The sequence below is a fragment of the Anabrus simplex genome, chromosome 1, assembly GCF_040414725.1.
Source record: "Anabrus simplex isolate iqAnaSimp1 chromosome 1, ASM4041472v1, whole genome shotgun sequence".
In the NCBI taxonomy this organism is placed as follows: Eukaryota; Metazoa; Arthropoda; class Insecta; order Orthoptera; family Tettigoniidae; genus Anabrus; species Anabrus simplex.
Genome location: NC_090265.1, coordinates 705,555,981 through 705,628,069, shown reverse-complemented (window position 1 = coordinate 705,628,069; position 72,089 = coordinate 705,555,981). Strand labels below are relative to the sequence as shown.

At 40.7% G+C, this 72,089-nt stretch overlaps 1 protein-coding gene across 2 annotated transcripts; it reads left to right on the top strand.

The window, feature by feature from the left end:
* The first annotated feature begins 42,287 nt into the window (after positions 1–42,287).
* eEFSec (eukaryotic translation elongation factor, selenocysteine-specific) lies at positions 42,288–71,558 on the top strand. 2 transcript variants are annotated; one of them, XM_067135984.2, is made up of 6 exons: positions 42,288–42,407; positions 42,984–43,153; positions 43,327–43,435; positions 51,257–51,417; positions 64,474–65,284; positions 71,279–71,558. In XM_067135984.2, exons 2-6 carry the CDS (start codon positions 43,001–43,003, stop codon positions 71,416–71,418), a joined length of 1,374 nt encoding a protein of 457 aa, XP_066992085.2. In that variant the 5' UTR covers positions 42,288–42,407; positions 42,984–43,000; the 3' UTR covers positions 71,419–71,558. The 2 variants fall into 2 exon arrangements, with proteins under 2 accessions (XP_066992085.2, XP_066992084.2); XM_067135983.2 differs by having other exon boundaries at positions 42,301–42,885.
* The last annotated feature ends 531 nt before the right edge of the window (positions 71,559–72,089 follow it).

Below are 72,089 nucleotides of genomic sequence, written 5' to 3'. Positions count from 1 at the left end.
CTTGGTAGAGCCGAGAATCAAACCCGGGTCTCCGGAGGTGGCAGCTAATCACGCTAACCACTACACCAAAGAGGCGGATGCATTTAAATGCACGGTAAAAAAGTCATTCGATTTCAAATGGTATTAATCGCCTTTATGTCTTATGGGTATATTATACCTTAACACAAACAAAACATGCAAATATGCCAAAATCCGCCCTCTAATAGTAATAATAATAATAATAATAATAAGAAGAAGAAGAAGAAGAAGAAGAAGACTCAACTGCCGATTCCCTGCCTCCCGGGCGAGTTGCCCTACCAGATTACGTCATTGTAGCCATTGCTAATGACTATCAGCGCTCCGTAGTAGCGACATCGGTAAATGTAGAATATAGAGATTTAGCGTTTAGTATGTTTTCCTATCTACAAAGATACTTCAACTTGGATCAGAATCGAACTCGCACGGCTACCTCATTCAGTAGCTGTGCAGTAAGAATGAACAGACAGGAAACACCTACGTGCATACCTGGAGATATAGGCCTATTACGATCAGCGCGCCAAACAATCAACTGCACATGTGTTGTGTAGGCTCCACGTCCTTGAATGAGTCACAGTGCACCGCAAGTGGGATGCCAGACATACAGTACACATGTTTGGAATACCTTCAATCCAAGTACACAATGAGCTGAAGGCCATGCTCTTTGTTCCTTCCCTGCGCTAACAGAGGCTAACAAACTTCGAGAAAAGTAGTCGATCAAGCACACATCTTGGAAAAACAATTCGGACCAATCATAGTGCATATGCTGATTCACTCCACATTAGAATGCGTTGGCCTCTCCCTATCATGATTGCGATGGTGAGAGATAGACAATACAGCAAGTACTGTAGTGTCTTGAGTGTCCAGAGAGGGGTTACCATGAGCCATTTGAAGGAATCTGAGGCAGTTGTCTACATACAGAACTTGGACACTGAACTATAACTTTTGTACAAAAACTATCACTACTGAAACTACATGATGATGATGACGATGATGATGATGATGCTTGTTGTTTAAAGGGGCCTATCATCTAGGTCATCCGCCCCTAATGGTACGAAATGAGGCGAAATGCAATGACAATTTAAAAGTCCAAAATTCATCCACTGACCAGAATTCAAAACGTGATGATGAAGAATGAATATGAATTTAAAACAATCACCGACCCGCAATGCCCCACCTTCCCAGAAACTATATGACTGACCAACGGACTGCTTCCAAAGCACAATCCTGAATCGATGATGCTTTTTGTCTAAAGTAGTTCAAAATCCAGGTCAACGGTCCCTCATAATGGTACTTATCTCTAGTAAAGTAGAACCATGTTATTTTTCCAAGTTGCGGTACTAATAAAAAAAAACGTAGACTCACAATGTTCCGAACATTATGGTACTACTCACAAGTATTGTACGTCACACAGGTAACGCACATACTTCTCACATAATGGCGTCACTCGTAGGCAACGCGAACCCATGGTGCACCTCACATAGGTGTACTAATCACAGGGACTCGTACCACTCCGTAGCGTTCCTCACATAATGGGCACAAATCACAGACAACGCCCAGACCCGTGGTGTTTCTCACATAATGGTACACATCACAGGCAATGTAAGCCCGTGATGTTCGGCATATAGTGGTACTAATCACAGGTACTGGAAACCCACAGTGAACTGCTCTCTGCTGCTACTAATCACAAACCTATTGTGTACCTAACATAGTACCTAACCAGGGTAGAGTGTTATCCAGGAATTAGGTTGAGGCAGATGTTCAGGAAAGTAGAAGAGAAGGAGGAGAGGAAGGAGAAGGTGGTAGTGTTTCACGTTGGTACCAACAATGTAAGGCAAGATGGTATAAATACCAACATAACTGGGAACGTGCAGGATCTGGTAAATGCAGCACGGGTGAAGTTTAAGGAAGCGGAGAGTGTTATCAGTGGAATACTGTGTAGGAGGGATACTGACTGGAGGGTGATTGGGGATTTAAATGAGACTATGGAGTGGGTATGTGGGAAACTGGGAGTGAGATTTCTAGATCCTATGGGTGGGTAGGAGATAGGGATCTGCGCTCAGGTGGCCTTCACTTAAACCGCAGTGGTACGTATAAGTCAGGAAATTTGTTTGGAAGGGTAATAGGGAGGTACATTCATGGAAACGGGATGATCTAGGGAGCGATGATAAGGTTACAGGGATCTGGAAGTCAAATAGGGATGACATAAAAATGTTAGTGTTGAACTGTAGAAGTATTGTAAAGAAAGGAATAGAATTAAGTAATTGAATAGATATACAGAGTGTTTCTAAATTCCCATTACAGACTTTGAGGGCTTGCAGTGGGGACCAAGACGGTTAAATTTAACATAGGAACTTGTGTCCGGAAACGTACCGTCTCCCCGCTACCCGCGAAAAACCAGCACAGCACGCGTTCAAATCTCCCGCATTTTCGGCGCCACTGACTAGAATTCATACGTCAATGAACGATCATGTGATGTCCCATACCCCTACAGGTTTGTTGACATTCCATGCCATTCAGCTGAGTGTGTGATCCGCACGGAGACGTGTTGTACCTGCTGTTGTTCTTGTAATCTTCGTTCATACTACAGTACAGCAGTAATTCCTCACTACGTACACAACAGTAAGCTGTACGAACTGTACTGTGAGTAGTTCATTGGCAGTGTGTTGCTCTTGACGATGCGAACACGTCTGCGAAATACGCCGACATATTGATATTGTACGGTGAAGCTCGGTGCAATGGGAGAGCTGCTCGTCAGTTGTACGGGGAGCATTTTCCACACCGCCGGACACCTTCGCACGCACTCTTTGTTAAGGTGTATCAGAGAGCCTCGGAGACGGATAGATTCACGCCAACAAAGACGACTGTGGTGCTCTACGGCAGCGCCGCACACCCGAGTTTGAAGAGGCTGTACTTCACGCAGTGAATGAGGACGATACTACGAGTACCAGAAACACAGCAAGGTCACTGAACGTGGATCACACAACTGCCTGTCCTGCATGAGCACCAGCTACACCTGTACTACCCACAGAGGGTACAGGCAATGCAGCCACAGGATTTTGCGTCAAGAGCCCACTTCTGCAGGTGTTTCTTGCATCGTTGCGTGGATGATCCCCGATTCCAACGGCGGATAACTTTCACTGAAGAAGAAAAGTTCACCAAGGAAGGTGTTTTCAATTTTCCGCTACAGTCATGTGTGGGCTACTGAAAACCCGCATGCTGCGCGCCCCCATGGGTTTCAGCAACGATATGGTGTGAACATTTGGGCAGGGTTCCTGAATGAATGTGTTATTGGGCCATACCATACGAAATCTTACGGGTGCCGCGTTCTTGGTATTCCTTGAGTTCTTAGACGAAGTGCCACTGCACGTGCTTCAAAACATGTGGTTACAGCACGGTGGCGCACCACGTCATTTTTTACTTGTGGTCCGAGATAATGTGCACCAAAGATTTGTGCAACACTGGATAGGTCGAGGTGGCCCGATTGCTTCTAAATAAGAGATTCCCTGGCCTCCACGCTCTCCGGACCTAAACCCGGTAGATTTGATAACTTAAGTAGCGTCCATCTTTTGTCCACGTCCATGCACAGATTACTTCGCTGCTGGCACATCGCCAAGCCTCGCTGCTCGGTGTTAAGCGATGATGAAACAAACCAATGGAACTTAAACGGTGCTTTTACCCTGGAACTCGGCTTATCGCTGTGCTACTCGTTGCTATCCTCGCCACATCGATGGTCTCAGACATGTTTCTTTTTTGAGCCTGGCACATCACCCACTCTCCTATAACTTGGACTGTGGTTGTTTTTTTTAAGGTCACCCGTCTTCCACTCTTCCTCTCCTCACTCTCTATAGATGTTCTGCGATCACTTGCTATCTGAACCTGCCTTCGAACGAAATACGATTCGGAACCAGCGGCACGTGGATCATCGTACAAGGTTCAAATGGGATAAATGGAGTGACGAGATGACGAGCGACCTGTTTTATAAAAAAGTGAAGTTTCTATTTATTTTTCTTTTATTGTTAACTGCTCTTTTATTCTATGGACTATGTGTTTATCTATCTTTGTGTATTTTTAATTTGAATATATGATTTTACTTCTACGTCAGTACCTTATTCAATTTTATTAGAATTTTACTCTTTGAGTTGAGAGGGAAATACGGCATTGCGAATTAGATCCACTGATTATTAAAAATTCATAATTTTCCTCGCCGTTATTTTTCTAATCCTAGTCAGTGGATTAATTTTAATTTATAATCCATTTCGTCTTATCTGGTTCCATCAGGGGCCGATGACCTAGACGTTAGCCCGCTTTAAACAATAAGCATCATCATCATTATAATCATCAAACTTTGGAATGAAATGGCAAAAGAATGAGGAACGGTTATGTCAACTATGTTTCTTTATTATTGCTATTTAGGGGACTTCTATCATTACAACCACGAGATTTATATGAAGTACATCGTTTTTCACGGAAAGTTCGACAGTTATTTTTTAAAACCGTAAATACATTTTGTTCATGAGACCTAACTAAAGTCAAAATGAGGTACTCCATAACGCCTTATTTTACATTATTCAAAGGTACACTATTAAATTACGAAATGAAGCATTTGCAACTTCATTCTCCAATCTACTGTCGCAGTAGAAAATCACTGAAAAATCCAGGCGAGGCATTTTACACTTATTACTACACATCCAATACACCAAATTATTGAATGATACACTCGCCAACAAAACCGTGACTCACTTATTAAAAAATCTCTGAATTTATTTCGCACATCAAAAGCTTCAGCTGAAGCTGCGTTGTTCCTCCTTGACGGCGCAGCTCCTGGAAGTACGTCTTCGTAGTCTTAAGTGTTCAGCCCCTCTATATACATAATCGCATTATGCAAAATATAAAGAGCCAAAACTATCAGTTACGCTGTTTTGAATTTTTGACTACAACTAAGAGCTGCCAGCAGCGACGTGCTGGAGCGAGCATCCATGTGCCAGCAGCGAAGCTGCAGCATAAACGTACCCTAATGCACGTCACACATCAGTCTGCACACCAACAGGTCTTCCAGACCGTTGCAAATCGCTCTTTGTTTCATGTCCGTTCTGCAATGCTCCAACCTCTCTATGGCATTCTTTGGCATTGCGGCCTCGGCGAACGGCCAGTTAGATGTACGCACGCTGCTCTTGCTTCGTCACATCCATTCTACACGGAGCCTTGACTCATTACTGCAGTCCCATCGCATTGCGCGTGGTACCTGTCCAATGCACCGCCACTGCGTGCTGTGTCCATGTACTATGAGAGTAATGCTTTGCAGGACATATGGACATTGTATGATAGCATTGTGCAAATCGAAAAAGAAAAACCAGCTGCCATGATCTATGCCCCAGTCGTCGTATCTCTTGGCACAGACCAGACCAGATCAAAATGTAGCTTCCACTGACATTCCAGTCTCATATTTATGGCTGTGACAGTATGGAAGCTGCTGAGGTATTCAGAGCACGTCTAGTGCATCTGGATTTTAATACAGGACAGCAGAAACATCCATGGTGGAATGATCAGCGCGAAGAAGCTCTAGGGAAACGTTCCGAAGTTTGGAACAAGTGGGTAATGAGTAGGCGTAAGCTTGACGTTTTGATTTAAAAGTCTGATATAAGTCTCTCGTGTTGTTCTTGCTGAAGTTCTCTTCTATCTCTCACCTGATCTCTTTTAAACTTTCGTTTGACATTCTTCAACACCTTGCTGTCCTCTTCCTTTGGATCTTAAACATTCGAAAAGAAAAAAAAAAATTAGATGTCTCGCGCCAATGTCATTTTATCAGCTGCTGAAGTTAGCCCATCAGGTTGCTTCGCGGGCAAGTGCAGATGGGCTTTGTGAGGCGATGCTGCTAAATCTGCACGTGGCTGACGACCGGCTTGAGAGCGTCAATAGAAGAAAGAACTTATCCAGGGGAGGGACTTGGACACCGTCTCGTAAAGCCCACCTCAATTCGCCCACAAAGATATCTGATTGACCAACTTCAGCAACTGATAAAATGACAGCGACGCGAGATATCGAAGTACTTTTTTCAAATGACTTATCAGTATGAACAATGCACTAAAGCCCATATATTCGGTTCACGTTGTTTCCGACCACCCTGTATACGGTACTTAAAGAACTGCTGAACCGTAAAACAAACCAGTCGTGTTGCAATAACACTTTCTGGCGCAGTGAGAAAAGCAACAACGAACTATCTTACTCCTCATCTTCCTTTGTACGCCTAATTTTGGTGCCTCCACTGTCATTATTTGCGGCTTCCGTATACCAGCATAACGTTCGGTGGCGCTATTTGAAGATCCAACCAGCCTCCGTGTCGAAGACCTAATAAACGGGCAGGTTAGTCCGGCTCCATGGCTAAATGGTTAGCGTGCTGGCCTTTGGTCACTGGGGTCCTGGGCTCGATTTCCGGTCGGATCGGGGATTTTAACTTCGTCTGGTTAATTTCTCCCGCTCTGGGGCTGGGTGTTTGTGTTCGTCTTAAGTGTATAAGTTCAATTCATCAAATTCGATTCAAAATGAATAATGAGAAATATTAAAAAAGTGCCATGGTCATTAAGACGGACAGCCAAAATAAATTTTAAAAAACAGGCAAGTCCACCGTGCAATGTCTTGGGACGGTTGTGCCGAAACACATAACCTGAATACTATCAGTCCAGATTTCTAAAAACATCTTGTGTGAACGTATTTGTTCAAGAGGGAGATTCTGAACATTGTGCAAAGCTAAAAGCGCTTCCTTTTAACAAATAAAACAATCATCGCAGATGTGACGTGCACCCAACAAAACCACTCTTCGGTATTCTTGAGTGCAACATAAACATAAAGAAAGTGCACGATGTTAATATCACGTCCATCAGACATATCACAAGCCTGACAGGTGTTGGCTACAAATTGTTATTCTGAAACGTAAGAGGACCGGTATGACGACTCGCGCAGTACCTTCTATGTTATTACAACTAATTCCATGCAATCACCTGATGTTCGCGGAAAACAATTAGGCTAAGTATATATTAAACCTGTGCATTTACAAAAGGTATTTTACCTGACTTTTCAGTGGTATGCAATGAGTAACGTGCAAAACAGCAATATTAAGAAGACACTCGCTACAGAGTTTCCTCAAACAAACCGCGATAAATCAATTAGTATTCCGAAACACGTTAATGCCTTTCACGCAAGCAAGACTGACTTGAATGACTTGAATCTGACCTACGACCCTTCGATGAGTGCTAAAAAATGTGTGTCCGCTTCAATCACGAGTTCAGGAAAATTGCTTGTAAAGTGGTTCCTAGAATATCTGCGAGGATTACAGTACATGCTCTCTACATTCGTTGTTTCATTATTATACATCAATATAGGGTACACTTACATAACGAAAGCATACAAATGAAGGTTCAGTACGTTCTGACATTGCAAATTTCAAGCAGCATCTGGAAACGTGGCCACAAAGCTGGTTACATTTCCTCCCTGGATAGCAATTCCTATCAGTTGCCGTAAGAATTCCCCTGAAATGAAATGGCATAAGGCTTTTAGTGCCCGGAGTGTCTGAGGACATGTTCGGCTCGCCAGGTGCAGGTCTTTTGATCTGACGCCCGTAGACAACCTGTGGGTGAGGATGAAATAATGATGAAGACGAAAAATACACCCAGCCCTCGTGCCATCGGAATTAACCAATGATGGTTAAAATTCCCGACCCTGCCGGGACTCCTGTGACCAAAGGCCAGCACGCTAACCATTTAGCCATGGAGCCGGAGAGGAATTCCCTTGAACGAGGGTCTCCAGTAAGTGCAGATAATAGTTTGCTAATATATGAAAAAATATTTTTGTCTTTTAGACACCGCATTCTCGTCGATTCGACCGCGAATACAACAAAGATGTACAGTGGAACCTCGATATATCGAATCACCTCGGGAGCTAAATTTTATTTCGAGTTATCGAAATTTCGAGATATAGAGAATATCGTTTTTGAGCATGTATAGCACATAATCGAATTTTATATATCTACGGGCTTATACTGAATACATTATTTTTAACAGTATTTTAAAATATTCAAACAAACTCTATTTTACGGCATCACTTTAATTATAATCCTTATTATAGTAACTTTTTAGAAGACAGGATACAGTATATACAGTAGTGAAACAAGAAACATACCCCTGTTAACATCTTTGGAAAAAAAAAAAATCCGTTAGTAGAGGCGGAAAACTATCGATAGTTATCGATAGTGACCACTATCGTCTGACATCGATAGTCAGTTGCCTATTATCGATAGTCAGCGATATTTTTTTTTTACTCATTGGCTTATTTTTCGCGCTAACAGAAATTGTACAGCTGTTTGCAGTTAACCGCTAAGGAGTTTGTTCCAATGCATTTAAGTATCTCTGTGTACCTGCGACTTCAGTGCCGACATTTTGGAAGGTGGGATCCTCCATTCAATCTAACCTTAGTTGAGTTGATGCCGATACGGGACAAAAAAAATGAGATTCACAAGTTATCAGAGACTGTATGTAGGCGAGAGAAGATAAGGCACATTTTAGGTCAAAGACTTCATGAAAGCATCTGAAAACTCTGCTGCCGTCAGTTGAGAATGCAATAAAACTTTTTCCAAAGATACGGGAGAAAGTACGGGAGAAAATGTCGGGTGATCGCAAAATGCACATTGCAGCTGAAAGAGAATTTCTCGGGCGGTCACGTTATGCCACTGACGAGATTTATGAGTGATTCCGATTTTAATTTCAGAAATTACATAGCATGGAATTATTGTAGGCTATTTTCTACTGATTTTTTTGTGGATTGTGTTCAATAAATGTTCTATTTTCAGGCATAATGATATGATTCGTTTCACTTTTGGTAAACTATCGATTATTACCGATAGTAGAGCTCATAATATCGGAAAATATCGCTGGCGATTACTATCGATAGTTTACCGCCTCTATCCGTTAGTCTCTTGTGTGTGCTACGGTCAACCATTCCTCCCTTCATTTTGAAACTTCTCGTCAATACCACGCAGCCGAGATTCGTAAATGAAGCTTGTCATCCACGACTTCGGGCGTTGCTTACGTACGTGACCCGTAATGAATTCACACCCGAGAAGCAGCGAGGCTTCGCCGATTTTCCGATCACTGGAAGGTTTAGTTTTTCGCTTCCCGTCATATTAGCTCCCAGCATCACTGTAACCCTTTCTTTACTTGTTAACTGTTCCTCACAAACCACAAATGGCGTACTGCACAGTTAATGTTGCACAAAATTCGAGATACAGAGTATTTTTTGCTTCAAGGGAGGAAATGTTTGCTTCGAGAAATCTAGAAATTCGTGTAATCGAATTTCGAGTAATAGAGAAATAAATACACGTTAAGAATACGACAAACGGCCGGGAAATTTAAGCTACTGTACTTCGAGATACTGAAAATTCGAGTAATGGAGGTTCGAGATAACGAGGTTCGTCTGTATTTGCTACTCACTGCCCTGTACTTGGCCCTTGTACTGCGCGCATCCAATTCCGCTACAGAGTCAGCAGTTCTGCAATTGTTAGGCAGATGAAATGGCGCTGAAGTATGTACACACGAGGCATCTCACAGGAGTCCGGCTCCATGGCTAAATGGTTAGCGTGCTGGCCTTTGGCCACAGGGGTTCCGGGTTCGATTCCCGGCAGGGTCGGGAATTTTAACCTTAATTGGTTAATTTCGCTGGCACGGGGGCTGGGTGTATGTGTTGTCTTCATAATCATTTCATCACCACGACGCGCAGGTCGCCTACGGGAGACAAATCGAAAGACCTACATCTGACGAGCCGAACTTGTCCTTGGACACTCCCGGCACTAAAAGCCAAACGCCATTTCATTTCATCTCACAGGAGAGATCTGCCCTTGCTCCGTAGGTCAGGCTATCATAGCGCTTTCCATCTGTAAGACAAATGCCACTCGTTTCCAGGATAAAGGGGACGTAGAAGTAAAAGATCCTCTGATTATGCCATTAACTGAAAATTGTCCACCGCTCTTAGGGCAGCTTAAACCATGACGGACATAAACGGCGACATCAGCTCCGCCAAGACCAATACTCAGACCGTAACACAGACAAAACATGGCGGCTGTAGTAGCCCGACTGCTGGTATTGGCTTACACGAAATTATTATGTACCTATTATACCAACTGCGGCTATTTAACATCATAGGGAAAATCACTGTTGCATTTATGAAAAAGCTTCGCCAACAACTACCCATCGTATATAATCAACTAGTATAAATGGACAGCTCTTTAGTAAAAGGGAAGAACAAGCTGTTTACTAAGAAATCTCACTTAGTCAAAATAATAACGTTCTCTCCACGATTTCATTTCATTGGATAGATTAGAATACATGATGAAACTGTTAAAATCATTTTATAACATCATTTTGAATGTTTAGACATAAATTAAGGTGCGAAATTTCTCAATTTACTCTAACGAGAACCATGGAAACATAACTTGTTGCCTTTTTCCTGAGTCAGTCAAAACATTTCAGCAAAGAAACTACAGAGCAGAGCTAACGGGTGAGGAGATGAGAGCTGGAATTTCCCTGAAATGAGTCAAGTTAAGATTTGAAGGTGGAAGGAGGTAATCAGGCTAGACTAATCTCCAGCCAAGGAAAATTCGTGCAGGACAATAATATAAAATATTATTTACCTTACTTGTTGCTGAGTTTTAACTCGTTGCATTTGTTTACTATAATTCCAAGTTCCTCAATGGGTTTTCCTTGTTCTGTGCCTGATTCTAAATTCTTTTAACAATTCCCTTTGAAATAGTTGTTAACTTTCACATATTTTTAACTGATATTAGAGATCTATTTCATTCTGAAAAAAAATAATAAATTAAAACTGGCTCCAAACTTGTCACCAAAGATACCGTATACCATCGCTATTGCTCCTGCAGTGAACATCTTCTTCTTCAAGTGCCATATCCGGTTGCCCAGATGTCGGCGATTACTCTGGAGAAAGTTTTTCTGTCTTCTGCTAGTCGGAAGAGTCTCTCAGTTGTCTCAATACCGGTCCACTGCTTGATGTTGTGTAACCATGTTATCTCTGGTCTGCCAACTCGCCGTTTGCCCTCTATTTTACCTTGGAGAATGAGTTTTATGAGGCCATATTTGTTTCCTCTTAATATGTGGCCTAGATAAGCTGTTTTGCGAACTTTTATAGTTGTTATTAGTTTTTGCTTTGTCCTAGCTCTCCTTAGGACTTCATCGTTTGTTATCATATCTGTCCAGGGTATTCTAAGCATTCTTCTGTGCAACCACATTTCAAAGGCGGCAATGAACATATTTGATACCAAATCATAGTGGCAATGGATGTGATTAAAAATGAAGGTGCTGAAAATTTCTGATGGGATTGTCCCGTTATTGAATTTCGAAGTGGTGGACAATTTATAATGTTAAGTACCTACTGAAAGGAAAGTACGCCCGAAATGATGATTTTAATCCACTTAACGGTCTGGTGATGCTCAGCTTTTCTTTCTGGAAACTCCTAAAACATATGGCATAGCAGCACCTCACACAATTAAAGAAACGTTCAGATACTAAAGATATAAGATATTTGCCCAGTGAGAAACACGAATAGAAAAACTCCACTGATCCTAATTACTGATGTCTCAACCTGACACGTACGAGCTTCAATTTGATGTAGTCTGCCTGATATAAGATAACCACAGCAAGAATCGGAAGTGTTTGAGTTCTCAGATTGCATTTAAAAAACAGCTTATCCCTCCAAGTACTGTTTTTTTCTGTGTGACAGTGTACATTTATCAATGCAGTTATTCTTTCATAGAGATTCAGTTTCATAACTGTAAGTGGCAAGATAACTCATCGAGTTCTCCAGCTTGCTCCATCTGTCACATTTATACTATCTGCGTCTCACGAGAAGTCGCGGCAGCTTGTAGGTACGGCACGAGTAACAGATATTACACTAAGCTACAAACATTAGTCGTGATAAGCAGTACGAGCTCTCTGAAAGAGATGCATGTTCATTATTAAACTGTTCACTATGCAGTACTTACAGTAAATTTCTAACCAAAGCGCACCGAGCCCTGAAGATGGTTTTCCGTGGTTTCCCATTTTCACGCCAGGCAAATGCTGGGGCTGTACCTTAATTCATGCCACGGCCATGTCCTTCCCATTCGTAGGCCTTCCCTATCCCATAGTCGCCACAAGACCTGTGTCGGTGCGATATGATATGAGTAAAAAACTGGAATGAGAGATAAGGCTTGTTGCGGATGATGTTATACTGTATAGAGTAGTAAATTACAAGATTGTGAGTAACTGCAAAAATACCTTGACAATGTTGTGAGATGATAAACGGGGTTAAAAGTCAGGTTATGAGTTTCACTAATAGGAAAAGTCGTCCCAGTTTTAATTACTGCCTTGATGAGGTGAGTGCGCTTCATGGGGATCACTATAAGTACCTACGTGTTGACATACGGTAAGGAAAGATCTTCACTGGGGTAATCACATAAAAGGGATAGTAAATCGTTATGAGGGTATTTAGGGGTTGTAGTAAAGCTGCTGGCCAAAGAACAGAAACGCTTGGAAGGCATGCACGTTACCCACCAACCTTAGGGTTGAGGAGAAGAATAAGAGTAAGGATGTAAAGAAGAGGATATATAAGTCTATGGTAAGACCTCAAATAGAGTATGGATCCAATGTACGGGACCCTCGCCAGGATTACTTGATTCGAGAAATGGGCAAATCGGATCGATTTTTTCTGGGTGATTTCCAACAAAAGATCAGCGTTACGAAAATGTTGCAAACTTGGGCTGGGAACACTTGGGAGAAAGGAGACAAGCTGCTCGACGAAGTGGTATGTTTCGAGCTGTCAGTGGAAAGATGGCGTGGAATGGCATTAGTAAACGAACAAGTTTGAGTGATGTATTTAAAAGTAGGAAAGATCACAATATGAAGATAAAGTCGGAATTCAGGAGGACAAATTGGGGCAAGAGGAGTTAGGGACTGGAGTAATTTACTAAGAAAGATGTTCTTTGCAATTATTTACGAAAAGAATAGGTAAACAACAGATAGGGAATCTGCCACTTGGGCGACTGTCCTAAATGCAGATAGTGTTGATTGATTGACTTTCGGTATGTAGTATATCAACAAACAATATAGCGGAAGTTCAATTTTGTTACTGCTGTGAACCAAGAACCCATCGCCGTTCATCAGTGCAGTTTGTTTCTCATCATTTCTGTAATGGTGATTCACCGTGGCCAATTTAAGGTCAAGAGGAAAGGTACATATGATAGCAGAACAACGACTTAAAGGTTGAATAACCTTAACTGAGATAGCTGGTGACGTCTCGCTCCTAATCAGCTTAGGCAACATATTAACAATAGCCGCAATATTAGGAGCAACACACAATGGAATGGCACTTCACTGTAGTGATGGTCATTACTGTCGTAAGGATATGTAAAACTAATAAATTACAGGAACCATTCCCTCAGGGCACCTCACTCACCTTCTATATTAAGTACATATACGGGAACAAATTAAAACGAAACCCTCCTTCTCTGCATTCGTTTGATTCATAGTGTTCGTAATTTTTTTTTTTTTTTTACACGTTGCTTTACCTCGCACCGACCCAGATAAGTCTTATGGCGACTATGGTTGATGATGATGTTTGTTATTTAAAGGGGCCTAACAGCTACGTCATCGGCCCCTAATGGTACGAGGTGAACGAAATGAAAATTAAAACTTCAAAATGTATCCACTGACTAGAGTTTAAAGAAAAGATCGTGAAAAAAAACCAATCAGTGGATCCTACGCACAATGCCTTAAGTACTGGGATGATACTTATCTAAGGGGGTCGGAAATCCAGGTCACCGGGCCGTCATAATGGTACTAATTACTGGTAAAGCAGAAACATGGTGTTCTTCCTATAGTGATACTAATCACAGGTAACGTAGGCTCATGGTGGTACTAATCACAGGTAATGTAGATCCATTGGTATGTCACACACAATGACACCACTCACAGTTAACACAAACCTACGGTGTTTCGCACATAACGGTACTACCCACAAGAAACGCAGACCCATGGTGTTCCTCACATAGTGGGACTAATCACGGGCGCCGGTATTCCCGTGGTGTTCCTCACTTAGTGAAACTAATCACAGGCTACGTATACTCATGGTGTTGCTCACATATTGCTACTAATCACAGGCAATGTAGACCCACGGCGTATCACACATTATGGTAACGCTCACAAGCAACAGAAACCCATGGTGTTCCTCGTATAAATGTATTACTCTCGGGCAACGCAGACCCGTGGTTTTCATCACAGTGGTACTTATCACGGGCGCCAGTCAATCTCACATAGTGGTGCCAACCACAGGCAACGTAGACCTAAGGTGTTCCTTATAAAGTGGTGCTACTCATAGGTAACGCAGACCCGTTCTGAACAGAGTGGAACCGACCGGTGGAATACACACGATAACACTTACCACAAACAACGCCCAGACCGTAGTGTTTCTCGCATAATGGTACTGCTCCTATGTAACGTAAACCAGTTGTTTTCCTCGCACGGTGACATTAGTCGCAAGTAACGTTGACTCATGGTGTTCCGCACGTAATGATACTAATCACAAGTAATCACATGGTTCTAATATCATCATCCCTTGGTCGCCCCTTTTAGTCGCCTCTTACGTCAGGCAGGGGATACCGTGGGTGTATTCTTCGTCTGCGTCCCCCACCCACAGGGGGTTGGCGACTATGGGATGGACTAGGAGTGGGAAGGAAGCGGCCGTGGACTTAATTAAGGTACATCCCCAGCAGTTCCCTTGTCTTAAAATGGGAAACCACGGAAAATCATTTCAGTGTTGCCGACAATGGGGTTCGAACCCACTATCTCCCGAATGCAAGTGTTTGTAAAACACACTATTTTTTTGTATATCTAAATCCCACTCTCAGAGAGGCTAGAATTTGAGGATTTAGACTTACAGCACAAAACGCGCCCCTAATGAACGACTTCCGTGAAAGACTGTCGTGAATGTATGGAGACAATGATATTGTATTCTGTAAACAAGAAAAAACTAAAAATTATGCACACTAAATATAACGTTATAAAACTTGATCGGCTCCTTAACGTTAGAACTATTTCAAGTGATGAGAAAAGCTACTCTTTCTTTAAACATTCCTTAAGTTTGCATATTGAACACGTTGCTACAAATATTTAATACGTTCCGACATCCTTAAGGTTTAAATGTTGTTGACGTCAAGCGACGTATTTAATTCTATGAAACAGGAATATACATTTTATTCTGCTCCGTCTTTTCTTCTTCTTCTTCTTCTTCTTCTGCTTAGCATTTACCCCGCTTAATTGCAGGTCCTAATGTAGTGCACTTTCGTTTCCACTTGATGCGGTTTTGTGCATCTTTAGGAGAGAAGGAATACAAATTTAAATCCTTTAATTGAAATTTCACACTGAAAAGAGAGGTTCTTCATTACTGAACATGTGTGGAGGCAAAGGGAACTGTTGGAATGAATAAAGGTAGAATAAAATTAAGGATGGAAAAAAAAAAAGAAAGAAGAGACAAATCAGAAAAAATAAAAATGAAAGATAAACAGAAATTGTCATCCACTTCACATAAGTGTCATTAAATGATTCATGTTGTTAATTCGGCTACGAATAATTAAACCTTATTTATACTGAATCTTCTCTCCATTTAAAAAATACGTGAAAATTAGGTGTTACATTTTCTTCTTCTTCTTCTTCTTCTTCTTCTTCTTCTTCTTCTTCTTATTCTTAGCATTTATCCGCCTTTCCTGCATCTCTTGTAAATTCCGTCAGTTCTATATTTATTTATTCGTATCAGAAGTACCAATATATACAAGAAAGAGATACTGAATATGACAAATATACATGAAAAAATTAATCGTATATTGTTATAAATGAAGCATTCGAAAAATTTGCATATGAAGTATAACACATGAAGATCATACATAAAAATCAAAAAGGAGAAATCAAGTTTTACATGAAAATATCTACACTATATATACAATATTCACACAAGTTGTGACCAGTATTTGGCTACACTGATGGCATTGTTTCCAGCCAGTGCCAGTTCCAACCCTGTACATGAATCTGGGCATAGACGACAGTCCAAGAGATACCTAGAAGTCTGTTCCTCTCTACATTCACACGATAAGTCCCCACCATGCACGATGCCGCATTTCAGTTCTGAATGTGCTTTTATATTTGGTACTATTCGCTTGCTGAGCTTTACGATGTCACATGGCTTCATGACGAATTATAAACAGACTAAGCCTAAAGCTTTCAGAAATATCATGGTACATAATGGCATTACTGAGTTGGAAAGGGCTAACTGCCGTTTTCAAGGCAAAGTCATCATTAAACGTGCGAGATATTCGACAGGTTTCAGTTAACATTAGGGTAATCATTGGAGTAATCACATAAACGGGATTGTAAATAAAGGTTACAGATCTCTTCGCATGGTTGTGCGGATATTTAGGGGTTGTAGTAAGGATGTGAAGGAGAAGGCATATAAATCACTGGTAAGACCAGTACGATTCTAGGGTATGAAACCCTCACCAGGATTACTTAATTCGATAACTGAAAGAAAAATCCACAAACAAATCAATACGATTTGTTATGGGTAGTTTCCAATAAAAAAAAAATAGTGTTAGGAAAATGTTGCAAACGTTTGGCGGAAAAGATCTGGTTGGAAGTAAGGAGACAAGCTGCTAGAATAAGCGGTATGTTCTGAGCTGTCAGTGGAGAGATTTCGTGGAATTGACACTAGCAAATGAATAATGTTGTGTGTGGCTTTTAAAAGTAGGAAATCACGGTAAAATAATAATAATAATAATAATAATAATAATAATAATAATAATAATAATAATAATCGTGTTTTAACGCCACATTAAGTACTTTTGACGTTTTTCTGAGACGCCGAGATGACGGAATTTAGTCTCACAGGAGTTCTTTTACGTGCCAGTAAATCAACCTACATGAGGCTGACGTATTTTAGCACCTTCAAATACCACCGGACTGACAAGGGGGCATTCCCTACTCGCCACCACCGATTTTGCTCAAATTTATAGAACATGCAGGGTTTGGCTAGAAATGAAAGCACCAAAAGTGGGAACTCCAGATGGCCAAGCATATAGAAAATAAAAATAAAAATAATATTGTTGACGCGGCTCTCGCACCGTATAAGCCACTTACGTTAGAGTGCACGCCGAGCAGTTGTTGGCGTAGCGGTAAGAGCTTGAACTAGTAATTCGATGGTCGTGAGTTCGACTACGCGTGTGGAGAATACTTTTTAATGTTTATATCATTTATTTTATTTATTTGTATGCAAAAGGCATATAGGACGTCATTTTTTTAAAAAGAGCGCACAATTGTAGAATATTTGGAGCTGCGAACTTTCCCGACGTGTTCAAACAGAAATTCTTCTTTTTTTCTCCTTTATTGGCTATCTCACCACCTTGGGGAATTTGCCATAAACGTGAATAGTCGTTTCGCTGTAAGATTCGTTTTCACCTGACAAGTGAAGGTTGCTCCTGGCGGTTGTATACACAAACAATAGATTCTTGGCGCAGGTAGAAAAAAGTCTGACAATTAAATCCCAATTTTTTACCTCTTCTATGCCTTTTGCGTATAAATGAAATGAATTATTCACCTCTTAGCTTAATGGGAAAATGAATAATATAAAGTTGACAGAAAAAACCAGTCTCCACACGCGGAGTCGAACTCACGACCACCGAATTACTAGTCCAAGCTCTTACCACTACGCCAACAACTGCTCGGCGTGGAGAATAACGTAAGTGGCTTATACGGTGCCAGAGCCGCGTCAACATTTTTATTTTTACTTTCTATACGCTTGGCCATCTGGAGTTCCCATTTCGGGTACTTGCATTTCTAGCCAAGCCCTGCATGTTCTATAAATTTGAGCGAAATCGGTGGTGACGAGTAGGGAATGCCCCCTTGTGAGCCAGGATCGAACCTGCCAATTTAGGGCCAGAAGGCCAGCACCTCAACCGTCTGAGCCACTCGGTAAGGCGAAAGATCACAATATGAAGATAAAGTTGAAATAAAAAAGGAACAAACGGGGACAAATATTTGTTTATGGGAAGAAGCATTAAGGATTGGAATAATTTACCAAGGGAGATAACCGCTAAATTTCCAACATCGTTGAAATTATTTAAATACTACAGTAGGTAAACAACTGGTAGGGAATATGCGAACTGGGCCTAAATGCACATCAGTGGTGATTTATTGCTTACCGCGCTCAATAGCTGCAGTCGCTTAAGTGCGGCCAGTATCCAGTATTCGGGAGATAGTGGGTTCGAACCTCACTGTCGGCAGCCCATTTCCCATTTTCATACCAGGCAAACGCTGGGGCTGTACCTTAATTAAGGCCACGGCCACTTCCTTCCCACTCCTAGCCCCTTCGTATCCCATCGTCGCCGTAAGACCTATCTGTGTTGGTGCGAAGTAAAAAAAAAAAAAAAAAAAAAATTTGATTGGTTCAGGACCGACTTTCTAAATGCAATGTTATTTGATCTGTCCTGTCCTCGGGACTACCGTCGAACCTCCATTACGTGCTACTGCAGCGTCAAACCGCAAATAAAAAGTAAAACGTAAAAATGTCATCCAAACCAAACAATAATCGACATTAGGTTGGAAGACCGCTGTAGAATTGTAACAACGTATTTGGAAACATCTCGAATCGTCGATTCCTGAAACATTTCGCCATATCAGCATATCACATCCAGGCTGGGTCGCCACATTCCCGTATTCGTAGGGGACACCTCGAAAGTATTATAACCACTACCCACAGAAAGGGCTGGCAAATGCCATCTTTCCAGCGCACACTGCTGTAGTACCAGTAATATAAGGCTTAAGTGTAATGTTCCCCTCCGGAAGTGCTCTCAGCATATTATATAGGCAAAGAAAGTGCAGCCGATTCGCTGCGCTGTTTCAATTACAGTGTAACTTGATTACTTGAAAGTAGCAGGGATCTGCACACGAGGACACAAATATACCCTATATACCCTTCGTTCCAATTTAACGGAAGGGACGCTCTCTCGTTTAATTATCTTTTATCCCCGGGGGCTGGGTTATGGAGCCTCTCGGCAGTCACAGCCTTAATAACTCACTATCAACCCATTAGCGGCGCAACAAATTCCCATACCAAAGAAGTGCTTTTCCCTACAACCTGGCCAGGAAGTAGTTCACATGGAACACGTATCAAAAAAAAAAAAAAAAAAAAAAATTACAGCAATAATGTTTTACGTCCTATGAACAGCTTCTATGGTTTTTAGAGACGCCGAGAGAGCGAGTTGGCTGTGCGGTTAGGGGCGCGCATTCAGAAGATAGTGGGTCCGAACCCCACTGTCGGCAGCCATGAAAGTATTTTTCCGTGGTTTCCCATTCTTTTCTTTACAATTTGCTTTACGTCGCACCGATATAGATAAGTCCTATGGTGACGATAGGATAGGAAAGGGCTAGGAGTGGGAAGGAAGCAGCTGTGGCTTTAATTAAGGTACAGCCCCAGCATTTGCGGGGTGTGAAAATGGGAAACCACGGGAAGCCACCTTCACGGCTGCCGACAGTGGGGTTTGAACCCACTATCTCCCCGATGCAAATTCACAGCTGCGCGCCTCTAACCGCACGGCCAACTCGCCCGGTTTTAACCAATCTCATACTAGGCAAATGCTGGAGCTGTACCTTAATTAAGACCACGGCCGCTTCCACTAGTAGCCCTTTCCTATCCCATCGTCGCCATAGACATACCTGTGTCGGTAGAACGTAAAGCAACATGTAAAAACGAGACTCCGAGGTGCCAGAATTTTGTCTCGCAGGAGTTCTGGTAAATGCAACGACACGAGGCCGCTGCATATAAAAACAAACCCCATGGCGCTACAGCCCTGTAAGGCCTTGATCCATCAAGCGACCGCTGCTCGCCTCGAAGGCATGCAGTTTATGAGGTGACGTGTGGTAAGCACGACGAATCTCCTCGACCACTATGCTTGGCTTTGTAGATCGGGCCCGCCATCTCACAGCCAGACAGCTCCTCAACTGTAATCACCTATGTTGAGTGGACCTTGAATCAGCTCTCAGATCCAGGTAAAAATCCCTGGTCAGGCCGGCAATCGAACCCAGCGCCTCCGATTGAGATGCAGGCACGCTATCCCTAGACCGCGGGGCCAGTCCGGTGTATATAAACATCTTCAAATATTACCGGACTGGGCTGGGATCGAACCCGCCAACTTGGTCTCATTCTGCGCGAAATATGGCAACACTGTTGTCACGTATCGATACTACCATCGCTGTGGTAGAAGAACAGCATAGTGACAACTCACAGGTGCACCCAGTTGTTGGGTTATGTCCTTATTGGTGCGCGGGTTCGTCCAGCTGTACAAATGGAGGCAAGCAAAGAACTGTGGTTCGTTTTCTGGCGGCCGAGGGTGCTGGAGTGCGCGAAACCGCGAAACTCATCGTCGTACGTCTGCTGTGTATGGCGAACATAATAATAATAATAATAATAATAATAATAATAATAATAATAATAATAATAATAATAATAATAATAATAATTGTACCGGGAGGTACACCTCAACCACGTGCATTTAAATGAAGCGCCTTGAAGAACGCTATCTAACACAAAGTTTGCAACAACTATTTCAAGAAATTCGGACTTTTTTCCATAGATGTCTCTATTAAAAAAAGTGATGTCATGCACTCTGGTGTAAAGTGGAACGACTAAAAATTTAAAGAAATTTTGTATGTATAGGTTTTCTAAACTGAATCTATTATTCTTTGTTTTGGATATTTCGAAGTTTGCAACACTTCTAACTCACCCACCAGCTTTGGAGTCTGGCCAATCAGAAATTTTGTATGTTTAATTTTCAGCCAATCACATGCTTCTTGTAATTTTTCGGTTGTCCAATAAAAAGTAGAGGGTGTGTCTGGACTTAATCCAGAGCCTTCTCGAACCTTCCTCTCGGGTATAAAAGCTGACGCCTTTTCGAGCTAACTTTTCTTATTGATCGTCTTGTTATTGATTGTGTGCATTATAAGAGGCGGCGGAGGCCTCTTCCATTGGCAAGCAGAACATCAGCAAAGGTAATGGCCACAATTGTTCTAACTCTATAGGGATCTCTGAAAGCTAACTCGAGGGGAAGGTTTCCAATCTTTAATAATGTAACTATAAAATTCCGAAAATGTAAACCTTTCCTTTTTCTCATGTAAAAGTTCAAGTAAGTCAAGAGTACTTAACTGAAAACCGGGGATATAGTGTGCGTTACCCTCTCGAATTTCCCTTCAATTTAATCTTGAGGTGACTACGATTTTGTAACTGTTTTCACTATTGTAATTTGTAACCTAACTTGTCCATCTAGCCACTTCAGTAGTTTGGGATTAGCCTCTGTGTCGTCGGGCGAAGTTGTCAGTTGACGTGGGTACGGGCAAACAGAAGGCGTGCTGCGCGATGTTGCTACGTTAAAAGGGGCACTCGAACAGGACGTCTGGGTCGAAAGGACACTTCTCTTAATCTGCTCCTTACTGTCTGGTCAGACACCGTGACTCCAGTGACCTTCCTGAGGTCTTGCTGCAGTTCTCTGGCAGTTGCTGAACGACGCCGCAACGCACAGATGGTCAGATATCGGTCATCCTGTGGGGTTGTTATGCGCCACGACCTTGTACAACCCTCTTTGTGAACTGGCCTGTCTCACTGTAGCGATTCCACAAGCGGTGAATATCTGAGGGAGAGACAATGAGATCCACAGCAGCACAACGAAAAGTCCATCCTTCCTGGATCAAATTGACGGCCCTTGTGACTTGAACCCCGTTAAGATGTCTCATGGGATGTGCTGGTTTACGTACGTAGGATTTTAAATAATTAACCATTAAGTATCGCTTAAGAAAGAAAATTAACGCAATATAAAATGTAAATGAATTTATTATACAAAAAATGAGATGAATCGGAAAAGTTCCTTAAAGCGTGGAGGAATTTAGAATTTACTTTACTGAATTTACTAATTGCTTGCTTTATCTAATTGAAGCTCACCAATTGCAGCTTCCGTAGAAGTCATCTGGTTTCCGTGGTTACTCGTTCTCTTTTTCTCGATGTAGAATTTGCCCCATGGACATCCTTACTTCCTTCTCTGATATGGTACGGGCTATCTGGACTAGCACTCCCTAATTGCCTAGTCTTTAAATTAGACATTGGCCCTATACTTGTAAAAGCTGATCAGCGTTGATCGTATGAGGAGAAAATTCAGAGATATGAATTTTTCCATATTAGTAGAAATCTCAATCCAAATGAGCTATACTATTTATACGGCACAGACTTGTACCAAATTCCGCAGACTTGAACTAAACATAGTTCTTCCTCCAGAATATTTACTTTATATAACACAAGCCGTAAGCTTGTTTCGTCTCACCCAGATCCGATAACATAACCCCAGCTAAGTACTGTATCGAAGCGAGCTCATACCGTCTCAAAATCAATAACGTCGTACAAAGTAGATGTTCTAATAGTAGATAGGATCACAGCAGAAGTTGTAGTTAGGTTCACAGCAGAAGTAGTAGTTAGGTTGCCGTTCTCGTGGTGAGAATCTCTATATATCCGGTCTCACCCCCACTCTTGGTAACAGTTCAATCTCAAAACTCATATACAACGAAGTATCTGATTCGTGGATCGAATTATCAACTCCCCTTCTCTTCTTTCTTGACAAGTCCAGTAGGCGTGGCGATGATGTAGCTGACCAGCTTGCAAGCCTCGCGCGCGGGTCGCTGTTTACTAGCCTTGGCTCATGAGTTAAACCCATGAGTCATGTAATTTTCCACGCTCAAGAATAACCGTTTCCGTATACACTAATATGAGATGAAATAACAACAATATTTCAACATATTAACCAAATCCAATACATAATAAATTCCTATCTTTCATAATATAATAATAAATTATGTTGTAATATATAGAATATGATTGCAAAAACCTTATTTACAAATGCTTGACGTAGAATTTATATGTTATTACGAATAATTGTCGATGGCGGATAAACTTGATATCAAATGATATCGCGTAAAATGATATTATATTAAATTAGTAGGGCTGAAGAAGCCTGGACGGTTACACCATTGACTAGGTGTGTAAAAATGCTTACCTATGCAGCATTGCTCCTTTTTTTAATTGTTTGTTTGGAAATCCACTCATTCACTTAATTTTTTTCAGTAGTAGTATATACAGTGCAACCGTGATTGTTGCATTAATATGTATATATTGTTGCCAGCCAATGAAAAGATCGTAATTCCAATCTCAAGAAACCCACGTGAAGGCTTTCCGCGTTGCCTGAGAAAGGAACAGAAGACTCCAATGGTCGACTAACTGAGCTACCTATCGTTAAGCAATGAAAATGCCAGGAACCAGGAACAGTTCTCCGGCCATTTCTGACCGCTCAGTTTCCTTTGCCCAGAGACGATATACAACATATTATATAAAATACATTATTATTGAATTGGCGTGCGGCATTTGGTGCCGGGAGTGTTCAAGGACATGCTCGGCTCGTCCGTAGGCGACCTGCGCGTCGTGATGAGGATGAAATGATGATGAAGACGACACATACAGTACACACAGCCCGCGTGCCAGCGAAATTAACCAATGCTGGTTAAAATCCCGACCCTGCCGGGAATCGAAACCGGGACCCCTGTGACCAAAGGCCAGCACGTAACCATTTATCCATGGGGCCGGACACATTATTCTTATTATTGGAGAACAGGCTTTTTATTTCGTGTCAGAGTTGAAAAACTTAAAATATAAATTTATTATGTAGAAACAAAACAAAGTAGGGAATTTAAATTGATCTTGCATTGAAAGTAGTGTATTTGAAGGTGGATTTGAAACCTGCATCAAATGTCACAAACACATTTTACACAAAGTCTGCCCAGAAATGGGCAACAGCAATTCAATCTTCAGTGGCTTGAGTCATGCCTTGAAGTATACAACGAACAGGGCAGGACTGACAGTCATAAGTGTGTTGGGTAGTTTTTTGCTCCCCACAATCGCAGAAGTCTGACTGATCTTTCGAATCACCTTTTGTATGTTATCCTTGGATTTAACTACTCCACTCCTCAATCGATTCAGTGCCTTCCAGGTTGTCCATTCCAAATGATGACCAGAGGGTGGAGATTCAGAAGGCACCATCCAGTCAAAAAGATGGTCCATCTCTGCTCGCCACATACCACAACGTGCTGTTCTTTTGTTGGTTTATCCAGAGCCTTGGAGACATTGAGGAAACTTTTCCTGGACTTCAGTCTTTTGGGTGGAGGTCGATGTCCAAATAACGGGTGGGTGTTTGAGAGATCCACCTTCGACCTCTTTTGCCTTGAAAACACTTCTCGCCGAATGTTTGGAGGAAACTTGGGGAACAGGATGGTGTAGAGGCTTAGCTGCTTGCTTGTCAGTGGTGGTGGTGATTATTGTTTTAAGAGGAAGTACAACTGGGGAATCATCCTCTATGTAACACTAATCAGAAAGAAAAAAAAACCGGAAGGGGTCCGACACTTCGAAAAAATGAAGGTATCGCCCAAAGGAAGACAAGGGCTACGAAGGGCGTGAAAATGAAAGACGCCCTAGGCCTCCATACGTAATACCGTCGGGGTCAGAAACGAACAAGTGTTGACCAAGAGAGGTCGGATAGGATAGATGAAAGTGAGGAGCCTGGCACAAGTAAGTGGAAGCAATGCCAGGACTCAGCTGAGGGCCCCGTGGTCGCCAACCCACGCTCCAACGTTCAGAGCTTCTGGGGCCTGCTTGCTTGTCATCCTGGCGACCGCGGTTTGATTCCTGGTGTTGCTCGGGTGGGATTTTCAGTTGAAAATCTCGTGGTAAGTTTATCAGGAAAGGCATGCGACCTTCAATTCCCGGCTACAACTCTTTCATACTTCAGTGTGTGTAGGGATCCTGAACAAACAGAATAAGCTGCGGATGATGACGATGATGATTATTATAGTAAAAATGAGTTTCCATCCAGCAACAATGACTTGTTATTTCTGGCATAGTTGCATACTCGTACTTCGTGGGTACTAAAGTAAAACAACTGGGTTTTGGGGGTATGCCAACCAAAAGGTTTGAATACCATTCGTGTAGAGCACCTCAATCCAAGGGAATTTATTAAGAATAAAATCCCCGACCCGGCCAGGAATCGAAACCCAGGGCCACTATGCTAACTGTAACAAAAGTCGAATAAATCGCGGTTTCCGATATTTTATGCCTCTTATATTTCTACCGTACGAGTTAAACATTCGAGAAATTCACAAATATACATTAATATTGCGAAGTATTTCGTTTAATACGTATCAAAATGCATCACATGTCATGAGAAAATAATTTAAGTATTTTCTCTCATCCTTTTCTAAATCAGCCCCACACATACGGAAAATTCACCAGACTTGTTTTTCTGATAAAATATAATGTATACACACTCCCGTCTCCTTTCCTAAACTGCTCTTCGAGCTAGCACATGTGTATCTAATGCATACAGATCGCATAAACATTGAAGAAGTGCCATTATCTCACACATAAATACAAATGAACTCGGCCGAATACACGGCCAAAGAACGTGGAGTGTACCACGGTTTTGGCGAACAGACTTCGCAGAGATTCTATTTTTTTTTTTTTTTGCTATTTGTTTTACGTCGCACCGACACAGATAGGTCTTATGGCGACGATGGGATAGGGAAGGCCTAGATAAGGGAAGGAAGCGCCCGTGGCCTTAATTAAGTAACAGCCCCAGCATTTGCCTGGTGTGAAAATGGGAACCACGGAAAACCAACTTCAGGGCTGCCGACAGTGGGATTCGAACTCACTATCTCCCGGATGCAAGCTCACAGCTGCGCGCTTCTAACCGCACGGCCCACTCGCACAGATTCATCCGAGCTCTTCGACTACACATTAAGTTCAACTATGGCATAGCGGGACATACTACGATAGAGCGTGCGAGCTCTTTTAAACCTAAGATGTCTAGCAACAATTAACTGCTTCGGTCAACAGAATAACCTTCTTGTGGTATTTGCCAGTCTCTCATAGATAATGGCATATTGCCTGAAATGAAATATCCATTGCAAGAAAAAAATAAAAATAAAATTGTATATACGCCTATATGCAGCAAAAACACAGAAAGAACAACAAACGTACAGTATATGTATCTCTTGTTTGCTTGTTGTTTAAAGGGACTTACACCTAGGTCATCGCCCTATATCTGTATAAATAAAATCGTAACGACCGTGTGTCTATACATTGAATATTTTGGAGAAATTTCCGTGCAGTTAGCCTTGTCAGGTGTAATAATGACCATCTGCATATTTTTTTTAGCTTTGTTGTCTGTTTGTTTGTCTATAACTTGAAAATTACGGATATATTTCTACCAAACTTCATATTTAGAATCCACCTGTCCTTGGGTAGGTGTTAGGGCCAATATTGTTTCTAAATCTCTGAACTGACTGGGGGTTTATACGAAACCGAAACCGCGATTTTGCACTCCCACAAAACATACACAACGACGCAATGGAAATCTACCTGCCTAAATGGAAATCAATTTCTAAACTTTTTTTATCATGTGCATCATTTCGATACGAGGATTGATAAGGAAAATATCATTAACGAACTGTTTTTCGGTACAAGTTTCACTGGACTTAAATCAAGAGCGGGTGCGTGTAAATAGTATTTCTTATAACTTGAAAACAACTAGAGATATTTCAACCAAACTTCATGTTAGCATCCACCTGTCCAAAGGTAAGTTTTAGGTCCATACCATGTCAAATTCCCGGAATGGGCTGGGGGTTTATAGGGAACCGAAATAGTGATTTTACTCTCCCACAATATATATAAGCGACTGACTGGAAGTCGAAATCCATTTCTAAAACTTTTCTCATTTGCATTTTTCGATAGGAGGATTAATAAGGGAGATATCATGAACGGTCGGTTTTGCAGGCTAAATCCAGCGGACATAACCCAAAAGGTATACGTAGAGCAGATTCCTTATCTATAGTCTATAAATAAAATCGTAACGATCGTGTGTCTATACAATGACTATTTTGGCGAAATTTTCGCACAGTTATCTGTTTCAGGTGTAATAATGACTATCTGCATATTTGTTAGCTTTAGTTTACTGAAAGTCCTCATTTTTAACCCCCTCCCCCAAAGCAAGATTGAGACGCAATCTGCCAGAAGAGCTGGAAAATTTAAATTTGGCAAAATTATATGTCTTAGCTTGTAATCGACGGAAAGCTTCCAAGATCTTTATTTCATTTTTACTCCCGAAAAGTATAGGAATATTGAGGCAATTTTAACGTCAGTGCAGACCTTCGTTTCAAGGTATTTCGCGGCTAAACGGCAAGTCGTATCACAAAAAGATGGCACAATCTCAGTTCAATTTGGAGTCATCTACAACTTTGCTCCTATGACGTTTCGTCGTATCTCTATTGCTTACATATCAGATTTGTCTCTATTTCTCGATTGTACCTACATTTTGTTCTTTGTACACGTATAATCCGTAGTTCGAATCACTTATATGAAATATAGAATCATATAATTTTACATGAACACTGGCCCACCCAGTATCCATACGTGAGCCAAATTATATGTTTGTAACGGTCACATTAGCACCCAAAAGTAATGTACTGTGAGAAAACCTTACCCAAATTTTACCCTATTCAACGTTTCTAACTCAATTTTACCCATAAATAGATAAGACAGGAGAAAATATTTTAAGACCAGCTATTTAGACCGCTAAATTAGGCGTCTTATGGTACAATCCGTTTGTCGAATGATATATCGTTCAGCAGCAATTCATCTGTAAATGAAGGTTTGCAACATTGTAAACATGCATATACTTCGTATGTCGATCTATATATATTCAGTGAAGTCGATTTGTAGCGATGGGGAAAGGGTATGTTTGCCCTTATAAGTAATATTTTACATCGATAGTGACTCTCAGCAGGAGGGCGTCTGCTATGGTAATAATTACTCTCCACATCGACTTTGACTGGCAGTAGGAATGAGATCCTTCTCCAACTCTTTTGTAACTAGCATTAGTAAGGAGGGACTACCATTGTAATTAATAATTCCTTTCTCGATTTGACTGGCAAAAGTCAAGGGAGCATGCAATTTTCTTCAAAACTCCGCTAACCTATTGTGTTTGGGAGTGGGCAAGTGCGCCCGCCATTATAAACAAATTTACCCACCTAAAAGCTGATTGGCATTAGGCATCGTGGCCTTGCTATTATCATGGAAACTCACCAACTCTGTGTGACTGTCATTAAGAAAATGGGCCTGTCATTATAATGATAACAGCACAACTCAATTGTGACTGGCAGTAGGGAAGGTGGCTGCTATTATAATAAAAATTTCTCAACTGTAATCTGTCTGGAAGTAGGAAAGGGCGCCTGCCATTGTAACGAGAACTCCCGAAATCAATTGTGACCACGCAGTATAATAGGGCCTCCCATTATAATAAAAACTTACCAACTCGATTGTGAATGGCAGTAGGCAAGTGAGCCTGCCGTTATCATCACAACTCCGCAACTCGCACTTTACATTGAGGGCCGATGACCTAGATGTTAGGCCTCTTTAAATACAAGCATCATCATCAACTTTACATTGGAAACAACGTTGCTGTTTCTGGATAATGCTAAGAGACTTGCAATTTAAAAAATCTTATTCACTGCATGTATAGTAACGTACTTCGATATCCGTATACAATGTAGAATACCGTAGTGAAGCACGGGTACATTTGGTAGATAATTCTAAAGATCACTTTTGAGTAGCAGCCTTCGCCTACAACACAGCCTCTAACCTTTAGTCAACTATCAAATAAATGTTAATTTCAACTGAAAATAAGAAATAACTAATCAATTTTGACAAATCGATGGTAAGTAAGTTAGGAAGAAGAAGAAGAAGAAGAAGAAGAAGAAGAAGAAGGCCTCAGCTATCGTGTGCATACATTTTAATTTGACGCCATGTAGCTGCCTGCGCGTCAATTTCGACATTCTGTTTTACTCCAGACCCACTAGATGGCAGAGTAAACCGAATCTCTCTTGGGCGTCTATGGCTGAGTTTCAATGAACTTTGTTGGATAAACACCAAATGTGTCACCAGAGATCTTTTACATGCCGACATCGTACGACATGGAGTGTCGAATGAACTTTTTCCGCCTACCTCCGCCGGATTTGAACCCGGCTATCTTGGGACATGTACATGTCCTAGGAAATATTGTGTGCAACAGAGATTACTAAGCTTACGGGATACACATTTGGTTCAAACCCTGTGATAAGCCAGGTCGATTAAAATAAAATTGTGCAACGGAGAAATATACAACAGTGCGCTTCCACAAAGAGCGAAACCTGAAAGTCACCTTCCTGATCACTCCGGGATAAAACAGTAAAAGTGCCAAGAATACAAGAGGTTTTTATGAAGTGGTGAACACAAAAATTCATCATCGCGTACACTGCGGAAAGAAGCCGCGCAGGTGTGAAGTATGTTCTCAGGACAGGGGCGAAATATACAACATATAACAGTACGCCTCCACGAAGAGGAAACCGTGATGGTCATCTTCGGATCAGTCAGGAAAATAGCAAAACTGCTGTCAAATATACATTAAGACGTTCGCATGAAGGCGTGATCTGATAAGTGATCACGGAACACATAGTGAAAAGAGGACATGCACATGTGAAGTATGTAATAGAGAATTTCCAACGGAGGATAAGCTCAACAACTTTGGAGACACGCCTACAACATTCTGAGGAGAAACTATGGAAGAACGAAATGTGCAGGGGTACGCTTTCACCAAGAAGGAATCTCAACACTCCCTGCGGGAAAACTGCATAAGTGTCAATAATGTAACAATCCGTATCTCGAAAAACACAACTGCATCCTCTCGAAGGTGAAACTACACAAGTGTACAACATGCATTAATACGTTCTCACGAAACAAACTAGGAAATAACCTACTGTATATAATAATGCTCCTCAGGACCTGCTCACCTCATGAGTTAAACTGAGCACTGTTCCTGCATTGCAGGAAGCCATAGCCCTTAGGGGATTCACATGGCTATTTTTATTTATTTATTTATTTATTTATTTATTTATTTATTTATTTATTTATCGTCTTGGGATCCGGAGGCTGACACTCTACCACTGACACACTGAGGTGTTGATGAAGATGCTTGTTGTTTAAGGGGCCTAACATAGAGGTCATCGGCAATAATGGTACGAGATGAGACGAAATGTAACGACAATTTAAATTCCAAAATTCATTCACTGACAGGAATGCAAAATATGATGACGATGAAGGAATATGAAGTTAAAATAAACAGCGAATCCAACTCACAATACTGAAGTTAAAATAATTCCTAAATTCACCCACTAACTATTAAAAAAAAACGGCGATGAACAATGATTATAAAATAACACAATAAGTGGATCCGACCCATAAAATAACTTAAAACAATGGTATAAACTGAACAAGGGACGGCTTCCGAAGCAAAATCCTAAATCGATGAAGCTTGTTGTCTAAAGAGGTCCAAAATCCAGGTCACCGGCTCCTACTGAAATGAAATGGCGTGTGACTTTTAGTGCCGGGAGTGTCCGAGGACATGTTCGGTTCGCCAGATGCGGGTCTTTTGATTTGACTCCCGTAGGCGACCTGCGCATCGTGATGAAGGTGAAATGACGATGAGGACAAATACACCCAGTCCCTGTGCCAGCGAAATTAACCAATGATGGTTAAAATTCCCGACCCTGCCGGAATCGAACCCGGGGCCCCTGTGACCGGCTCCTATTAATCGCTGGTAAAGCAGAACCATGGTGTTCCTCATGTAGCGGTACTAATCACAAGTAACGTAGACTCATGGTGTTCCTCACATAGTGGTACTAATCACAGGCAGCGCAGACCCATGGTGTCGCTCATATACTGGTGCTAATCACAGGTAACGCAGATCCAGGGTGTTCCTCACATAGTGGTACTAATCACAGGCGCAGCCCAGACACGTGGTGTTCCTCACATAGTGGTACTAATCACAGGCAGCGCAGACCCATGGTGTCGCTCATACACTGGTGCTAATCACAGGTAACGCAGATCCAGGGTGTTCCTCACATAGTGGTACTAATCACAGGCGCAGCCCAGACACGTGGTGTTCCTCACATAGTGGTACTAATCACAGGCAGCGCAGACCCATGGTGTCGCTCATACACTGGTGCTAATCACAGGTAACGCAGATCCATGGTGTTCCTGACATAGTGGAACTTACATACAATTTACAAAATATTCGTTTAATGTTAACCTAGTCAATACTTACAATACCACATTTTGTGGTTAAATAATTATAAAAAATAGAAAGATCGTGAACACACCCATACAATACGCGTAGCAGGAACGCCAGGAACGCTAATAACAGAACAAGATAGACACTACAGCATTCGAGTAAGCATCCGTTTTTACGTAACCCATAACACTATACAATCACATCCATTATTTATACATACACATTACATGCGTTTTTATATTTCTTTGCAGTTTATCAACATTCTAACCATTGAGATTTACACAACAAATGGGAAGACTACTGATATAGTGATAAATATTCCAACTAGTACATCGAAAAAATTTTCAACGCATATTCCATTTTAACGTATTCTCACCTGAATGTGTTTTAACCAATTTAACTCAAGAAGAAACACCAAATGTTCATTCCTGATCTAATTTTCTACAATAGGAACATATGTTTTATACATATATTATTCTTCAAATCTACTTGGCGGTTAACAAGACAATAATATTGACTTTCACCAAAAAGTTAAAAGAAAAGGATCCATTTCAATTCCAGACGAATGCCGATTAAAAAACTTCTCACCAATATAAATATATATATATTTTTAGACAATATTGTAAAACTGTACTACAATAGTTTTAACTTGTGTTTGTAACATTCACGTACTTTTTAATCATGATATTGAAAATAACATCACAACGTCTCATTCCAATTTTATATGACCAATAATTGTAAACAGTCTTAATTGTAATTATTTGTTTTAAGGTTATCCATTGTGCTGATGATGCTCATTAAGAAGGGCGAAACATGTTCACGATCTTTCTATTTTTTATAATTATTTAACCACAAAATGTGGTATTGTAAGTATTGACTAGGTTAACATTAAACGAATATTTTGTAAATTGTATGTAATCACTGTCGTCAATACGGACCAAAAATGAGTCCAGTGGCATCTGAATACGCCAGTCTTGTGTGGGCAGATGCAATGGCTTGTAAAAGAGCACCTCCGGGACAATATTCTGGCACCTCTGCATTTCCCTAAAAGTAGTAATGATAATAGTACGTGGAGATATTTTGATTCGACGTCATCTAGGTTGCCTGCGCGACATTTTTGACTTTCCGTTCCAGATGGCAGAGTAAACCATATCTCTGATGGGCGAACTATGGATGAGTTTTTCATGAATTTTGTCGGGTAAACTCCAAATGTGTCACCAGAGATCTTTTACAAGCCGACATTCTATGGCATGGAGTGTCGAATAGACTTTTTCCCAAACTTCCAAAATCCGACTGACCACCTCTGTCGGTTTTGAACCCGCAATCATGGGATCCGGATGCCGACATTCTACCAATGATCCACAGAGGAGCCGTAAAGTTTAAGGAACATTTGGCAACACTCTTGTTTCGTATCGATACTGCCTTCGGTATGGTAGGAGAACTGCATAGGCTAGTGCAAAGAGGATACTCATTGCCGCATGTCTGCCGTGTTTGGCGAACACCACGGTTACTAGACTAGACGGTAGGGGTCATCAGTTGGGTGCGCAATAGCAAGCCACGCCTCCTAACGTCACAAGGCACCCTTGTTCGCTAAACGAAGCAGAGTGCTATTAGTCTAGTGATGGTGTTTACCTTGTCAACAGTGTAAGAATTTAATTTTTCTGTGCTGTGCTGTGCCATGGTGTGTTGTGCTGTCGCCGGTTGCTCTAACCACGATAGACACCAGAAGGATTTAGACATTAAATTTCATCGTTTTCCAAAGAACAGTGACATTAAATTAAAGTGGATTAATGCCTGTAAACGGGCCGACTCCTTTACTATTGAGAATGCTCGTGTATGCTCTGTACACTTCGACAATTCGGACTACAGAAGGGACTTGAAGGGTGAGTTGTTAAACCTTCCAATTAAACGTAATTTAAGGACTGACGCAGTACCACATTTAAATTTACCACTGAGTAGTAATAATTTAGCGAGTCAGTCCTGTAAAGATCGTGAAATAAGGGCACAAAAGCGAAATCATCGCAAGGAGATGCGGCAAATTTTACAATCGCAGGCGCCAATTGAAGCAGAAAATATTAATAATGCAATCTTGAGGAAGGAATTAGATGACAGAAGTAAACATCAGTGTTTCTGTAATGAGAAAATTGCTGAACTGACTGCAGAATTGGAGTTAACTAGACTAGAAAATTGTGACTTAAAACAGCAAAATAAGGATCTTCAGGACCGTCTTAGTGCAGCTAATACCGAGATAATAAAATTAAAAAATAATGTTCAAGTTTTTGAGGGTACTTTTTCTAAAAGTCAACAGCAAGCTTTAGTAAAAGGCAGATGCTCAAGTTGGTCATCTGAGGACATTGCTAAGGCGGTAAACTTACGGTCTATATCATATAAAGCATTGTGTTTTGTTAGAGACGTGATTAATTACCCTCTTCCTAGCGAAGTTACAATCAAACGACGGCTAAGACAGTTTTCTATTTCTCCTGGATTCATTGAGTTGAGCATTAACACAATCAAGTCTTTTTAGAAATTTTGAAAGAGATGTTGTTCTCAGCTTTGATGAAATGAAGGTTAACAACGACTTGTGCTTTGATCAAAATGAAGAAATGATTAGAGGACCTCATGATAATGTCCAAGTCATTGTAATAAGAAGTTTAGTTCAAAAGTGGATTATTTATTTCGTGTCAGAGTGTTCAGAAACTTAAAAATACAAATAAGGTATTATATACAAATAAAACAGAATACATTTTATGTCACAAAACATGTTTCACACAATGTCTGCCCAGAAATGGGCAACAGAAATTCCCTCTTCAGTGGCTTGAATCAAGTCTTGAAGTGTACAACGAACAGGGCAGGACTGACAGTCATACAGGTGTTGGGTAGTTTGTTGCTCCCCACAATCGTAGAAGTCTGACTGATCTTTCAGATAACCCCATTTTTTAAGGTTATCCTTGGATTTACCTACTCCACTCCTCAAACGATTAAGTGCCTTGCAGGTTGTCCATTCCAAATGATGACCAGGGGGTGGAGATTCAGAAGGCACCATCCAATCAGAAAGATGCTCCATTTTTGCTCGCCACATATCACAACGTGCTGTTCTTGCTGGTTTATCCAGAGCCTTGGAGACATTGAGGAAACTTTTCCTGGACTTCAGTCTTCTGGGTGGAGGTCGATGTCCAAATAACGGGTGGTTGCTTGCGAGATCCACCTTCGACCTCTCTTGCCTTGCAAACACTTCTCGCCGAATGTCTGGAGGAGAAATACCAGCCAAGCAGTAGAGTTTGTCAGTGGGAGTAGGTTTCAGACACCCAGTTACTATTCTACACCGAGCTCGATAGCTGCAGTCGCTTAAATGCGGCCAGTATCCAGTATTCGGGAGATAGTAGGTTCGAACCCCACTGTCGACAGCCCTGAAGATGGTTTTCCGTGGTTTCCCATTTTTCACACCAGGCAAATGCTGGGGCTGTACCTTAATTAAGGCCACGGCCGCTTCCTTCCCATTCCTATGCCTTTCCTATCCCATCGTCGCTATAAGACCTATCTGTGTCGGTGCGACGTAAAACAAATAGCAAAAAAAAAAAAAAAAAAACTATTCTACATGTTTCATTAAGGGCTGCATCCACCCGCTTCGTATGGGCTGACCTAAACCATACAGGACACGCATACTCAGCTGCAGAAAAACTCAGAGCAAGAGCTGAGGTTCTTAACAAAGTTGGATGGGCTCCCCATTTGCTTGAGCCAAGTTTACGGAGGATGTTTTTCGGGCTGAGACTTTCTGTCCAGAATTAACACAGTGTTTCTTGTATGTTAAGGTCCGGTCTAAAGTGACACCCAGGTACCTAGGTGTAAAACAATGCTCCAGTTGCTTACCCTTCCACGTCACGCACAGCTGTCTAGTAGCTTCTCGATTTCGAAGATGAAATGCACACACCTGGGTCTTAGTCGGGTTTTGCAGTAGCCGGTTCTTCTGATAGTACACTGAAAGTTCCTTAAGTGCATTTGAGAGCTGCATTTCAGTGGTTTGAAAGTCGTCGCACTGGACAGCTAAAGCCAGGTCATCGGCATAAATGAAGCTTCTTGTATAGGAAGGCCTTGGCTGGTCTAGATGTTAAAGAGGATTGGCGAGAGGACACTGCCCTGAGGAAGTCCGTTCCGTTGGTTCCTCCACCTACTGCACTTTCCTTGAAACTCAACAAAGAACCGGCGATTCTGCAGGAGAGTTTCAACAATCTTCGTGAAACCATAGTCTCTGGTGAAGTTATAGAGCTTGGTGATCAAAGTTCTATGGTGCACTGTGTCGTATGCTGCTGTAAGGTCCACAAATACCACACCTGTGATTTTACGTCTTTCAAACCCATCCTCTATGTGCTGAGTTAAATTGAGCACCTGTGAAGTACAATTCCTTCCAGATCTAAAGCCCGCCTGTTCTGGAATAAGAAGGTGATCTACTTTATATGTGAGGCGCTCAAGTAGGATCCTCTCAAATATCTTATATAGGTGACAAAGTAATGATATTTGCCTGTAGCTCTTAGGATCTAATGGATCCTTACCTGGCTTCAAAATAGCTATCACTCTAGACTTCCTCCATACCTTAGGTATCTGTTTACTCTGCAGGCAATTGTTTAGAAAATCAACAACCCACTTCCTTGCTCTGGAACCAAAATGTTTTATTTGTTCCACTCTCATATCATCCAGACCTGTAGCCTTGCCATTTTTGGATTTGTTTATGGCTTTCTCTAATTCCTCTAGGGTGATATTATTAGTGAGGTCGCTAGACTCCTTATCTATTTGGCGTTCTATTTTAACTCTATTCATATAACCCCCTATTTTTCCATTGAGGAAAAGTTGATGAGCAATGGCATCTGGGGACAACTTTGATACAGCGATGTCAAGAGAACTGTTTGTCCAACCCTTGTCCCGTTTCCCTACGGGGTCGGGTATGAGGTGAGATGAATTTGTCGTGGCGGTTTTTTATGACCGGATGCCCTTCCTGACGCCAACCTCATCAGAGGAGTTAATGAGAGATGAAATGAATGACGTGATATATGATAGTAGGGAGAGGGTGAAACCCGGTGCCGGCACATAGCCTACTCCTGTCGAATAGCACCAAGGGGTCTGCTCAAGGCTTAACGTCCCCATCCGACGGACGAATCACCATCAACAGCGTCATATGCCCTCACTCCATATGAGCACTGCGGAGAGGTTTGGAATTTAATCCAGGCTTTTGGCACGCAATCTAGTGATTAGAAATTGTATACCACCACCTCCCCTACCCTGCCGGCCAACATTCTGATGGTGAAATTTTTTTCGACCAACGGGACTCGAACCGGCTAACCTCGGTGTTAGACCGTTTTTAGACTTCAGCGCCTTAACGATCATGGCCACCAGGCGGGCTGTCAAGAGAACTGTTAATAGAAGTAATTCATTTCGTAGAAAGCACCGGATTTAAAGTTAGGGCAGTTGTATGTGACATGGGACCTTCAAATAGGAAATGTATGACAGATCTGAATATTTCGTGGGAAAAACCGTCGCTGGAAAACCCACCAAGTAAAGAACGTAACATATGGTTTTTGTGATGTGTCTCATGTACTTAAATTACTGCGGAATCACTTTCTTGATGAAGGATATTAACTGGAAAGTGGGCAATGTTTCACAAAAGAAGCATTTACAAAATTAATTGAAATGCAAAGTGAGGGCGACCTACAATATGCTCACAAGCTTTCAATAAAGCATATCCTTGTGACTGGAACGGAGAGGCAAAATGTACGGAAAGCCGCTGAACTGTTATCACTGACTGTGGGTAAAGCAATATGCCATAACTTCCCAGAGCTCAGCTACGTAGGAGAGACTGTAATCACGATTAATAATGGATTTGACGTCCTAAACTCCCGTGTCCACGTGTGTGGCACAAACAGCTTAAAAAGTGCCTATGGAAATTGTATAGAGCAACAAAATCATGCTCTTGACAAATTATTCGAATTAATTTTCACCATGAGAATAATTGGCAAAAACAAACTCCTTCCTTTTCAAGAAGGTTTTCTAATGTCTATAAGTAGCCTTCGTGGTCTATATAAGGACTTAAAATCAGAAGGCTATACTTACGTAATGGCGGCCAAATGTAACCAGGACATAATTGAGAGCTACTTTTCCCAGATCCGAGGACTTGGTCGCTTTTATGATCATCCTCTCCCTGCCATTGTATCGCAGCGAATTAAATCATTAATTTTAAGCCGGAATGCAGGTGAAGTGATAAACAGCAAAAACTGTCCAGATGAAAAACATGTCCAATCTCTGAGCGCAGACGTTTTGTCTGCGCAAGATGAGGTGCCTCAGTACTTCATACTTGATAATGACGAACATTGCCAAGCAGTGTCCAACCAAAATCGAGAAGCTTGCGACAAAAATTGTAATGCTGAGGATGAGGATGATGATTTCACTTCAGCTGTCAATGGACTTCTGGAATATTTTCAAGATGAAAATAATGCAAACGTGTCTGTCGAAGTAGTTAGAGAGAAGAACGAGCTACTAGAAATGATTGCTGGCTATGTAGCTTATAGGGTGAAGAAAAAGTACCCCCAGAAAGCTAATATGTACGGGATCCAAACCGTGAACATTTCTCCTTCACCTAGGAATTCGCTAGAAACCATTTCGAGAGGGTACTTAATGAAACGGTAAAAACGGTAAAAATCATCCCGTGCGATTGGTCATGTTTCTTTAATTTTAGTAACGAGTTTTAGAAATAAATCTATGTATAAAATAGTAATTTAATACTGAGAAAGCTACTGGAATAGTTCGTTAAGCACAGGGTCATTATATTACTTGTAATCTTCTGAAAAATACTCAAATAAATTACAACATAACTATCTACACATAACAACCGGCAATTACATTTGACAAAATTGAAAAATATTAAGCAAATGGTTAAATAAAAACAAGCAAATCATTAACAGAAACGCACAAATACAATGGGTCGCGTTCACTGCAAGCCGGCCAGAGGAGACCCGATGACGTCATCAGCCAAAGCCAGCCTGCGCGTGACCCCTACCGTCTAGTCTAGTAACCGTGGCGAATACCATGTCCACGACGAGTGTGCACGAGTGGCATAGGAAATTCCGAGAAGGGCGCACATCACTACAAGACGAATCGACGAATCACGAAGGAAGAAATTCGTGTTCAGGTCGTCATTAGCCATGGCTCCGTGCGTGCCATTATCAAAGATCACTTGCATTTCCGCAAAAGTTGCGCGCAGTGGGTTCCGCATCAACTGACGGAGGGACTAAAAACTGACAGTATGGCATTATGTCTGAGTCATCTGCAGCGGTACCACGAGGAAGAGAATGCGTTTCTGTCCTTATCGTCACAGCGGACGAAACGTTGTGCCACCATTTCGAGCCCGAGAGTAAACGGCAACGCCAACAATGGAAACATCGCAGTTCTCCCCCGCCAAAGAAATCCAAAGTTGTTCACACAAGTTCCGGTAAAGTCATGATGACCTCCTCCTTTGACTGCGGGACGCAAAACGATGTGGATGCCGGGGAAGGACCGACCAAGATGCGAACGGAAAATTCTTATTGAATTAGCGGTGAAGGATTTACAGGACAAGTTAAGGAATATTGAACTATTGTAGTTTTACCGAGAGTATCTTCAAAAGAACACATTTCTAACAAACCGATTACTTTTTATTTTTTTGCTATTTGCTTTACGTCGCACCGACACAGATAGGTCTTATGGCGACGAGATTACATTATTTACTTTTAGCATTACTTATATAAGACGTTTTGAGGAATCAAAATAGAGGAAACAGCTTTCGGACAACGCCCTTCGAACTGCTTCATCCAATATAAAAGCTAACGTTGACGATTTAGTGAAAAAAGAAAGTGTCAAGTATCTGTCTCAACTCAAGAACGTCACTATGCTGTATGTTTATTACACTGCAAAATTATAATACTGCATTATCATAATATGATTTATATCAAAGAAGCTAAAGGCCCTGCTTTAGAGAGAAATGAGACAAAATGTGACGGGGAAAGAGAACCAACATTATACAAATAACTTCACTGACTGGATAAAATATCTCACGCGAGCGAAATTTAAAAGAGGAATTTATTATTATTAATTTGTTTTACGCCCCGCACTCATATGCTGGTCTTATGAAGAGGATATATTATTATTATTATTATTATTATTATTATTATTATTATTATTATTATTATTGGCAACATAATACACTATAGTCAGGTATAGTCCCTCCGCAAAAGCAGTTACTGTGTAAGGTTCAATGTGTGTAATCTTGTAAGACTATCCGGAACAACCAACTGGCAATCGATTTGTAATATGCACGGTACTTTCATCAAGTGGGTTTAATAATAATAATCATCACTATCGCGGGAAAGAGACTTTAGGAACCCACTGAGAATGAACACAAAACCGGGCGAGATGGCCGTGCGGTTAGGGGGCGCGCAGCTGTGAGCTTGCATCCGGGAGATAGTGGTTCGAGCCCCACTGTCAGCAGCCCTGTGGATGGTTTGCCGTGGTTTCCTATTTTCACACCAGGTAAATGCTGAGGCTGTACCTAAATTAAGGCCATAGCCGCTTCCTTCTCACTCCTAGGCATTTCCTATCCCGTCGTCGTCATAAGACCTGTGTCGGTGCGACGTAAAACAAATTGTAAATAATAATAAACACAAACTCTAGAAATACTGAAGTCACCGTACTACAGGGATAGAAGAAAGGAAGCGAACGAGTTGGCCATGCGGTTAGGTGCGCGCAGCTATGAGCTTGCATATGGGAGATAGTGGGTTCGAACCCCACTGTCGGGAGTCCTGAAGGTGGTTTTCCGTGGTTTCCCATTTTCACACCAGGCAAATACTGGGGCTGTACCTAAATTACGGTCATAGCCGCTTCCTTCCCACTCCTAAGCCTTTTCTATCCCATCGTCGTCATAAAACCGATCTGTGTCGGTGCGACGTAAAACAAATTCTAAAAATAAAGCAAAGAAAACTTGCGAGTCATATGGGTAGTTCACAACGACTACAATTAGAAGGATCACCATTTCCGTGTAATCTTTTAACACTCAAATAATACTTCTTTGACAAGGGCCAATTTTACTTGAATCGAAAATCGCTTGTCAATAATCAGATTGTCTGTCTGTTAGGTCATCAGCCCACAGGCTGGTTGGATCCTAAAATAGCACCACCAAAGGTTATGCGGTTATAAGGAAACCCCAAAAACCAATGGCAGCACCAAAATGAGGCGTACTAGGCAAGATGAGGAGTGAGGTAGTTTGTCACTGCTTTCCTCACTGGGTCAGAAAGTACTATTGCAGCACGACTGACCCTATGAGCAACGCCTTTCATAACACTCAGATGCACTAGTCATGCTCTGAATGTCATTACTCAGCACTACCCATACCCCAGCAACTTCCATATTGTCACAGCCATGGATGTTGACTGGGACTTCGGTGGAAGCTACACTTTACTCTGGCTTGTGCCAAGAGATGGATGCAAAAGTACTGTACCCATCAAGAAATGACAGCAGGCAGATAATCAGATTACTAACACGTTTCTCGCTTCTCCTACAGATTCTTCTTCTTGGCCTTTTTCCAACTTCTTGGGGTCGGCACTATATGTTGATTAAGCCCAGTTTTACGGTCTTCCCTGACGTCAACCCTATGTGGAGTGATGTACTTATTCACAATTATTACGTGTTTCTGTGGTGATTTGTAGAATGATGAATGCATTCGAAGACGTGTATTAAGAGAAAAATTCCCAGACCCCGACCTAGAGGAATTACCAGGCGTAGTTAAAATCTTCGGTCCGGTCGTGAATCGAATCCAGGGCCCACTGAACTGAAGGCCGCTGACAAATCTGCCAAGGAGTCGGAGTCGATCCTCAGACAGCATTATCGGTTTTTTTTTTTTTTTTTTTTTTTTTTTTTTTTTTTTTTTTTTTTTTTTACAAGTTACTTTACCGGGCGGTCACTTGCTCGGTGTGCTTCGAAATCAGTTAATGGGGAATTATGAGAAAATTCTTGTTAGTAATTTTGTAAAAATCCCATAGGGTGTATCTTGAAAGTTCAGAGGTTATAAGGCAACATGCGATTTTATCCTTGAACATGGTTCAACATACCGGCATATTTGACGTTAGGAGTGACTAGGGGGAAAACACTCCTACATGTGGTTCGCGTTGGAAAGAAAGGTTTGCAATACTTAAAAAACAAAAAGCACGCATGTTTCCTTCAATGAAAATAGGAGCTATGAAGAATGATTAAACTATCCAGAAACGAAAACATATTCTCGGCAACATGATATAAGTTCAAGCTAATGCAACAACACTGGATTACAATAATCCTATATTTATCTAAATATTTGTAGGAAACGCGAAATACTGTTTCCGGGGAGATACACGCCAAGTATTTTCATGAACGGTAAAAGTACGCCCATAACCCTAATGAAAACAACTGACTTTGACAGCTTGCCTTGTCACTGGTTCAATAACAACATAAAAATGAAAAGGAGAAACACGATGAATAGAAATGCTTAAGAAATTGTCAAAAATGATAAGATAAATGTATGATCAAACTGATAACTTACGCTTTGCGGACAGAAATGATAGAAACACGAAATTTCTTGACACTATACCACACTACACACAAACAGCAACACGCTCATACCAGCGAACTCACTTTATCAAATAAGTTCACTCTGAAGATATGTCACCCGTTCTTCGAATTCTACACAACCAGATCAAGGAAGGGAACAATAAGTATACAAAATATCTACGTGAAAACAACGCAGTGTATTTTAATGGATTAAGTTTTGATGTTGGATCAAACTATCGCTTTCCCCACTACAACCAAACACGACGAAACTGTTGTGTTTGTTACAGTTCTATGAAATCTTTGCTGTCATTTGCACCTAACCTAGCGGTAGAAATTAGAACGAGAAAATAAGACGAGTGGAGTGTTGCGCATTGTGTAGGCTGCGATTCCGTGCGAATTGCAAGTGGACTTTAACCGTACATGTGTAAAAAATTAACTGTACAGTTTGGATGAATTTTCATTGCATAAAGTAATAAGTTTTTTAAGATTGCTTTGTGAGCAGTAGAGATTATAATGTACATTAACCATTCATTCAACTTTCACTGTTTATCAGACATTAATTAGATATAAAATGAGGTTATGTTCTTGAAGTTCTCTTCAGATTTTCGAGTTGGCAGTTATTTTTCAATGGCTCTCGGTGATTGCACTTTTTAATGATTATTTCGACAAGATGGATAAGAAAATTTTAAACTTAAATGTTGGAGTACTTGGGCATGTTGACAGTGGAAAGACATCCCTAGCAAAAGTTCTTAGTACAAAAGCTAGTACTGCATCTTTTGATAAAAATCCTCAGTCACAAGAAAGAGGAATCACTATAGATTTAGGATTTAGTTCTTCATCATGTGATATGCCTGAAATTCTGAAAAGCACTTCAGGGTTAGAAAAGCTCCAGTTCACTTTTGTTGATTGCCCTGGGCATGCATCGTTAATTCGTACCATTATTGGAGGTTTGTTACTCAGTGATCATTGTAAAATTTCGAGTGATTATTTATGGTATAATTACTAGTTTTGGTGAATTAATGGATGATATGTACCTTATTTCCAGGAGCACAAATCATTGATATGATGATTCTTGTTATTGACATTACTAAAGGCATGCAAACACAAACTGCAGAATGCTTAATTATTGGAGAACTGTCATGTGACAAAATGATAGTTGTTCTAAACAAAATTGATCTGTTACCTCCGAAGACTAGAGAAATTTCAGTTCAAAAGGTTTTATTATTTATATTGCTTTTGTTTACCATTTGTTGTTAGTGAAGTATATAGTAGACCTACTTAATGTAACTTTTCATTCACTTGTGAGCAGCATAAGAAAGCATTTTAGTTTAATTTTGTAACTGTTTGTTTGGTTAATCACACACTTAGAGTAATAATTTCTTGTACAGGTAATGAAAAAAATGAGGCTCACCCTCAGCAACACTATTTTTAAGGACAGTCCTATTGTAAGTGTGGCAGCAAGACCTGGGGGTGCAGAGGAAGACAATAAACCAGAAGGTAAAGATTATGAGTATACAACTGTCTTATCATAATGCTTCGAGTTTACTCTTGCTACTAGAAATATTGTCATGTATACACTTGTTATAAGGAGAGAATTTTTTTTGTATTTCATTTTCAAAATATAATTACACTCGGCCATGCTAGGAACTACGGATGTTTACATCTGGTGCTGTGTCCCCAGGTACAGTAGTGTGCTAAATCTATGACTGTCAGTTCTCAGTGATACAGTAGGTCGTTTCGCCCTGAATTTGCTAGCACCTGAACAATCAACATACGTAATTTGTCCTGTTTTTTTCACATTTGTGTCAATCTCAGATCATCCTCAAAATTTAATCTTATTTTGTCGGTAATGCAAGACTCCTTGATGAACTGACATGCCTGCTCTCCACCGACTGCGATAAACAAACCCAATTGTAATCATAATTGGAATATGTAATATATGGAGGGTAATTTTGGGAACCATTCAACTGATTTTTAATACTTCTTTCACCATTAGAAAGCATTTTTATTACAGATTATTATAGACTATGGTTGTGCTTCCTTACTCAGGTTGCATGTTTAGGAAAGAGTTAAATCATAGAAAAATGATGTGAAGGTATACCTGAAGTTGCGGAGAGCGGAGATCCTTCCTTTATGCTTGCTAGGGATTCATCACTCACCCCAAGAAGTATTCATACTTATATAGAGGAATTAAAACCGAGACTGTGTAAATTTGTGAAATGTGATCAGTTTCTGTGTTCCTATTGGTTATTTGTGATGAAGACAAGTTTCTTATTGTCTCTGAAAGAGCTCACATTGTGTCTGGGCACATAGTTGCCACATTGCATGAAAATAAGGAAACCATCAGGTGGATGCCAGATGCAACTACTTTATCCTTGATTTTTTTCGCTTGAGATATATTATGCAAACAGACCAATGGTGTGTCACTGCCCAGACATAACCAAAGCAGACCAGTGGTCTTGTCACTGGGTATAACTTACTAGACCCGCCTGGGTGGCCATGGTTGTTAAGACATCACGTCCTTAATGGACTGACACCATAGATGGTTGGTTCGAGTCTCTTTGGTGGAAAAATAGTTCACCTTCAGAATGTTGAACAGTAGGATGGTAGAAGTGGTGCTATTTAAGATGAAATTCTAAAAGAATTCAATTATGTAAAGTCCACCTGTTCAATTCATGATTGCCATTTAATAAATGGTTTGTTTAAATAGCTATATATACCGAGCTCAATAGCTGCAGTCGCTTAAGTGCGGCCAGTATCCAGTAATCGGGAGATAGTGGGTTCGAACCCCATTGTCGGCAGCCTGAAGATGGTTTTCTGTGGTTTTCCATTTTCACACCAGGCAAATGCTGGGGCTGTACCTTAATTAAGGCCACGGCCGCTTCCTTCCAACTCCTAGGCCTTTCCTATCCCATCGTCGCCATAAGACCTATCTGTGTCGGCGCGACGTAAAGCCACTAGCAAAAAAAAAAAAAAAAAAGCTATATAGGACATGTTTCAACCTAGCCTTTTCAACCAATATTGTATTAAATACGGTTGGACCCACACTTACAACTAAATTCATCCAAGTTTGAATCTATGTACATTTGAAACGCAGATTTCCATTGTGTTTTTTGAGTGTATTTTAATATTGAATCTGTGTACATTTTAAACATTGACTTCCATTGCATTTGTTGATTCTATTTTATCTCTAATTTTTTATGTATCAGTGTTTTTGTTATATGTCTTTCTCCTTTATGTTATTTTAGCTGATTCGAAACATGTCGTATATAGCTTTTTAAACAGACCATTATTAAATGGCAAATGTGTATTGAACAGGTGGACTTTACACAATTAAATTCCTTTAGAATTTCATCTTAGATATATATATATATTTTTTTTTTTTTCTAGTGGCTTTACATCGCATCGACACAGATAGGTCTTTTGGTGACGATGGGATAGGAAAGGCCCAGGAGTTGGAAGGAAGCGGCCGTGTCCTTAATTAAGGTACAGCTCCAGCATTTGCCTGGTGTGAAAATGGGAAACCACGGAAAACCATCTTCAGGGCTGCCAACAATGGGATTTGAACCCACTATCTCCTGGATGCAAGCTCACAGCCGCGCGTCCCTAATCGCACGCCAACTCGCCCGATCCTTAGATATTTAAAGTCGATACGGAAACGGAAGCCTCCGTGGCTCAGACGGCAGCGCGTCAGCCTCTCACCGCTGGATACCGTGGTTCAAATCCCGGTCCCTCCACGTGAGATTTGTGCTGGACAATGCGGAGGCGGGACAGGTTTTTCTTTCATTCCAGCAACACTCTCCATTATTTCATAGCATTTATCAGTCATTAATAATCACCTTGGGAGTGGCGACCCCATTGTAATAATAGCCTATATATGGTTCATTCATTACATCCCTGACCCGGTTAAAGACTGGATAACAGGTTGTAGTTCATTTTCACGGAAACAGAATGAAGTTCATTGCTTGAAGTGGTGGTATACAATTCCTCATCACTAGGTTGCATGCCGAAAGCCTGGATTCAGTTCCAAACCTCTGCAGTTTTCATTTGGAGTGAGGGCATGTGACATTGTTGATGGTGATTTGGCCATTGGATGGGGACATTAAGCCTTAAGCAAACCCCTTGCTGTTATTTGACAGGAGTAGGCTATCTTTTAAATTTAAGAATTTCATTATTAAGTCCATATTGAACCGAGAATAAGTAAAATTAAAAGTCCACCTTTTCAATACTAATATAAACTAAATAAGTTATAACATTTACTTGGAACTAGTTTTGACGCTTGTGAGCATCATCTTCAGCCAAATTTGACAACAGGCAATCATAAATATACATATCATTCTCCAGATACTTTTAGGGGCATCATAAGTCCCACATTAAGAGTGTTTATATGTGCATTGATTTAATGATGATATGTATATTTATGACTGCCTGTCCTCATATTTGGCTGAAGATGACGCTCACCAGCGTCGAAACTAGTTCCAAGTAAATGTCATAACTTATTTAGTTTAATATTAGTGTTGAAAAGGTGGATTTTTAATTTTACTCATCTATTATTAGTAGGCTATTTGCCAACACCAGGCTTCACCCTCTCCCTACCTCATCATCTTCTCGCATCCAAACGAGCAGGTTGCCTATGTTCCCAGACACCCCTGCCACTAAAATACACCATATGCTAAATTAAAAAAACTCTGTATACTAGAGGTCTGTACACCACTTCGTGGACTAAGCTGGGCGCTTATCTCCCCAGATCCGTTTGCTTGCTTTTCTAGTTTGAAATCTACTTAACCAAAGCAGACTAGCGGTCTTGCTACTGTCACTTCTTGCCAATTTGTGGGAGGGTCCAGTCCGCACAGCAAGAAAATTATGATTCAGTGTTCATTAATTAAAATATTCTCCTCTCTCGGACATAGAATGCCCTACTATTGCCTTGTCGCTGAATGTTTCAACGTTCACAAGCCTGCTCAGTGCATCTTGATGTTGTCCAAGCCCTGCCATGCTAATTCTGTAACCTATCTTTTGCAATCTGGGGTAAGGACACTAGACTATATATTGTTACGCTAGCCTATCAGGAAAGCACGTAGTTAAAAGTAAAGTAGAGCAAGTCAAAAAAATTGTGTGCACAGGACCCTTAGAAGTGAATACACCACTTGAACTATTAGTACTATTAGCTCACCAAGTGTACTTAGAATTTAATTTGCCACAAAAACCTTCATATGCATCTTTTTCTTACCACAATTTTCAAGGAAAAACAAAATAGCCTATTTATTCTGTTTTGGCAATGAAACCAATTCCTGTATGGTGAACTTAGCTTGAGTTCAAGATCCCATGGTGCTCCCTTGAAGCATTATGAACACCAATTTAAACAAACCATGAAGGTCAGTAATATCAACTCTCAGACCTGGAGCACTCGTGACACCAAACCCCCTCCAACTTACTGCTGTAACCGATACAGCACCATCCTCCCACATCCATTGATGATGATGTTGATGTTTGTTGTTTAAAGGGGCCTTGCCAGGCTGGGTGGCTCAGACGGTTAAGGCGCTGGCCTTCTAACCTCAACTTGGCAGGTTCGAACCTGGCTCAGTCTGGTGGTATTTGAAGGTGCTCCAATACGACAGCTTCGTGTCGGTAGATTTACTGGCACGTAAAAGAACTCCTGTGGGACTAAATTCCGGCACCTCGGCGTCTCCGAAGACCGTAAAAGTAGTTAGTGGGACATAAAGCAAATAACATTATTATTATTATTATTATTATTATTATTATTATTATTATTATTATTATTATTATTATTATTATTAAAGGGGCCTAAGGTCATTGGCCCCAAAAAGGGAATTGAGCCAATGGCATGTGGTGTTCCCAAGCGGTCATCCACCCCCATCCATTGAGCGCAATCTGTGTGAACACTTGTTTCGTGTTAGAATTGGCTTGTTCAGCTGCACTGAGTGCAAAAGATTTGTAAACAGGAGAAACTGTATACTCAGAAATAAAGAACAGTTGGCGACAACTGTCAGTTGTAGTATTGCTTAATTCTGGTAGCATTATATATATTCAAATAAAACTGTAACTATAACTTTGCCACCAGTAAATACTACATCTTCAGTATGGATGGAAGATAAAAAGTAAGTTCAGTGGCGTATGCTGGGATAAAGACGTGGGCTACCACTAGACTTAGGTTACCCCTTTTCGATAGTTGGTTTGGTGAATGTAAAGCCCTCAGCGTTCTGAGCTGCAACCAATAGTCAACAGAGTAGCCTGCTGTGCTGTCAATGCTGTTTCACAAGCTACTGCCCTGGCCTCTGCTACTGCTACCGTCAATAATCAACGCCTAATCATGGAGATGGTAGTCTAAGGTTTAGGCTACAGTTTAGCAAATTAAAATCCGGCTCTGTGGTGAAATGGATAGATTGTTTGCCTTTGGTCCGATGGCCCTGGTTCAATTCTCAGAATCAATCATCTTACTCTTAATTCCCCTGGCTTGGGGACTGGGTGTTTTATCACATCTTTGCCATTCATTTTTATCCTCATTAGGTCACCACCAAGCCTATACAGATGCCATGCATCATTATTATATTTTATTATTATTATTAAATTAAAATTTTGAATTTTACAGTATTATCGGCAGTCGTACCCATCATTCACTGGTTAATTAGCTTCCTTGGGAGATCATTGGTGGTGTCGGACCCTTGATCACAGGTTCGATTCCAACCAACCAAAGAGAACACTAGACCTGAAAGAGAGCATTTCATTTTAGCAGATCTACCAATTTTCTTTTTTTTGCTATTAGTTTTACATCGCACCGACACAGATAGGTCTTATGGTGACGATGGGAGAGGAAAGGGCTAGGACTAGGAAGGAAGCAGCTGTGGCCTTAATTAAGGTACAGCCCCAGCATTTGCCTGGTGTGAAAATGGGAAACCACGGAAAACCATCTTCAGGGCTGCCGACAGTGGGGCTCGAACCCACTATCTCCCGAATACTGGACACTGGCCGCACGTAAGCGACTGCTGCTATCGAGCTCGGTAGCAGATCTACCTATGAAAAGAAAATTATATTACTCCTATAACAGTAGCCCTGCAGTGTCTTTCTACAAGGATGTAGAAGCAAAAGGGAGTGAAATACCAGCACTCTGTTATCTGTAAAATTAAGCCAGAAGTATGAGGTGAGGAAGTATATACGATGAGGAACACATGTGTCAATTCGGGAACTTCCGGAGAACTTCAAGTCTTTGAGCTATCTATCTCTCCTTCATTAGCGGTGGCGATCTGACGCACGGAAGCCAAACACACCTATCTCCCCATTTCCCCAACCTATCAGGCATTCAGCAGCGAACTGTGCGAGGTGAGGCGAGGGGGAGAGGGACGCAGCGCCTGGGCTGCAGTATCTTTCTCCGATACCTTGCACTCAGAAATGTGAGCGGCGTTTTATGTCATTGCGTTCAAGTTTTGTAAATGTGCTTTAGATTTCCATCGTTCTGATTGGAGGTTAGGGCTTCACCAATAGCCGTGGTAAATATAATATATATATAATAAATATATACAAAGGACAAAGCATTGTCGCAGTTTTGCGTGTCCTCAGATATTGGTAAGAGATACAAACTAAATTGTTATAATTTATTACAATTTGCTTTACGTTGCACTGACACAGATACTGTAAGGCATTGTAAGATTTGTTATTACGGCAAATAATGAGTAGAATATGCAAAAGAGGGAGAAGTTATGGGTATACAGGGTACTGGAATGCGGGGTAGGAGTAAGAGAATTATGCAAGTAAAGTTGCCAGCTCGATTTTGACTACTGGCCCGGCAAATTATTAATTCATTTTTTCCTTTGGTGGTTTGGTTAAGCCAAATTTTGGTTTAGGGAACTTCAATGGTTAATCGGAGGTTTACTGTACGAGATGGAAGTGGGCAGCAAGGGGCCGAGGGGAAGATTGAGAGACAGATGGCTAAAGGGACTGAAGGGTTGTGTTGAGAAGACTGGAACATTGCCGACGGAGAGCTGGTAGAATAATAGGATTGAGTGTAAATGGTTTGGAAAACCATCATAAAACAACTTCGAGTAAGGTAGGATAATTAAATATCAAAACCATCTTTTTGTGAGTTTCCTCAATTTTAGGAAGTCTTAAACAAGATTTTCGATGAATAATAATGCCATCGTAGTAGGCATATTTTGGCATCTAAACTTAAGTTCCAGGATATCAAACAGGAAGGAAGAAAGAAAATGTTTGTATCATAAGTGACAGCATAATGGTACTTATGAGACATCTGGGAGTAATTTTGATACAGAGATTTTTAGCAGTGTTTTTAAGTAATTTAGGGTGAGGCAAGTAAAGTAAACTCATGTCTTTGCCCTGGGGTGGTGCAGCTCTTTTCAGACACAACCCCGATGGGGGTGAGCTGCGTTTACCATTTTAACCACATACCAGCCCTCTTGCCATTCTTAAATTTTTTGGCAGTACCAGCAATCGAACCCGTCCCCCGAGGACGGCAGCTTCAGGGTGAAGTGAAAGTGGGAAGATATTCTCCTTCTTCATTTCCCATTTCCAGCCTTCTGGGTCGGGTTGTGAATCAAGGACCTCCCCTCCACATTTGTCTTTCTCTCCACCACGCCCTTCTGTCCTCCAATATTTCTTCTACATTTACTCCCCTCTTCTCTATACTCTCCTTCACAGTGTCCATCCGCCTCTTTCTGGGCCTTTCCCCGTTATCTTCCTCCTATTATTTTCTCTGCAAATACTTGCTTTGGAACTCTGTCCTCTTCCATTCTCGTCATGTGTGCAGGTTTGAATTTAAGAAAGCTTTACATCTTAATTGGAGGTAAGATGATATCGTCACCTGCCACTCCGAAGGTTAGTGCACATTGCGCCATTTGGTGATGGAAGAGATTACCATTTACTATAGACTAATGGTAAAGCATTCTTAAATTCAAACCTTCATTATTAGAGAAGTCTTGCTCGTGAACAGACGATTCACCTTAGTTTCTTGACATGGCATAAGCCCAAAAGCCTATACAGTATCATGTCTAGAAGTACAATCTGTGAAAGCATCAATGGCAACAGGCGAGATTTTCTTCTGAAAACGCAGATCAAAGTTCTCTGTGAAACTTAAAGAATTTCAATTTGTTTTCTGACCCCGTGAAAGCCTAAAAACATATTATCATGTCCACAGCTGTACTTTTGTATGCATTTAATATTCTCCCGCATTGCTTGGAGAGTGCATTACACTGTCAGTACCCATGTTTGGAGGTTTGAGGTTCAATTCCAAATAATCAACTCGTTTTACTTTCGGTATGTTCTCATTTCTTGTTTTGTCTGCTGCAGGTATTCAGGATCTCATCAGAGTTTTACAGGAGACTGCCTTTGTTCCTAAGAGGGATATATCTCAACCCTTCTTGTTTGCTGTGGATCATTGCTTCAGTGTGCGTGGTCAAGGCACTGTTCTGACGGGAACTGTTCTGCAAGGCTGCATTAGCATAAATGATGTAAGTTAGATTTGAAAATACAAAACTTCATATGGTTGATGTTCAACTGTATTTAATTAATTAATTAATTAATTAATTTTTTAAAAATTCATTCATATATTCTTTCATTCACTGGGCGAGTTGGCCGTGGGGTTAGGGTCGTGGCTGTGAACTTGCATCCGGGAGATAGTAGGTTCGAATCTCACGGTCGGCAGCCCTAAAGATGGTTTTCTGTGTTTTCCCATTTTCACACCAGGCAAATGCTGGGGCTGTACCTTAATTAAGGCCACGTGAAATACTTTGAGGGCGTATTCGATTTCATTGGCTTTGAGAACAGTGAATTGGTTGATGTTTTTTTACATCTTTTACGTAGACTGGCAAAATCTTGATTCTGGGAGGCCGGGCGGCTTGGGGAGGATTCTGAGCAGGCTGAGTTGAGTTAGTGTTAGTTGATTGTGGTGGGGGACTTTCGAAGAGGTGGGGGGTTGGTAGATCTTGGTTTTGGGGAGCAGGGGGAGGGGAGGGATTGTTGAAGACATCGTAGATGTTAGAGACTACCAGAGATCTGGGTTTGATGTCCATGTATCTGAGTCTTCTTTGTGAACGTCCTGAAAGAGACGAAAAAGCGGCATCTTTTATGGCATCATCATCTTTATCAGCATCAACAGCTGTTAGGTTATCCATGCTGGCTGATTGAGGAGCAGGAGACCTTGTTCTTGAAGTAGGCGGTGGTTGAGACGAGGACCAAACTCTGGAGATGTTGGCAGGAGGAGTCGGTGGTCCGGATTCGGAGTCCGAGGTCGCTGGTGAACTGTCAACTACTGAGGAGGCAGGGGAGTCAGCAGTGTCAAGAGGTTGATGGGATGGTGCCGAGTCATTCTTCATGAATGGAGGAGAAAAAGCTGTAGGGAGCTTGTATGTAGATATAGTAGTTCTTTCCTTAGATGGCTTAATGCTCACTGCAGCAGGGCTGGTTTCAGACAGCTCTCGTGGGCCCTTTTTTTGACTTTTGACATCTTAAATCTGGTAATGGGGCCAGAAGGGCCTTGGGTGGGGGTGGACTGTAATGAACCTGAAGGGTTCTTACCAACTTTCGTCATAATAGACGCTCAGGGCGGAGGTGGAGGGTAGCCCCTGCCTAGGCAGGGGCCCTAAACACTAGGACTGGGGGGGGGGGGAGGGGCATCAATGCAGCCGACACTGAAAAATAAGTGTGAGCAGGAAAGGGGGGCGTCAAACACCAGGGGTGGACTATAGGAAAAGAGCCTTCCTGTTGTCGTGGTCATACCGGGGCGAGTTTTGTTGGTAGTGGTTGGGGCCACTGACAAGGCACGAACCGTGGTCAACAGGCGACTGGAATTATGATGGCTGTCGGTACAGCGAAGAAAGAATTTAAGGGGGCTTGAAAGACCGAAGCAGGACGCTAAGTGCTCACCTACGCTACCAGTCCTGCTACGGTGACCAGATGTAATAGCTAGACTATGGATAAATCAGGTCAGCTATTAAATTGCTCAAGGGTGGAGACGAAGCGAAGGCATGGAGAGCGAAGCGACGATTGAGGCGGGTATGCAACCCGCTGGGCAGTGGAGGGGAGGGGTCACCCAACCAGATGGTGACCACGCCCAGTGTTGCTTAACTGCCACGACCAGGTAGTGAGGAGGCAGGCGAAGCAAGAGGCAGGTATGCAAACTGCCGAGCAGAGAAGGTTTGGTCACCTAACCAATGGTAACCATGCCCGATGTTGCTTAACTGTGTAGTCGGGTAGGCAACTCGCCGAAGTACCAGCTAGAATACCTCCTGGTTCCTGATGTTTTCCTAGCTGGTGGACTCTACTTGTAGATGGCAGTGGCTGGCCGGGAGAGACTTGGCGACACAGGGATGAGCGAAGAGCGATGGCGGAAGGTTCGCAGAGAGAGCAGGCATCTGAATGTCGAATGATTTGATGATGTCCACTTGGCTTCTAAATTCTTTTCTGTTATGAATCATATCCATTGTAAGTCCACTTTCTATTGCATCTCCTTTTACCTCTTTGACCCATTCCATTGAAGCTTTCAGTCCAGTGATGTACTGGAATATTTTCTTAGTTAGCCATTTCTCATCCATGTTTCTAGATGCCCATAGAATTTTGGCCTTCGCTTTCACATGGTGACAGTGATTTTTTTCGGTGTATTTGTAGAGATCATAATTTTTTCTATTCCTCCACTCCCCATCAGCATGTTTCTGGGGTTCTAAAATTTTCCTTAAGATTCTCCTCTCATTTTTTTCGAGTTCTTGAAGCTTACCCTTTTTATTCATGGTCAGGCTCTCTGAAGCGTAGAGACCCTGTGGCTTTACCACTGTGCTGTAGTGTTTAAGTTTCGCCTTGTGAGATATTGTTCTTTTTTTGTATCTGTTCTGGGTTAACCTATAAGCTAATTCTAGTTTTCTAATTCTTGCCTTATTCACCTCTGTATCCAGTCTGTTAGGCTCTATCCATTCCCCTAGATATTTAAATTTCTCAGTTCTTTTTACAGTCCCATGCTTCACTTCTAAGTGTCCCTCCCCCTGATGTCCATATTGCATGTACTCAGTCTTCTCATAGGAGACTTTCAGACCCGTTTTCTCAGCGATCTCATGTAGAGTGTTCAGCATAATTTGGGCACTTTCTCGGTTGTGAGCCAAGAGGGCAAGATCATCTGCGAAAGCCAAACACTTAATTTCTAAGTTCTGTCCTTTCCTAAATGTATCCCTTATTCCTTTCACTTCCAGAGCTTTTCTCCAGGTTCTAATGATTTTTTCTAGAACAATGTTAAAGAGAATTGGTGATAGGCAGTCTCCTTGTCTGACTCCCATTTTTATTTCAAATGGTTCAGAAATTTCACTGAATAATTTGACTTTTGAGAAACTTTCTGTCAGGATTTGTTTTATTAACATTCTTGTTTTCCTGTCACTTCTGAATTCCTCTAAGACATTAATTAAATAGAGTCTGCCTGTCAATTGAATCATACACTTTCTTAAAATCGGCAAATAGGCCGTGCGTGTAGAGGCGCGCGGCTGTGAGCTTGCATCCGGGAGATAGTAGGTTCGAATCCCACTATCGGCAGCCCTGAAAATGGTTTTCCGTGGTTTCCCATTTTCACACCAGGCAAATGCTGGGGCTGTACCTTAATTAAGGCCACGGCCGCTTCCTTCCAACTCCTAGGCCTTTCTTATCCCATCGTCGCCATAAGACCTATCTGTGTCGGTGCGACGTAAAGCCCCTAGCAAAAAAAAAAAATCGGCAAATATTACCCTGGCTTCTCAAAGCTCTTATTCTGAGAATGCTCTTCAGGTTAAATATTTGTCTGCGCATGATCTTCCTTTTGTAAATCCAGCCTGGTACTCACCAATGAGATAGTCTGCTTGTTCTTCAACTCTTCTCATTAGTACTTTTGGAAGTATCGTATGTGTGATTGGGAGTAAAGAGATGCCTCTACAATTATTGATGTTCATCCAGAGACCTTTCTTGTGAAGTGGGTGTATAAGAGCACACTTCCGATCATTGGGGATCTTTTCATCTCTCTAGATCTCTCCTATGACGGTGTGGATTGCTTTTGCTGCAGTTTCTCCTCCGAACTTCCACATTTCTGCAATAATTGCATCTTCACCTGGTGCTTTGTTGTTTTTAAGCTCATTTATTATTTCCTTGATGTCTTCTAGACGAGGTTGCTTGGAATCTTGGTTATCCTGAGATAAATTTTTCGTATCTAATCTTTCCACAGGTTCTGCACAATTCAGCAAAATTTTGAAGTAATCTACGAGAAATTGACAATTTTCTTTGTTGTTCGTTACTATGCTACCATCCTTCTGGTTGAAACACAAACTTGATGGCTGGTATCCCTGTAGTTCCTCTTTGAAGGTTTTGTAAAATGCTTGAGTGTTGTTCTTTCGAAAATCATCTTCTATCTTATCCAGCCTACTTCTACCATAATTTCTTTTTTCTGATCGTATGATCTAGGCTGTTTTCTTCCTCTCTTTCCTGAAAGTTTCCCATCTCTCCTCGGTTTTGTTGGAATGCCACCTCCTCCATGCTTGTAGTCTTCTGTCCAAAGCTTCATAACACTTTTCATTCCACCGCCTGCGTTTTTGTTTCCTTGCTGGATTCCCCAAACCTTCAGCTGCTTTAAATATTGACTTTTTGATTTCTTCCCAACTGTTCATATTCAGCTTTGACAATTTTTCACAATATGTATCGTAGTTTTGTTTCAGAGTATCTGTCTCAATTCTAAGCTTCCTCTTGGTTCTTTGTTTGGGTTTGTTTGGTTGGATTCTTACTTTAAATCTCCGTGAGGTAGTGATCCGAATCTATTTTTAAGCTTTTTCTTACCTCGACGTTCAAGATTTCCCTTCGGTTTCTGGTTGTTAAAGGAACACGGTAGATCTGAAACTCCCCCAGCAACGTGTTAGGAGATGCCCATGTTTTCTTCTTGCTCAGCAGTGCCTTGGAAATGTGTGGACATGAGTTTCAAGTTAAAATATGTGCAGAAAATGATTAATCTTTCGCCATTCCTGTTCGTTCTGTTATGTGCTGGGTAGTCCCCCACAATTTTCCTGTAGCTTTTTTCTTTACTTATCTGAGCATTGAAATCACCAACCAAAAGTTTCACATGGTGTTGTGGAATTTTGGACATTGTGTTTTCAAGAATTTCCCAAAAGTCATCTACCTTCTCTGGGATTTTCTTGTTATCGTCATTTATCGGTGCATGTGCATTGATAATCGTGTATGCTTTATTGTCAGATCTAAAGGACAGAAACGAGATCCTCTCTGTTTGTGATGTGGAATTGATGATGGACTCCGGATTGTTACTTTTAACCATAAAGGCCTACCTAGGATAGTTATATTTGTGTTGTTTTTTTATTGCTGGTTTTCCTTTGTAAATTCTATAACCACTAGATTCCATGTGATTTTCATCAAGGTATCTTGTCTCTTGAAGTGCAAGTATGTAAATATCTCTTTCTCTCAAAACATCAGTAAGTTGTTTTAATTTTCAAACTTTTAGGAATGTTTGAATGTTGTACTTTTACTTCTTGCGATCTGCCCAATACTTTTTCATTCGTTCCGATCATAATTTTCTCAACTCGTCTGAAATCGCTATAGCCCTTCTATGTGTCATTTCTTCTGAAAAATTGTGAGTCTTAAGAAGGGTGTTAATTTTATTTTTGTTCTCTGCATCTGCTACAGTATTTTGAGTCCTACTGCTACCGGACGAGTTGGTCGTGCGGTTAGGGGTGCGAGCTGTGAGATTGCATCCAGGAGATAGTGGGTTTGAGCCTCACTTTTGGCAACCCTGAAGATGGTTTTCCATGGTTTCCCATTTTCACACCAGGCAAATGCTGGGGCCGTACCTTAATTACGGCCACGGCCCCTTCCTTCTCATTCCTAGGCCTTTCCTATCCTATTGTCGCAATAGTTCAACTGCTTTGTGGTCTTACTGAATTTTGTGGATCCATTGCCCTCCTGTCTTCTTTCTAAGATTTCTCATCACTAGTTGTTATAAAATCCATTTCCTGGCAGTCACAAGATGTGAAACAAATACAAGATTCTTTTCTTCTTCATTGCTCTGGTGATTGGGTCAATCTCTCGATAGGCAGTTTCATTAGTAAGTATTCTCCTTTGACCTTGTATTTTTTATTTATGCAAGTTCTGATGATTCTTCCTTCAGTTTTGAGGAGGTAATCAGTTCTTCTTTCATTTCAAATTTGGAACAGCGTTTCACAAATGTAAGTAGCTTCCAAGAGAGTTATGGTTTTATAGTGTTAGGTCTTAGTGTCTATTGACAGGCATTTCTTATTATATGTTAACCAGGTTAAAAATCGGGCTTTTTCCATTTTGTTCTATTTATCCATGTTTCTTTCTCGTTTAAGTTGTGTGTGATAAATTCTCCAAGATTTTTAAATTGTAGAACTATCTTAATTTTTTGTGAACTTGGTCTTCCTGTTAATGGAATTTAAGTGCTCCAAAAATGGTCAGACCGAAAATGTGTCATCTGCATAATGATAGAAGCATTTAGGTTTCAGTGGCGCTGTAGTTAATGCAGCAGTCACAGTGTTCCATAAAAATGTTTGCAGCCACTGGTGATAGAGGTGAACCCATTGCTGCTCCTTCTGTCTGTTCGTAACAATCCCCTTTTTAGCAGAAGTAAGTAGATTTTAAACAAACTGTTGCCAGATTTGTCAAGTCCTCAGACAGGTATTGCCTGATAAAAACAAGCGTTTCTTTTACTGGTATATTAGTAAAAAGTGATGTAACATCAAAGCTTACCAGGATGTCACCTTCCACCCGTAGCTCACGTAAATTTTACATGAAGTGTTTAGAATCTTTAACGTGATTTTCTGTCTTCCCTGTTTCTAGCTGTAACAGTAATGAAATATAGCGGGTTAACTCGTGGGTTGTAGAACCAATGGTACTCACGATTGGTCTTAGTGGCATATCATTCTTGTGTATTTTTGGGAGACCATAAATGACTGGAGGTACCAAGTCTGAATTTAGTAAGGTCTTCTGCAAGTGTTGTGGAAGTGTTGAGCTCTTAACAAGTCTAACAAGTACTAATTTTCTTAATGGGATTCTTTACTTTCTTATGTGTTTCTTCTTCTAGTATCTGTAGGGTAGTGTGTGCCATCAGAGATTTACCATTAAACAAGGCAGAAGAAATTTGTCAAGATGCATCTTACATGCTGAAAAAAGTGAAGCCACCATGTCAAAACTTGACCAAAGGCGATGTGTTTCGCAACGACGATAGTGTAATTGTAATTCCGGCTGACAAGGGTAATGTCTCAGTCATAATGAACACAACTGATTACGAAACAGAAATGAACAACCTACAAGAAGCCTACTTCCTCCGAAAATATACAACAAGAAGAGCAAATACTAGGTATATATTCAAGGACATGATGGAAGTTTCGATCCGCTCTGTCAGAATTCCAGCCCAACACCAACATAGCACGATTCCATTCGACCAGATATAATCAGTTACGCATATACATCTTAAGAGGTCTAATAATTCAGTGATATATCAGTACATTTTACGAAGTGTTCTAAGAACAAGAAGGCGAAGCTTTAAACTTTGGTAGTGTATCAGTTGAGTTTTTAATACGCTTAAAGTGTTCTTTTTTTTTTTTTTTACTAGGGGCTTTACGTCGCACCGACACAGATAGGTCTTGTGGCGACGATGGGATAGGAAAGGCCTAGGAGTTGGAAGGAAGCGGCCGTGGCCTTAATTAAGGTACAGCCCCAGCATTTGCCTGGTGTGAAAATGGGAAACCACGGAAAACCATTTTCAGGGCTGCCGATAGTGGGATTCGAACCTACTATCTCCCGGATGCAAGCTCACAGCCGCGCGCCTCTACACGCACGGCCAACTCGCCCGGTAAAAGTGTTCTACAACAGTAAACACAAACAGTGAGAAGAAATATTTTTACTTTGATTTTTTCCAAGGAAACCAGCTGACATTTTAATACATGTTTTAAAGTGTTGTATTATACAAAAATAACCAGCTGAACTTTTTTATAAGCATTTAAAAGTGTTCTATTACATAACAAAACATTATCAAGAAATGTTTCTTGTGTGTGTATGTGATAAAACAAGGTTATGTATTGATAATGTATAGCTGAATGCTGTTACATCTTTAAGACATGAGGAATCTTGCTTTGTGATGCAGAAATCGCTGATAAAGGGGATGGGGGCTCTTGAAACATGTACAAGTGAAATACTTGTGCAAAATTAGGAACCTGATAATATATTATAGACATGATATAGGCTTCTGAGCTTATTGCTTGACACGGCATAAGCCCAGAAGCCTATAACAAGTCTATAAGTATGGGCCGTGAAAGCATCAATGGCAACATTAATAATATATTGACAGGGCGGACCAAATCATCACCCATAGTATGTTTATATCAGCTAAATACTGTAAGTTCAATCTCGCTCCTTAGTCGGGTATAACGAAGAAAGAATAATGGACTACAATTACAGTTGATATCACCAGAGCACGATGTAACAGAAACCTCAACAGACACACTCAATTATTCATTTTAATATATCGACCTGTTCAATAAAATTATATTTTATTTATAATGTATACATGTTTCAGCCCTATGTGTGGGTCATCTTTCAGTAAAACAGTGAATGAAAATATTAAAATATTAAAACATGAATATATGGTCGTGAAAACATATGGTGACTGCATATTTTTGCCGTGAATGATATATATGAAAAACAAGTGTGCATGTAAGATATTGTCCATGACTTGATTTTAAATCTACTGCTCAATCATTCAGATGTTAAATCAAAATAAAATGAAACGATCAGTGAAACACACAGACTCAATCACTGCACTGACATGCAAGTCCATATATTGAGCTGCTTCTTGAAGTTATGTTTCTTGCATTTTTGATGTTTGCTTGTTCCCCATAGCCTTATATTTGTATTCATTGTTCCTTATGGACACTATGAAGCTTTTAACACAATAATTTAAGCAATTTTAGACTAATTTTTATAAATTGGGTGCAAAGTAAATATGTTGATTAATAATGTTGCAAACATGATGTACAGTATTGAAAGAATCATAAGTAAAAATTACACTGTTAACTTATATCTCTGAAACAGACAAAGGGAAAAACACATTCATATCCGTACAGGTCATGAAGGTCCTTAGAAGGGTGGAAGGTAAAGGCTTCCACCATCCTTAAACTCGACTCTTGGTGGAGTAGCGTTGTTATCTCTACACCCAGCCGCCTTTGCCCCTAGGAATTAACCTGGTACTCATTTTTGGTACAGGCTGAGTGAACTTCAGGGCCTTATGCACCTCTGGAAGTTGAAATCTCATTTCTTAAATTTTTCAACTTCCTGACAGTGAAGCGAACCCATGTCCTTCCAGATGAACTGAGCACACCTTTACCACCTCGGCCAGTCAGTCCCTTATCCCTGAAATAACCTGAAAACAGAGAAAGTTGTTTTAATAATCGTAAGACATAGGTCCGGTTTATTCAACCTCAGTTAACATTTAACTGCATGTTAAAACAATTTAACAGTGAACTAAACCAAATTAGCATTTAATCAACATTGGTTAAGACAAAAAAATCTGTTAAACTCTCAGTTAATTTAACTGCCCAAGTTCAAGCAGTTAAATTCTCTGTTAGCTCAAAATATGGCAGGTGCATTAGATGCAGAACTTCTGTATCTTGAATATTTGTAATATATCAACTCGCATAAGTATTTGTCCATCTGCTCTTTTCATACATTGAACATCAAAAATACATTACAAAGCTTAAGGTGTGTTCTGAAACAAATACGCACTGGATATGCAATATATACGTACAATAATAATGGCAGAATATACCCTTTTGCAGGTCAGTACTCCTTAATAAAAAATGATGAGTGTTGTTAGGCTAGGAAATGGCAGCGCAAATGTATTCGTCCGCCTTGTGCACTGTCTTGTACAACGATCACAGCATTGAGAAGTCAATCACATCACCAAGCACAGTCAATCAGTGTTACGGACAGTGTTGGTGAGTCAACATCTAGTGCATGCCCTGAGTACATTGGATAAGATAAGGAAGTGAAATGTTGTTGAAAGTGAAAGAATTATCCAATTCTACTAAATTGGTGATTCTTAGAGAGTAATAGCTGAGAAAACAGGAATACTGCGAAGTACAGTCGCAAGTATCATTCAGCGATATAAGACCCGTGCAACTGTACTAAACAGAACAAGTACTGGGCACCCAATGAAGTTGACAGCATGTGAAGAGCAAAGCATTATACGCACCGTCCAGCAAAATCCCCATGTGTCTGGATCTGTGCTTCGAACAGATCTACAAATCTACACTGGGAAGAACATCAGCACAAACACTGTACGATGTTACACAGAGCTGCTCTGCAGGGCCGTACAGATGGAAGAAGCCCCTGGATGAGTGAGGTGAACCGTAAGAAGAAGCTGGCGTTCGCCAAAGAGTACGTTATGAAGCCACCAACATGTTGGAAGTGCGTGTTGTTTACTGAGGAGAGCAAATTCTGCTTATTTGATTGCTCTGGAAAGCAACGTGTATGGAGAAGGAAGAATGCAGAGCTCCAACTGTAAAATATGCAGAAGGTTCCATTATGGAATGGCGGTGTATGTTGGCGGCTGGGGTAGGTAACTGCCATATAGTACCTGAACGAATCGATAAGATGCTGTATTTGAATATTTTGAAGAAGCGCATATCACCCAGCATAGCAAAATTAGGTCTTGGTAGCGGGTACTTCTTCCAGCAAGATAATGATCCTAAGCACACTGCTCATGTTGTTAGAGAATGGCTACTCTACAATACACCTCGTGTTGCAGACACCACTTGAGTACCCAGACTTAAGATACATAGAGCATTTATGGGCGGAATTAAAATGTAAACTGAGCAAGCAGCGTATTACAAATAAAGCAGCTCTGAAGCAATACTTCAAGGACAGATGGCGCAAAATAGGCCCAGAAGTGATAGAAAAACTGGCGACACTCCGGAGATAAAAATCGATATTTTGCTCATTTTGGCAATTTTTTTCTAATGACTGAAATTGAAAGGATTGATTTCTTCTTTCTTGTCATAAAGTTATTTCGTTGAATTCAAGCAATTTAACACTTTAATAATGCTTTGTTTGCCAGTCTGCACACAGCAAAAATGGGCGTGGCATCTGCTGAACAGCTTTATTAGGTAATGGTCATTGTCATGTTTCCATTCAATCAAATATGCCTGTTCTTTGCAATTATGCATCCATGGGATGGGCCAAAAGCCCCCCTCTTCTCTCGATATATTTATACAGACTCATGCTGTAAGATCTACCATATTTCTGAATGAAGTTTTGTTATTCTTGTATGTTTAATCTTTTTGTGTGGGTTCTGTGGTGGTAGCCAGTCTGTTTACTTTTGTGAAGTACGCACGCAAGTAACGTCTTGTAATTGCATATCAAGATACTGTTATTATTAAAAGACAGTGTGCTGTAATAATCAATAGCTTGTATTCAAGGGAATAAACAATATACGTAAACATAAATCAGCCTTAGCTAAGCGACGAATTGCTGAACTTTTGATAGGAAAGAGATGGGAATCAGCTATTACCGGACAGGAGTTTCCATTGAAGAAATTGGGGACAAAAGGTCATGAAATGTTATCGGAATCAGATTGTTCTCATCAGGAGAGTGTCGCATCAACTTCAAGCCGTGTAAGTCCTGCACCTATATCCAACAAAATGACATGACAGAAACTACAATACCCATAACTTCGACTCAGGAAAGGTAGCATTGTGAAAAACAAAATGCAGATGAATCATTTTCCGTTCTGTGGAGAAGGAGAAGAAGAAGAGACAAGCTTCCACAGTTACCAGTATTCGTACAGAAGCTGCTAAGAAAGGAAGGGAAAGAAAAATATACAGTTCTGGTGACTTAGGTAATGAACCAGGAAGAAAACGTCACTTGAACTTTGATATAATTTTGCCACCAATTGTAAATTTTACATTTAAATCCCATTTTTCTTCCATAATATTCAGCCAATTGTAACTAGAAATTTGTATGGTATATGTATCACAGCTATATTAGGAAACCTGCAAATGGAATTTTTGATTGCAGAATTTTTTTAAGTAGTTGAGATTTTCAAGTCCTAAATTTTAGAACACAAAAATTGCACAAACTTTAGTACAATATATCTCCTTATATAAATAATGCACAGAAAAATCTATATGTAGTGTTTTTAGAAGATGTATTATGTACCTGAATAAAAATTTACATTAATATGTTAATTAAATTTCATGAAAAAATGGAATTAAATTTCAAAAAATACAAAAAAACATTTTTTTGGGAATAACTGTTAATTGTATAAGAATGAAATTTTCGTGATATCTTTACTTTTATGTAAGTGACATTCCCACAAAGTTTCATGAAAATCCATGCATTAGGTAAAATATATATTTTTATCTCCGGAGTGTCGCCATAAGCCGTGATTGCTTCCAAAAGAATTTCGATGCGCTGCTGATACTTAGAAAATGGCTGTACATTCCTAGAGTTCTTATTGTGAATGAATACTTTTGCAGTGTGACTTTTCTGCAAGCAGTGCGATTGTTTTTCATTTTTTCCAAATGCCAGTGCTTAGAGTGCTATACATTATGTTCTCAGATGTTCAGATAACAAATAAAACATACAATTATTTGTTTATAATTAACTTCTTTTTATGATATTGGTGCTATTGGCTATTTTTCTCACATGCCGTATGTGGACGAATACTTATGCAAGCAGCTGTATAATAGGCCTTTCCCAGAAAGAGTTCGAAACGTAAGAAATGATTTTCATACTGTTGTTTCAGTTGCTTGATCATATATAGGTGTATATAGTTTTATCATTTTAGTATGCTTGTTTAGTCTATATGGAGTATACCTATATATTTTAATATATTATGACAAAGGCTATTACACTTGTAGTTTAATGCAGAATTCAATGGTAAGTTGGCTAATGTCAGTTTGCACATTGAATTCACTAGAAATTTTCTGCCAGGCATCACTTTTAGCTTTCAGCACGGATCCAATAGTTCGCTTACTTTTCATAAAGGTATATACTTGGAAATTATTTCGAGAGAATAGAACTGTGAACCACACATTCTCTTCTCTTCTCGTTTTTTTTTCTTTCATGTGGGTATATAAAGGAACAGAAAATTCACGGTCAAGACAAGAAATTCTAATAAACGTTGACTTCACGCGCCTTGGTTTACAGCTGTATTCAAACAAAAGCGCATTGGAATGTGCTAAAAAACTGCATGGTTCTGCCACTGCCTTCTAGATTCTCAATGATCATGACTCTTGTGAGAGTTAACACAGTGTTAGCTAACAGTTCACAGAAAATGTTTGGATAAACGCAAGAATCTTAACATGCTGCTAAATTTTTAACGCTATTTTAATAAACAGTGTTGTTTTAGCTGAGATTGAATAAACTGGGCCATAATATCTAAACCTGATTTGTAAGTAGTTCCTGGTTATACATACAATCTACTCGTCACCTTGATATGTGTGTAATGCAGATTCAACTGTACTGATACTAATACTTTGTTACAGACCATAGAGATCCCGGCCCTCAAATTGTCCAAGAAGGTGAAGTCGTTGCAGATGTTCCGTGAACCTGTAAGCCAGGCTGGCCCCGGCGACAGGATCGGTGTCTGTGTGACACAATTTGACCCCAAACAGGTCGAAAGGGGTTTACTCTGTGCTCCAGGATATGTTTCTCCCATCTTTGCAGCTGTAATTTCCTTAGAGAAGATAAAGTACTTCAAAGGATCTATTAAATCCAAGGCTAGATTCCACATAAGCATGGGCCACGAGACTATAATGGCGAGTATAACAGTTTTTGGGTTGATGAGTTGTGACTGTCATGATTCAAAGGAAGCTTCTGAAAGTGACCGTCTGGATCTCGATGGAGTATACAGGTTTTTAAATGCGCTGCATGTTAAGGACGAAGATAGTGAGAAAGCTGAAAGCAAAGAGATGCCTGTTAAACAGTACGCATTGTTAGAGTTCGAAAGGAGCGTGATGGCTGTGCCCAGTTGTCTTGTGATTGGTTCCAAGTTAGACATTGACATTCACTCTACTACGTGTCGGTTGGCGTTCCATGGTCGCTTGTTGGAAGGGTTTGGAGACAAGAATTATGCCACCTCTGTGCTTCCAAAGCTGAAGGTGTACAGGGAAAAGTGCAAGCAGGGAATTGTTGAGAGATCTTTGGACTCAGATAATGTGATCGTCAAGAACATGTTTAAGAAGGAAACAAATATTCAGTTATTTACAGGTATGAAGGTGGCTCTCTCAACTGGTGAGAAGGGCCTTATTGACAGCAGCTTTGGGCTGAGTGGTAAAGTCAAAATAAGAATACCAAGTAAGTATATTCTCCTACATTATCCTGTCTATTATTATTATTATTATTATTATTATTATTATTATTATTATTATTTCGTACGGAAGAAGGATAAAAGTTTACAAACGCTGATAAAAAAAACTTTATTTACAACTATATACATATTTTTACAATTGGCTTTATGTTGCATCGACACAGATAGGTATTATGGTGACGATGGGATAAGAAAGACCTAGGAGTGGGAAGGAAGCAGCCGTGGCCTTAATTAAGGTACAGCCCCAGCATTTGCCTGGTGTGAAAATGGTTTCCCACTTTCACACGAGGAAAATGCTGGGCCACTTCCTTCCCGCTCGTAGCTGTTTCCTATCCCATCTTCGCAATAAGACTTATGTGTGTCGATGTGATGTTAAGCGAATTCTTTAAAAAAATATTTATTTCTCCATATAGGCAATACAAAGAAAGCAAACAATTGATTGTGAATGATTTGCGTTCAGATAGTCATCTATAACCATCATTACAACTTGATATTGGTGTATAAGCTCAATCAGTAAGATTATACAGTATTCGAGAACTTCTCGTTGTTCCGTCTGAGAGAAGCATTCGAATACATCTTAGGTAAATACTCGTATGATATGCATTACCCTCTTTACCCCCCTGAACCTCCATTATGAATACAGAGGTAGTTGATCTCGGATATTGCAAAAAGAGAGACCAATGTGGTCTTGCTTTGGGATTAACATTAGTGAATACCTCGAGCGGACGTATTTGAATACTTTTATCAGGATTCGAGACATCTCGAGAACGTTTAAGAATCAAATTCTTTGAAATTTTGGTCTCCAATACTCCCATCACTAATCCATAGCGATATGTTGTAGTGTTTGGGGTACTTTGACACAGTCACAGTAAGGGTTCTCAGTTACCTTCCATTTACGTTTCCAGTATTGACATCTGCCTTGTTGGGTTCTTATTCCATTTAATGACATCCACATTTTTCTGGGTAGGTTGAAACGAGGAGGACAGTTAACTGGATCCAGGATTAAGCCTAGTTTGTTTGGGTTTGAAAAGAACCGCATATTGCAGCATGTTTGATTCACGTTAAATTCTTTTTGAATCAGTCTCTCACCTATTACCCATGATGGCTTCCTTGATGTTAACCTGAGGCATTGGTAGGAGAGGATTTTCATGGCATTTAAGCCATTCTTGTTTCAGTGCCATTTGTCTTCTAAGATGAGGGGAGGGGGGATGAATGTTAGAAAGTAGGCTACTGGTAGCCATTCCAAGGGTGTAGACTGGATGGTCCCGATATAGTTCTCATTGTTTCATTCAGATGAGTGTTGATTTTCTTTATAGGAGCTGTATGAGCACTATTAAGCCATACTGGACTGCAATATTCAGCTGCTGGATAAACTAAAGCAAGAGCTGTTGTTCTTAAGGTCTATGCAGTAATACCCCAGCCTGTTCCTGAAAGTTTGTATAGGATGTTGTTACTGATTTTGACCTTGACAGATGTTGTGTTGATGTTATTTATAGGTCAATGACTGATTCAATACACCGCCTAGATATTTCGGATGAGGATTAAACTTCAGTAGCTGTCCATTGAATTGTACTTGAGGGGTATAAGTTGCTTGCTTATTGTTCAAGTGAAAGCAGGTGTCCTCAGTTTTGGATATGTTTGGTTCTTCACTACTTTGTGATTGACACCAAGTAGTGAAGAACTAAGTTTGAGGAGATCATCTATAAGGGTAACTTCACCTGTTCTAAAATCACAGGACTGTACAGTTATACCAAAGTCATCGATATATAAAATATTCACAATGTTTTTCCACCTAATCAATACTTTTTATTCCTTGGTTTTTTCCAAATCCATAAGAAAATTAACAAATACAGTACATGTTGCAACTGCTTTGCAGTCATCATCAGCTGTACGAACAAAAGCTTAGGTGATAATACATTAAAAGTAAGCATATATGTGTTCTTTAATCAGTCTTGAAAAGTATCCCATGGGAAACTAAAAACTTATGGACTAATTGAAGGAGGAAGGTAGTGTTACAGGGAGGGGATTGTGTGTGGATTGTGCGGAGGTGAAAATGGTTGATTAATGATACTTAGCGTCTAACATATTAAAAATACTTATTGGTAGTTAAAATGTCTTATAGAGAGTATGTGAATATGCTTAAAAATATTGGTCCACATTTCACTGAGTATAGTAAAATTCCTAGCGTATGTGGAAGGTAGATCTGCCATGTATAAGTTGGAGAGCAATGGGGCAAGGTCTGAGCCCTGCGGTAATCCATTTTTAGTCTATAAGACCTGCATATATTACCATTTAGATGCACTTCAGACATTCTGTTGGATAGTATGTAGTTCAGTAGTGTGGTGAGGGACTTGCAAGGAATTATTTTCAGGAATTTCAGGATCATTCCTTACGCCAAACAGTGGCATATGCTGATGTTAGGACCACAAACACAGCAACGGTCTTCTTCTGTTCTTGACCACATTGAACCACTTCAGTCGTTCCACATTTACTTTTTCTTTAAAGGTTGTACTGTTTGGTTCTTGTGACGTACACAGTACTTTTTCATTCGTTCCAGTCGTAAGTTTCTCAACTCCTCCATCCTCGTAACATGTCCAAACCATCTCAATTTATTCTTCTTCATCCTATCGCTCAGTTTTTCTGCCCCTCTCTCTTTTCTGACCTCAACATTTCTTGCTCTATCAACATTTCTTGCTCTGTCTTTCCTACCATATTGCTTAGGAACTTCATCTCGCTGGCCTGAATTTTACCCTCACTTCTTGCTGCCAAAGTCCAAGTCTCTTGATGCACACGTTAATATAGGGGTATGATACATAGTGTTCGGTTTACATTTCATAGGAACTTCTCTGTTCCACACCAAGTTCCTTGCCTTCTGGTAGAACATACTTCCCGCTTGTTCCCTTCTGCTGATCTCTTTATCCAACCTTGCATCTTGCTTTTGTATAGTACGTGTTGAAAGTCATATGTACAGAGAGAGATAGGAACAAGAAAAGGAACACATAATCAGGGCTGTAGTTGAAGGTATACGGCATGTGCCCTCTGTGTAACTACACTCATTAGAGTTTGCCTTCGGATTTCTTGCGTATGGCTTCTGCTTTTGTTCCTTCACCAGGTGAGTTGGCCGTGCGGTTGGAGGCGCGCAGCTATAGGCTTTTATCTGAGAGATAGTGGGTTCGAACCCCACTGTCGGCATCCCCGAAGGTGGTTTTCCGTGGTTTCCCATTTTCACACCAGGCAAATACTGGGGCTGTACCTTAATTAAGGCCACGGCCGCTTCCTTCCCACTCCTAAGTCTTTCCTATCCAATCGTCGCCAAAAGACCTATCTGTGTCAGTGCAATGTGAAGCCAATTGTAAAAAAAAAAAAGTTTTCATTTCTTTTTAATTTCACCATTCCGTCAGTTAGTTTTAACTTTTCAGCAATGGTTGTAATTGCGAACATCAAAGGTTCAGCTTGACAAATAACATCATCGGTCAACACTTCCTTGCTTACATCACAAGCCAATGGGTGGTTAAAACACTCCCCTATGGAATTTTTACAAAAAGGAAATAAACAGCCGGGCGAGTTGGCTGTGTGTTTTGGGGCGCGCAGCTGTGAGCTCGCATCTGGGAGATAGTGGGTTCGAACCCCACTGTCGGCAGCCCTGAAGATGGTTTTCCATGGTTTCCCATTTTCACACCAGGCAAATGCTGGGGCTCTACCTTAACTAAGGCCATGGCTGCTTCCTTCCCATTCCTGGGCCTTTTTTCTCCCATCGTCCCATATCGGTGCGACGTAAAACAAATAGCAAAAAATCAACATACCATCAGTGTTGCCAGGTCTACAAATAAAAAGTCGGTAGATTGTACGTAAAAATTTCAGGAGTTTTAATGAAAATTTCGGTAGTTTCTTCAGCGCTGAAATCTTATAATATAACTAAATTAAGGAATGCAACAGTCATGTGAAGATATTATGAGACAAATATAAAATTGCACTCACCCGTACTCTATGGTCATTCTATACTTATTATTGTCTTTCTCCCCACTTTTCATGTAGATGTTGTTATTCATCAGGCATAGAAATTGTGTGCCAATTTTGAAGTTGTTGCAGGATGCAGATATTTTAATTCTGTATGCAGGTCAGGGATTTCCCTTCGAATGATGCAGTGAAGGGTGAATTTTGGGTTCAATAGGAGGGGAGAGATTCTGTAGGCTAATTCTAACCTAAAATGAATGCGGGAAGTACCTAACAAGTGATGTTATTGATAAAATGTCATCCGGTGAGACTAGGAAAGAGTTTCTAGGCACAAATATATTATGTACCATTAATCATTATTATTCATTTTCCTTACTTTGGGTTAGAAGAAATATTGGGAGATTCCCCCCCCCCCCGGGAGTTTTCCGGTGTGTTGCAAAAAAATCAGGAGATCTCCTGAAATTTTGGGAGACCTGGCAACTCTGCATACCATTTACTGTAAAACTGTTGATGTTGATCGTATTGTTCTTGTTCTTTATTTTAATATAAGATTTTGTAGCGTACTGCAAGCTGAATATCAACATAATTCACTAATGTTAACATTGATGCTTTCACGGTCCGTACTTCTAGACATGATAGGGCTTTTGGGCTTACGCCATGTCAAGAAAACAAGGTGAAACACCTTTTTTTTTTTTTTTTTTTTTTTTTTTCTTTTTTTTTCTTTTTTTTTTCTAGGGGCTTTACGTCGCGCCGACACAGATAGGTCTTATGGCGACGATGGGATAGGAAAGGCCTAGGAGTTGGAAGGAAGCGGCCGTGGCCTTAGTTAAGGTACAGCCCCAGCATTTGCCTGGTGTAAAAATGGGAAACCACGGAAAACCCTTTTCAGGGCTGCCGATAGTGGGATTCCAACCTACTATCTCCCGGATGCAAGCTCACAGCTGCGCGTCTCTACGCGCACAGCCAGCTCGCCCGGTACCTTATGTTTTGCAGGGAACTTATATCAGTGTCCTTATAATGACAAGTCATGCATGCGCGCACCACATACAAACAAGCACCTTCATTATGTTCTATCATTTTATAACTATGATCACTACCATCAGCTGATCTTGGCTACACTACTGTCACAAGCCTGTGTTCCTCCTTATGTTCATACATTAATTCAAATGCCCCACCCAGCAGTTTATTCCAGTTGTTCTTGTGTCCTCAAACCAAAGATGCATTTTGGAGTGTTTTTTTTTTTTTTTTTAATAAGATAAATAGCTCATATAAGGTCCAGTAGTAGAATATTCTTCTTCATCCATTCCCTTTACCAGATTCTCTCTGGGTAGGGTAGTGTACCAAAGCCCTCCATCGAAACACGATAGGTTTGTGTTACCTGTGAGTGGAGCCATTGTGTATGACATAGCATGGATCTACATTAGTACCACAGTGCAAGAAACATCGTGAGCCTACATCACCTGTGATTTGTACCACTATAGCAGGAAAACCATTCTGCTTTAACAGTGACTAGAATCATTATGAGGGGTCAGTGACCTGGATTTTGGACCCTGTAGATAATGAGTATTGTCCCAGTAATTAAGGCATTGCAGATTGGATCCACTGATTGGTTTTGTTTCACAGTCATTTTTTCCATCATCATTTGTTTTATATTCTAGTCAGTGGCTACATTTTGAAGTTTTAATTTTCATTTCGTTCACCTCATACCATTAGTGGCCGATGACGTAGCTGTTAGGCCCCTTTAAATAACATCATCATTATCATCATCATCATCATGAGTTTCTTTCAGGCACATCCTCCCAAAATGTTCCTACTTACTAGTTCTCCTGCCAATCTTAAATTTCTGGCAGCACCAGGAATAAAACCCGGGTCTCTGAGGATGGTAGCTAATAGCTCGAATTGTTACACTATGGAGGTAGACAAGTGATTATTTCTATCATACAGAAACCCCTTCTGTTACCTGTGTCACCTTATCTCTCTCTGTCTTGCTTGTATTTCACATATTATTTTCTAATTTCTGTTTGTAGATGGCTTACAAGAGTCTACGCTGGCGCGCCTGTCGGTGAAGAAGAAAGAGAAGACCAGTCAGATAGAAAATGAAGTCATTAAAGTCACTCTCCATTTTAAGAAGTTCATATATGATCCTCAAAAGAGAATGTTTCAGTGACAAAACAGTATGGTGGTTACACCAGTGGTTTACAATATAAGCAGGGTTTTAGAATTAATGTTTTTAATTCTATATATTCTGTCAAGCCTTGTTACTGTTGTATATATGGAAATATATTGTTTTATTTTAGTTTGACTTGAGTTTGCTTGTCTCAGAATTTTTTCAGTAATTGATACAGACTGCCAGTTTATTCAAGTACATACTGAAGATATGTTCTCTACTGCAGTGGTATTCAAACATTTTGGTTGACGTACCCCAAAGTCCAGTTGTTTTGCCTTTGTACCCCTGAAGTAATTATACCAGAAATAACAAATGATTGTTGCTGGATGCAAAATAATATTAACTATTACGAGAGGCATTCAATATACGTAGGCATGTCAATAAGTATCTGCAATTTTGCTCTAAATGTCTTTAGGTTAGCTCTATGGCATTGTGTGCACACCAGCCGCTAGATGGCACTGTTGTCTATGTCTGTGGTAGGTTGCAGCATTATCAGATCAGTACAGCTTGCACCATTGCGACGTAAAGATGGCCGCGCCACTGTCTGTTTGCACCAAGGAAGAACAACGCTCCGTAATCCGTCTTTTGTGGTCTGAGGGTGTACCAGGAGCGGAAATTCATAGATGACTTTCAGGACAATATGGGGACAATGTTTTGCAACAGCAAAGTTT

Coding starts and splice junctions, on each gene's coding strand:
- eEFSec (XM_067135983.2), top strand. CDS start 42,609: ATGGATAAGAAAATTTTAAACTTAAATGTTGGAGTACTTGGGCATGTT. Junction 51,418..64,473: donor GCTGCATTAGCATAAATGAT/GTAAGTTAGATT, acceptor ACTTTGTTACAG/ACCATAGAGATCCCGGCCCT. Junction 65,285..71,278: donor AGTCAAAATAAGAATACCAA/GTAAGTATATTC, acceptor TTCTGTTTGTAG/ATGGCTTACAAGAGTCTACG.